Here is a 72,089-nt window from a genome sequence, read left to right as displayed (position 1 = left end):
CATCGCCCTGGGATACTGCCAGACAAGAGGTGACATGGTACACATCAGGCAACACACGTTGCAACACACATCCATAAAAATCCCTTCTAGGACAACAGTGTGCACTATCTCCCTGTAATCCGGCCAGGTAGGAGGAGACATGGAAGACACCATAGACCACACCATGCAACACACAGCCTTAAAAAAAAACCTTTTTAGACCAAGAGTGTGACCATCTTCCTGTGATCCTGCCATGTAAGTGGCAACAAGTACCGCACCATGAAATACACCATACAACTCCAAAGCAACAATCATCCATTAAACCCCTCTAGACCTATGCTGATCACCATCTCTCTCTGATCCAGCCTGAGACATGAGCCACAACAAGCACACCCACTATTCACCACCCAGCCATTAAAAACCAACTATGTCATAATGTCCTCGGGAGTCCATGTTTTAAAGGGAGGCAGGGTCCAAACCAGAAAGCACACCATGAAGTACATGTCCTCTAAAACCCCATATATCAGAAGAGGGGACCATCTCCCAAGGGCCCTCTCAGTTAAAGTGAGACTGGGAGCAAAACAAACACTACAACCTGTAACACACCACCATTAAAACATATTATCAGGACCCAGAAAATTAGCATGACCTTGAGATTCTCGAAAGGAAAAGGCAACTTCGACAAAAAACGCAACGTCTCATGAATCAAACCATCCCTTAATCAGAATCTCTTCAGACTTTAGTTGTTCAGTATCACCATCAGATTTTACCTGCTTATCGGAGTCTTGGATCTAACCAAGCATCACACCATGGACTCCCCACCCATTAAATAACCCTCTAAACCAACAGTGTGACCCGCTACCTGAAATAATAGGTAAGAAGAGAGAAAGACCAAGTCATAAAATCCATCTTGAGTTTTCACAAATCACACCCTAGGCTCCCTGCAGATGTTAAGCAGTTAATATCTCGAGAGAATACCAGGAGAGAGAGTATCATCTAGGGTAAGCAGATAAACACGGGGACCTCTGATCTCATACACAGCTGTCCTTCAGGAACACTACTCCTGCTCATGGAGATCCCTGACCTGCCCCTGTCTTTCTCCTAATAGACCCCTCCAAGTATGAGATGTCCCATCCTGTGTTTAGAGTTGAGTTACCTATCCTCTAACAAGCTACCTTCTTCCTCCACTAGGTGTCTAGGAGCACGGTTCATTCATCACTTTATTCTCTCTCCAACAGGACATGTTCTCCTTGTCTGCGATCAGCTCTGTGTATGGAAGGAAAAGAATGAGACTCCCTCCCACGCTGGCTGCATATGTCAATGGAGTGGCGGTAAGGAATTTGACAGCTGCTTATCAATGTATCTATCAATCGTAGACTAAAAGTGGTGAAATTCTGAGAATTGTTTTAATGTTGTCTACTTCAGTGTTCAATCTTGTCTGTTTCCACTGCTGTAAAGAGACAGTATTGGGCAATTGTGCAGTCAATAAACAACATTTTAAAATATGGATCCTCCAGGTCTGTAAATTGTTTCCATAGGTTGATGACACGATCTCTCTGTTTAACATCACTTCCTGGTCCCCTTCTTGAAGGACCTCCTAACCCTCTTCTCCTCTCCTACAGACTCACTCCATGGACTTCGATGACACTTGGCACCCTGCCACTCACCCCTCGGGGGCTGTGCTGCCGGCTCTCATGGCGGCTTCCCAGATGCTCCCCGTGGGCTCCCGACCGAGTGGCTCAGACTTCCTGTTGGCATTCAACATAGGCATTGAGGTGCAAGGAAGACTAATGCGTTTCTCCAATGAAGCCAGCAATATCCCCAAGAGGTATGTGTGATGCCCACAAAGGACCTTAATACCCCATGATTAACACAGACTGCCCTCAGGGGGCTGCAGTGTCTTAAGGCCATGGTGATGATGCTAAAATAGGGTAGAAATAGCTCATGAGTTATGAGTGAGATCCCTAGAGGTGGTAATGTTATGACCTGTGCCTAATGTGCACGGAGGGCAGAAATATCCCGAAGGAGAGCCTGTGATGCAAACAGATTCATGTATGTGTATAGCACACAATGTAAACATGGTAAAGATATTTTTTCTGTTCACTGTAACTGGATGATATATTTATGTTGAGTGCCTGATTAGATCTTAGCATATTGTCAATGCCTCCTCTCACTGCATGATGGCATTAATGGTACATGTCTGACATGCTCCTAGCATATTTCATTACTTCACACTTATTATTAGTACTATCCATGCAAAACTATCTTGCTATTGTCCTTATTCCATGTCTGACACTGTTCTTTGTATCTCCAATCAGATTCCACCCACCATCTGTTGTTGGCACCATGGGCAGTGCTGCCGCTACAGCGAAACTTCTTTCCTTGAATGCAGACCAATGTGCCCATGCTCTGGCGATCGCCGCCTCTCTGGCAGGGGCACCTATGGCCAATGCAGCGACTCTTGCCAAGCCTCTCCATATTGGCAACGCCACCCGCCTTGGCATGGAAGCAGCACTTTTAGCTGCCCGTGGAATGGAAGCGAACAAACTCATCTTGGACGATGTGCCCGGCTGCTCAGGGTTCAGTGCTTTCTATGGTGACTACCAACCCTCGCCCCTGGCAGTGCCAGATCAAGATTACAGCTTTCTGTTGGAGAAACAAGACATCGCCTTCAAGAGGTTCCCAGCTCACTTGGGCATGCACTGGGTCGCAGACGCTGTCATCTCAGCCAGAAACCGAGTCATCAATATAATGGGCTCCATCAACCCCGCTGCCATCCGCTCTATTCTTCTGAGGGTCCCAGTCTCCAAGTACATCAACAGACCCTTCCCAGAGTCTGAGCACCAGGCCCGACACTCCTTCCAGTTCAACGCCTGCACAGCCCTCCTGGATGGCAAGGTGGGCATCTCTTCCTTCAGTGAGGACAGCCTCAGGAGACCTGACCTCATCAACCTGTTGAAGAAGGTGGTGGTGGAGCACCCTGAGGACAATGTGGCTAACTTCGACAGAATGTACGGAGAAGTAGCGCTGCTCCTGGACAGCGGAGAGATCGTGACAGGAAGATGTGACACCTTCTATGGACACTGGAGAAAACCCCTCAGCAAAGAATCACTGCATGAGAAATTCCGCTCCAACGCTAGCTATGTGCTCCACCAAGACCAGGCGGAAGCCATTATTGAAGTGGTGGAGGAGATTGAGAGCCTGGAAGACAGTTCACAACTAGCATCCTCTCTGTGGTAAAGGTGTAGACAGCTCACACCTGGTAGCCTTCCTGCACTAAAAGTGTTCAATCAAAATACATCCCTCTCACAAACTTTGAATGACCTACCTGGTGCACTCATCTTTACCTTAAGTTGTTATACACAAAATTGAAAATCGCCTCAAGGAGAGGAACAGTACCTAAACATTGCATAAAACAATGAGTGAGAGCCATGTACTCTCCTCTCATGAAAAGTGCTGTCATGTCTCACAGTACAACAAGGTCCTATTTTTATCCGTACAAACACAGAAGCATCTGGCTGGTCAAAAACAATAGGATTAATATTCCTAGAACCTCATTAGTACTTTCTAAGGACTGTAAAATGTTATATTTTATTTATTGTTATTTAATGTTTGTTTATTGTTTAATAATAAGCCCTGATCTCACTGAAATATCATCTCTGCTTCACAATGAATGATCCCCCCGGGGGCCAAAGTAAGGGTCAGCTGGATGTTCAATTTTATTCCAGTATTGAATTCCCTGTGTCCCCCTCTCTCACGTGTACTTTTCTAAAGCCACAGGACAAATTACGTCAATGCAAGGACTTTCTATTCGTCTCTCATGTTTTATTCGTGAAACATATTTTGTGCTTTCTGTTGTCATTTATTTAATTTTGAATAAACGCTCTGTATTTATTTTACAATGATTGTAATTTTTGATATAAAAATAAGTTGACATTATAGATGCTAACTTACATGGCAGCAACAGGTTCTTGCAGGGAGAATGGAGCCTCTCACACAAACTCTCATTTCCAGCTGTCCTCAGCATGCTGCCCCCCTTGCTAGAGTTTCACAACCTGTACCAAAAAGCTTTCCTGTTATAAGAAGCTTCCCTCACATGCACAACTACTCAAATAACAACTGAATACACACACCTGAACAAGTACTTAAGATTGATCAGGTCATGGCACAAACTTAAAATGTTAACATTCTTCGGCTGATGTCATCCAGTTTGCACCACTGTGGTCATTCTCCGCTCTCGACAATCTGCCATGTGCGCTGGAAAGCAGAGCATATTGTGAAGTAATCATACGTGTGGGAAATACCAAAAAGATCATAGATTTACCAGCCAATTCTGTGACCCACTCCACTTACTTAAATGCACTCACCATATTTAGAAACACCATTAGGGAAACCTACATAGTAGAGTCTTTCGATATTAATTTATTGATGAAGATCAGTAAAAGTGACCATCCCACATCCTCTATGATGCCATATATTCCCAAATAAAGAGCTGATTGATTCTTGCAAGGGTTAGCAACTCCGGCTGGAATTTCAGGTTGAGCAAGACACTCTCCAAGTGCATGGTTTGTGGTCTGATGACACCAACCGCTCCCTGTATTTTGACCAAAGTCCACAGATATCTTTCCAAAGGAGAATGACATGATTTTGTGTCCTTCAAATAATCTGTGCACACATTTTAGGGCTTCAAGGAGCTTGATGCATTTTACAAATAAATCACCCCTGATATCGCTTTTCATTCACAGAGTTTTGAACAAACGCTTTAGTGATTTTAGTGCTGTTTAATTAATATTAAAGGTCAGAGACCCCTCATTCAGAAATAGCCTGGTTTGGTGTCAGAGAACATAATAAACTTTGTTTCATTCAAATTGGAATATCTTCCAATTAGTCCCCTGTTCCATTCTCAATGTATGTAAAGACAGGTCATTTTAGGTCATAAAAACATAAATTCAAAATCAAGAGTTTCATGACATGTTCTAAATATATGTTATTATTATACTTTTGAGATTGTCCAGTGCTCTAATGGTGGTCTTGTAATATTGTGCAGCCATCAAGCCTGGACTGGAGCACTCTCTGCATTCTGTAGCCTGCTTGGTAAAATGTCCCAAAATTACAATCCTTTTGAAGTTTGAATTTTGCTCCTCCAGCTGCTGCTGCTTCAAGCACTGATTGGTTGTATATGTTACAATATCAACACCAGAAATATAGTTTGACATAAATATTGTGGCCTACATTTTGTCTATAAAAATATTGGTGCACATGGGGCAGACTTTCTATTATTAATTCCAAGGAGGTGATACTTTTTTAAATCATATTTAGGACACAATACTTTTGTTAGATTATATTTAGTCCCCAATAATATGGCATCATACCACACTGATTGCGTAGTTATTTAGAAGAATTCATATTGTAAGTAGGATATTTTGTGAAAAGAGAAGGACATGGACAGAAATGATAAGAATGAAAGAGTTTGTACCATGAATTAAGATAATTAAATCTGGAATCACTGACAGAATCTTGAAAGTCAGTCATTAGAAAAAAGGTTGAGCGTCGGGTAGGTGCTCGACATCCAGCTCTGGATGATGTGCGGGCAGCATCTGAGACGTTGGGTGTCTGAAGCAGACTTGACTTTCAAGCAGAGATGAGTGTCTTCATCATAGTGGTGAATCTTGATGCTGTTTTCTGTGAGTCGAGCACCAAGCAGCTCCATGTAAATGTTGAAGAGGACAAAAGATAAAATGAAACTATGGGAGACTTTGCAGATAATTGGAATCTTTTGTGACCTGGAGGTGCCCGTGTGAACAAGTTGGAACCACTTGGAAAGGTAGAAGGAGAACCAGTGAAGGACATTGCCGGTGAATTCCAACGGGGCTCTAGAGTGTGTACGAGAGTGGGATCGTCTACTGCGTCAAATGCAGCTGAGCGGACCAGCAATATCTGGAGGAAGAGGTCATCTTTATCTTTGTTGTCAATCAATATCTGGAGGAGGTTCATTTGTGGTCAAGAGGGAATCATCTACAATGTGTAATTAGGCATTCTCTGTGCCGCAGCGTGATCTGAAGCCAGACTGGTAGTCGAGCAGGAGATGGTTAGCTTTGATGTGATCTCGGAGCTCAACATATACTGCGTTTTCCATCTGAATACCTTTATTGGGATTTTTACATTAAAGAAGTAATATATCCAATTTCAATCCAAGAGGATTCAGAGCCTGGATTACTCAGGTAGCACTGGCCCAATACATAGAAACAATACAAACATTTTTCAAAGAGAAAATATTAGGAAAAAGAAGAAAAGAGAGAGGTTAGGCTTGGTGACCCGAAAAATCTGCGATTTACTTTGCCAGCCTCTCCGTGGTCGGTCCGGTGGTCATAGCTGGCAGGGATTCCCAGAATGTGTAGCTGGAGAGGCCTGAATGAGGGGAACAACCTTTACAACGCAACTTTTACAACGCACTACCATTACAACGCATTTTTTACAACGCATAATCCATTACAACGCATGACATTACAACGCATGACACTACAACGCATTTTTAAAAACTACCTTTACAACGCATTCCATTACAACGCATACTACCATTACAACGCATACCATTACAACGCATAATATTACACTATACTATCCAACACTTACCCTACTGATGCACCCCCTGGAGTTAGAATAGTAATTTTTACCCCTATACTATCCAACACTTACCCTACTGATGCACCCCCTGGAGTTAGAATAGTAATTTTTACCCCTATACTATCCAACACTTACCCTACTGATGCACCCCTGGAGTTAGAATAGTAATTTTTACCCCTATACTATCCAACACTTACCCTACTGATGCACCCCCTGGAGTTAGAATAGTAATTTTTACCCCTATACTATCCAACACTTACCCTACTGTTGCACCCCCTGGAGTTAGAATAGTAATTTTTACCCCTATACTATCCAACACTTACCCTACTGTTGCACCCCCTGGAGTTAGAATAGTAATTTTTACCCCTATACTATCCAACACTTACCCTACTGTTGCACCCCCTGGAGTTAGAATAGTAATTTCTACCCCTATACTATCCAACACTTACCCTACTGTTGCACCCCGTGGAGTTAGAATAGTAATTTTTACCCCTACACTATCCAACACTTACCCTACTGTTGCACCCCCTGGAGTTAGAATAGTAATTTTTACCCCTACACTATCCAACACTTACCCTACTGTTGCACCCCCTGGAGTTAGAATAGTAATTTTTACCCCTATACTATCCAACACTTACCCTACTGTTGCACCCCCTGGAGTTAGAATAGTAATTTTTACCCCTATACTATCTAATACTTACCTTAAATGTAATTTAATATTATGCGTTGTAATGGTATGCGTTGTAAAGGTAGTATGCGTTGTAATGGTAATGCGTTGTAAAGGTATTTTTTAAAAATGCGTTGTAGTGTCATGCGTTGTAATGTCATGCGTTGTAATGGATTATGCGTTGTAAAAAATGCGTTGTAAGTGCATGCGTTGTAAAAGTGTGCGTTGTAACGTCATACATCCCCTGAATGAGCAACTGAAGAACAGTCATTAGAAGAGACGCAGTTATATGATCAGCTTATGTCACCTATAGATGTGCATCACTCTTCCAGGGATATATATTCAAGTAAGCCCCCCAAATGTCTCCAAATACTTATAGCTGGTCATTCAGCTTATATATCTCTCGTTCGTGTGTGGCCATTCTTTTCATTGTGTTGTACCAGTCGTCAGTATCTCATAGTAAGGGCTATTCACAGTGTCTTAATATGCAAACCATTATGAAGGCTAAGGCTGCATCCAGCCATCTTTTCTTGTGGTTATTGATTCTTATGACATCCTAAGTGCTGTGTAACAGGGCAGGTTGAGCTGTTGACTCATCTAGCGGAGGTGTCACCATACTGACTCCCAGTTTGATTGCACTATGGACAAAGCCATAGGGTGTGTATCATGTCTCCCTTGGGGTGTGTGCAGCACCAGCATTCTGCAGTTCTGGTGGGTTTTGCCCTGCAGTGTTTATAGGGAGACCTGTGCCATTGGTGCAAAATTTTGAAACAGCTGAATTTCAGCCGTGCTTCTCACAAACATCTCTCATGAGCGCAAATCAGTTCTTTCCAATCCTCCTAATCATAATGCCTATCAAGATTTGATTGCTATCTGTTGTTGAGGTGCTCTGGTGTGTCTCTTGCACTGAAAGTCTTGTGCTCACACACGGGCAAGGATGATATTGCTGTGCTCCCATCTGGGTTCCCAGTAATGCAGCGATGCACACACAGTGTCTTCCACAGTTTCACGGGGCAGTTCTGGGTCAACCCTTGTCGCTTCGTGGTGACCCAAGCGTCACAGCTCAGATTTCTCAGGTGACGCCCCGATCCTCCCAACCACTTAAATATCGGCAGCCTCTCCTGGAATCCGGGGATGCCACTAGGCTCCAAACAGGCTTTTGCCCTTCCAATCTGGCAGTAACTTTCACAGCGGTCCCTCCTGGCATTGGGGGTCACTGCCACAAGTGCCAGATGGCTTCACTTGGCGTGCATGGTACTCCGCTTATGGCTATCTTCACAGCAGCCCCCTTCTGGCATACGGGGGTCGCTGCCTGGAATGTGCAGATAGGAAATTACCCTATTGCACCGGGAGTCCATTTGGCTGAGATCCCCACGGGGCCTCACTCCCTCCCCACTGGTCTTGGCAAGCAAACAGGTGCTGATGCTCCAGGCTCTACAACAGGTGGTCTTGGGTTCCCTGGGTAATGTCGCCTCAACCAGCAGGGAGACTAGCAGGCCTTGGCCCCAAATCCTTCTCTCAGATAGAAGTCTTACAGAGCTTCCCCTCCTCACACAGCCCTTCTGGCTGCTTGGCAGCTGACACATTTGTGGTCTGAACCTCCTCTTCTTATAATACATTTCCAGACACCAAATGTTATTTAGGATATGGGTCTCTGAAGTTTTATGTTAAGGATTCTGCTTCTTTTGAAGTGTACACTTCTCTCTCTCTTCTTTCTCTTGGGAAGCTGTCTGTCACAGCAGGAGAGACTCTGAAGTTGATACTCCCACAACACAGGCCATGGGAGTGACTAGAGGTCAGCCCTCGATGTCAGCCACAGTCATACGTGCATCAAAAGGTTAATCCCTGGCTCACAGCCCTACTCTTTATGAATCCCTTATAAGCCCCATCTCCTTCCTGAGATGTGTTCAGGCCCTTTCCTCGGGATCTATCACCGAATCAAAGAGCACCCCTTTGAAGTGTACAGGGGGAGTCTCTCTCTCCCTTCCTCCAGTGTGTCCCACTCAGCTCTCAGCAATGCAGCACTACACAAATCTGTCTGGAGGGATTCCTCTACTCCTCATGTCCTCACCAGGCAGGCCTGTGTTTCCCAGGATCCTCCATGTAATGTATCTTTCCGGCCACACTTGCACTTATTGTACATATACAGCACACATACTGTCCAGTATTGTCATCTCCATGTATCCTTTCTGTATTGTGCAATGGTGTGCTGCATGCAAACACACCCATTGCAAGTACACATATTCCCCATACACGCAGTGCACAACACTTCACCCTTCATGTATTGTACTTCTCGCAAGCACACACACACCCAGCACATGCTTTCACTGCACACACACCGCACTGCATCTCTCATGTAATATATTCCTCTCTGTTATACATACACCCAGTATATGCACTCACCATGCATGTACTGCTCTATACACTCCCCACACACATCCACAGCCCTCAGAGCCCAAGCTTAGTGTGGCTGCAGAGTTTCCCCATCTTAAAAATAACTAAAGTAGGTAGGGTTTGCCCCAGGATCTTTTACCTCATTGGTTAAGCCATGTTCTGGAGTCATTCCCACAGACTAGCTCACAGCAGGCATAAATGTGGCATTGCCAGGCACCCACTTCTGAACATTTTCCAGACCTGAGGACAGAAGAGGACTGGGCCCGTTATCTGCGACCTGAGGCCATCTCTGAAGGACTGGACCTGCTCCCACTTGTACCCAGCACAAAGAAGTCTATTCCAGGGGTCATAAGGATGGCCTCCTGCTCAAGCTACAGGGATACAACAAGCTACAAGAGGCGGAGGGTGGGCGCACACTGCCTCACATCCCAGCACTCAGTTTGCCCCGATGCATCATAGTAAATGCAGTGCATGATAACATTTAACTCGGTGTCATGCTTCAGTTTTTCACCCTATTTGGTGCAGCCAGTGCTGTGTATCTCTAGACACGTGTTTCAGGATAGTTGTCCTTCTTCAGTAGAGAGCAACACATTCTTTTTGGGGGTGCTGTAAATGATACTCAAATTCTTCTCAGGTCTCTGTACCACTCGCTTGGCGCAAGTGCATCTACCAGAGCTCGTCAGCTCATTAGCTCAAGGGAGCCTTTTTTTCTTCTAATTTTTTTAATTTTTTGATTTATTAATTTATTCTTTTTTTTTTTTTACTAACCCCTTCCCCACCCCACACCCAGTCTCACTTCCCTTACAGTGAGGACCAGACCCCAGTAGACAACAAGGTGTGGCATAAGAAAAATCCAAGTCGGAACAAGACATAAAGATAATGATGCACCTGGTTTAGAAGCACCATGCCAATGGCGTACACCTTGAGGGGAAGCAACGCCACGTCAGTCGCCCAGCTATTGAATATAATGCCTGATTACATAGTGAACTTATCCCAAGAATTCGCACTACACCAGTGTTCATTAGTACATAATCATAAACCATTAGCCTGTGCCGTTGTTAAAAAACAGTTTGATGCTTGCATTGGAGCTTCTGCATGGGGTGGGAGGACCCCGTACCATTCACCTTCACCTGACTGTTGTTCTGTTTATACTTATGGCAGAACTCCTGCGCTTCTGTAGGTGTGTCTAAAATGCGGGCACGGACGTTGACGTCCACCCGCAACCTAGCAGGATAGAGCATACCGTATTTTAGGGCGAAGTTTCGGAGGGTGGCCTTGGCCCCATTATACTTATGGCAGAAATCCTGCACCATAATGGTGAAATCGGGGTAGAGCGACAACTTGGAGCCCTGCCATGTAGTGTTGCCCCGCTCTCTTGCCAAGTGAAGTGCAGTGTCACGGTCTCGGTAGTTCATGATCCGAGTAATGATGGGCATAGGGGGAGAGCTGGGGTTGGGTCTGGGGCCCAATGTACGATGTACCCATTCCACTACAAAACCGGGGGTGAACGATTCCCTTCCAAACAGGCTGATGAGCGCAGATTCAACAAAGAGGTCAATGTGCCGATTCAGGAACTCCTAAAATGCGTATATTGTTACACCGACTGCGTGCTTCGAGGTCCTCGTTTTTAATGTAGTAATCATCAAAGGGAATGGATCACTTGTAGCTGGCACCAGGGTTCGGATAGTTGTTTCCGATATTGGTAAAAAACCCTCATTCACGTAAAATAGTTCGTGGGCGGTATATCTTGGTTCTCCGCCTTGATATTTAGATACGTGACAGCATCATCATAGGGTTTTTCCCATGCTTCCTCCAACCCGGAGGGAACCACTGGCCGTTCCAGTAGTGATCAGGGAAAAAAAGGGGAGAATACAAAAAAGTGAGAAGTGCTCAGGTGTTGTGATAGGTTAAAAAGTTCCTCTGGCTACCTATATTTAATTTTATTCCATTAGGTGCAGGGAAATAAAGATAAAAAACAGCTAGTTGCAGAAAGGACAGGTGATGTATCCGCTGCAGTTTTAGTCTGTGTGGTCGGTCGACATGTTTCAGCCCCTAAAGTGCCCAGGTGGGTCGGGGGGCTTTCATCAGGACCTTAGGGAAAGTGGGATTGGATGGTATCCAATGTCAGGTGGATGTTCCAAAGTTAATTACTTGGACTTCTGAAGGGTTAATACCTATGTATAAGGGGGAAGGAGGAGAGGTAGACAAATGCGTCCTAAGTTAGTATAAGGAGGACGAAATTATCAAAGGTCTAGCTGAAATCGTAATACATAAGCAATTATAAATGGCAAATCTTTGGATACATATTGGTACACATCTTTCACCAGCAAGTGGAGATTCAAACCGTCTCTATTGTAGACATGTGAGTTTAAGAAAGAAATGAAAATAATAAAACGTGGTTAAAATTAAGATTGAAAAGTTAAGATTTAAAAGTTAGCACAGATAATTATTAGGAACGTGGTGAAAACACATTATCTTGTTGTGAAATTAGTGTTTTGTAAGGTATGTTAATTCTTACAAATGATGCCCTTAGATAGTGGTAAAGTTACGCCCAGGTCGTCATACAGCGTAAGTTTAACGAGGTCGAGGGAGAGCTGTCTCGGTTCAATGTCAATATTTCATAATGCGCATAACGAAAATAAATAAATAGGTGTAAACCCCTGGTCGTGTCAGAATCATAAGTTAATGCAGACATTGAGCAATCAACAATAAACAATAAACAGATAGCGAGGCACATACGGAACCGCTGCGCATACGTTACGGTACATGGCGTGTGTAAAGTACCTTGGGGGTTCCGATTTAGAACTCCGTGGAGCGGAACAGGCAGCGATATTGCTGTTAAGGAAAGAGAACAAATACAAAGAATGTAGAGCATGTCATGGTGCTCAATAACGTCACGTGTCTTCTATGGCGCTCCTCGGACCGCAGCTCTGGTGCAGTCACGACTTGTGCTGGCACTGGTTTCCTGTTTACGTGACGTGCCCGGGAGGCGGGATTAAGTAGTGGATTGAGTGCCGTGGAGGAAAGACTATTGGTGTATGTTCATCTCAAAGAACTTTATTGAGCTGGTGGATGTCATTGGTAGCCACGAGTTCCAAGTAATTGAAATACTTAAAACAAAAGTCAAGGTCAGAAAGTATGTTTCAAGTATAAGTGATCGTGGTAAATATGTAACAAAAGGGCAGTGTTGGTATTGAATTAAGAGTGCTCATGTATAGTCTTCTCACGCATTAGTGCCTCGCGGTGCTGATAGCTCCTTTGTTGACATGTGAATGAGAGGGTATGAAAATTCATATTCTGATCTCCCAATTTCTAATAGGGTGTCTGTGTATATTAACATGCAGGTACACTACTACACGCTCAGCCATGGGATGTCGTCGTTTAATCCTTGTAAGTTGGTCTTCAGACGGTGGACCCATCTTTGCTCCTTCTCGAAAAGTAATTTTTCTGCGTTAGATGTTCTGGAAGGGAGGGTTTCGAGTATTAACCATTTGAGATCGTTCACTGTGTGTGGGTGGTCAATGTAGTGACTACTCATTTTTGTTGTTCCTCGTCTGCATTTTACATTGCTTCTGTGTATGCAGATTCTCTGTTTGACTTTGCGGCAGGTCATCCCGATATATCTGAGATTACACGGGCAAGTGATCATGTTTAGGGTCTCTACGGCCCATGCCGCTGTGTGTGGCGAACAGAGAAATTGGACATGGGTGATAATAAAAGTCAATGCTATGTTAGGTAATGAAAACCCATATCCCAGAACCCACCAAGCGTAACAGACAAACTTATTAACAGAGGCCAGGTCCAGGATCGGTGCTGGAGCAAATGGAGCCATGCACTAGATCAGACAATCTCAGTTAATGAAAAGGCTGAAGCACAAAAAATGGATAGTCTGTCGAATGCGGTAGGCCGCAGCATTAATGAGCTATGGAGACCTGCCAGCTGGGGCAGGCCCGTTCTCCTTGGGATGTTGCAGGCCAAAGCAGCGCTACTCCGCCCAGAGCGCCAACCAGGATGCCCGCCTGACCCATCGGACTGCAGCGAAAGCGGGGAGCCTTTTCAAACAGGAAGGTGGGTGGGCGCACACTGCCTCACATCCCAGCACTCAGTTTGCCCCGATGTATCATAGTAAATGCAGTGCATGATAACACTTAGTTCGGTGTCAGGCTTCAGCTTTTCACCCTTGTTGGTGCAGCTAGTGCTGTGTATCTCTAGATACGTGTTTCAGGATAGTTGTCCTTCTTCAGTAGAGAGCAACACATTCTTTTTGGGGGTGCTGTAAATGCTGGTGCATCTTTTTTGCAACTGCCCAGCTGACCAGTGGCAACTGGACTTGGAATGGACCCTGCTGTTGGACCCTGTGAGTCTCTAAGTGCCTTCCCTGAGGTCTTGGTGGCTTTAGAAGTGTACTCCTGTGGTGGATTGGGACTTAAAGGACTAAGGGGCACATGCATCAAGCATTTTTCTCTTCACAAATGAGCAGATTTAACCCGTTTGCGAATGCAAAAAATGCTTTCCAGATGCAGCAACACTATTTTGTAATTTGGTGACCTGTTACCGAATCGCAAAATGGGTTTGCGATTCCCTATTAGAAAAGGGCGTGTTTAGGGCATACCTTTCTAATACCGAATCACATCGGTATGTAGGAATGTTTTGTGACCGGAATGTGGTCGCAAAACATTCGCATTTAACCACCTACTTTAAGTAGTTGGTAACTCATTCGCAAAGGGACCCCTTCCCCTTTATGGATGTTTGTAAAAGCATTTTTTAAGAGCAGGCAGTGGTCCCACGGACCACTGTCTGCTCTTAAAAAATGAAAGGAAAACTTTTCATTTTTATTTTTGTAAAGTATCCCGTTTTCTTTTAAGGAAAACGTGCTGATTTACAAAAAGAAAGATTGCTTTATTAAAAAGCAATCACAGACATGGTGGTCTGCTGACCAAAGCAGGCCACCATCTATGTGATTTTTGCGATTCCTAGGGAGTCGCAAATTGCGACCTACCTCATTATTATTCATGAGGTAGGTCATTTGCGATCCCCTAGGAATCACAGAAAGTGTTTAACACACTTTCATACATGCCGTTTTGCGATGTCCTAATTGCGAATCGCAATGATTCGCAATTAGGGAATTGCAAAAAGGTGTATTGATGCATCTGGCCCTAAGTCATCAGAATGTAAAATCTTTGACTTAGAAAAAACAGGTTGGTGTATCTCACCTGTGCTAGATAGCGCCAGCCTCAAATAATGCCTAGGTCCTGTTAACGATGACTATTTACTATCATGATATCTCATAATGTCCCAAGGGGCATCATTTAAAATAACCAGCTTCTATCATTCGTACAATACTATAAATCAATATATTGTGTATATAAGTTACCAAAAATATATAGGCAACCATGGGGCACATGCATCAAAGGTTCTTGCGATCGCAAACGGTGCGATTCGCAAAAATCGGCCGTTTGCGATCGCAAATTAGCCTTTGGAGATGCATGAAAGTGTTTCCTATGCGCAATTTAAGAATTCGCAATTATTTGTGAATACCTAAATTGCGATTGCATTTAAGAAATCGCAATTTGCGATTCCTTAAATGGAATGCTAGAAGCACATTCAAATAGCGATTTCGCTATTTGAGACCGCAAATTACAGACAAATCAAACTTGTCTGTAATCTGCAAAAACTTTGAAAAATGCACTAAATGCATTTTTTTAAGTTTTAGGTTACACACACATATGCCCTTGGGGCATGTGTGTGCGCAACATGGGTGCACATCACAATTTCAGGGGTGCAACAGGGTGTCATTTTGACACCCTTGCACCCTTGAAATTGCATGAGCAATTTACGAGTACCTACTGGTACTCGCAAACTGCGCATGCAATCTCCCATTCATTCCTATGGGCCTGTAGGCCCATAGGAATGAATAGGAAGGCATTCCTTACTTGTGACTCGCAATATGCGAGTCGCAATTAAGGAATGTTTAGGAATCGCTATTTTTATAGCGATTCCTACATGCATAGGCTTTTGCGATTCCTTAATTGCGATTCCTTAATAATCGCAATTAAGGAATTGCAAAAGCCTTCCTTGATGCATGTGCCCGCAAAATCCATTATATGTTATTTGGGGAGAGGATGTGGTCCTATGGCCAGAGCTGCCGACTTTGGAGCTGGGGAACCAGGTGCGAGTCTCAGTTTTGGCTCGGCATCTTGTGATTCTGGGAAAATCACTTAATCACCCAGTGCATACAAAAAATGAATGTGTCCTTGTGTAACCTAACTGGAACCGTATTACAGATGGCTGTGCCAGAGCTAATTGTCGCTGTGCGCCAGAGTATGCGCCCGACGCCATTACAGAGGATCGGTCTGTAATTCTGTCGTGATGTTGGTGCAGTCTTTGAACTTTGTGTTTATGTACGTTTGCGTCTGTGCGCATATTGTATTAGCGCACAAAAGCAAATGTACATAAACACAGACATACTCTGGCGCACAGTGACAATTAGCGCTGGTGCAGTCATCTGTAGAACACCTGGTGTTCATGTAAAGCGCTCCAATACCTTCGGGTCGAGTTTGCGCTATATAAATCTGCACAAAAAAAAACATTTGATATTTTTCAATTATATCTATATGTATATTTAAATTGTGGAAGGTCGAAAAATGCCATCGACAGATTTCCCGCTAAAAAAATATTTTATATTGCAATGATTGATTGATTGATTGATAGGGAATTTGTAATGCGCTACTTTGCCCGAAGGCGTCAAGGTGCAAATGATGGGAAACAATCAGCCAAATCCAAAAAAAGAAGGACTTTAGGGGTAAGCTTCAGAGAAAAGGAAGGTTTTGAGGGCTCGGCGAAACAGGAAAAAAGATTCCTGATTCCTGAGGTCAGGGGGAAGCTCATTCCAGAGTCTAGGGGCAAGGGCAAAGAAGGCCCACCTCCCCACCTTGCTTTCGCAAAGCGGGGGACAGTTAGCAACTTCAGCCTGGCGGATCGCAGGGCCCTACCTGGGGTGTAGTACGACACCAGAGACCTAATGCCCTCCGCCCCTGCGTCATGAAGAGCCCGGTAGATGATGATCAAGGTTTTGAATTTTATCCTGGCATGGACCGGGAGCCAGTGAAGATGTTTCCTAATGGCAGTTCCAGAGGAGCGTCTAGGGGCGTTAACGACAAACCTTGCTGCCGCGTTATGAACAACTTGCAGCCGATGGACCAGATTGTTGCTCATCCCAAGATAGAGGGCATTACAATAGTCCAAGCGTGAAGATAGAAGGGCAACCGAGACTTGTTTCCGAGCATCAGGGGTAAGGTAGTGGGTGAGCTTTCTCAGTACCCTTAGAACCCCACAGCAGGTGGAGACGGTCCTATTCACTTGCTTGTCAAAGGCAAGTGAAGTATCAAATAGGACTCCCAAGTTACGGGCAACGGAGGAAGGCTGTGGGCATACTCCCAGAGCCGATGGCCACCAGTCGGCTGACCAGACCTCTTTGTTTCCCCCAAACACAAGGATCTCAGTCTTCTCCCCTTTCAACTTTAAGAAGTTTGACGTCATCCAACCTGCCACGGCCCCCATGCAGTTCCTAAAGTTAAGGGCCATAGACCCAACAGATTGTGACAGGGAGACCATGATTTGGGTGTCGTCGGCATACGAGAGCACTTCCAATCCAAAAGATCTGACAAGCCTGGCAAGTGGAGCCACATAAACGTTGAAAAGAGTGGGGCTCAAAGAAGATCCCTGAGGGACCCCACACTGCAAAGGCTTGGCGGTGGAGAGGAAGTCACCCAATTTAACCCTTTGCTCCCTATTATTGAGAAAGGAGGTGAGGAGACTGAGAGCCGGCCCCTCCACTCCCATCTCGCTAAGTCGGGAGGCCAAGATGGTAGGGGACAGGGTGTCAAATGCGGCTGTAAGGTCGAGCAGGATCAGAAGCGTAGTCTGCCCCCTGTCGACCTTAGCGCGGATGTTATTGACCACCACTGTAAGGGCTGACTCGGTGCTATGCTCCTTTCTGAAACCGTGCTGAGATGGATCAAGCAGGCAGGTTTTGTCAAGAAAGGAGCTGAGATGGAAATTCAAATGAGCCTCCAACATCTTGGCCGGGGCAGGAAGGAGGGAGATGGGACGAAAGTTCTTTAGAGTCCCAGGGTCCAAAGTGGCCTTTTTTAGGAGGGGCTTCACAATAGCAGTTTTCCAGGAGGCTGGGAAAATCCCACTGGATATAGCCCTATTCATAACCACCAACATGGGGGGAATTAGAGTAGCCCTGCAATTTTTTAAGATTTTGAGCGGACAGGGGTCAAGAGGAGAGCCTGACCTAAGGGAGTCCAACAGTCTCTCAAGGTCAAAGGCCGTAAGAAGAGGAAAGCTGGGGAAAGTTTCGATAGGGGGAGTCATATTCACTAAGTCAGAAGAGAAAGGGCGAGTGAGATTATCCGCTTGGAGGGCTGTGTAAATATTTAATATTTTAGTGTGGAAAAAGGAAGAGATCTGATCACAAAGATCTTGTGAGGGGACTATGGGATCAGGGTGATGGATGAGGGATAGGGTATCCACAATTTTAAACAAGTCACCGGAGGAAGTAAGGGAAGAAGTAAGATTGGAGAAGTATGTTTGTTTTTCAGCCTGCACCGCCGCTTTGTAGTTCTTAAGGAGGGTTTTGTGCTTGGTCCGGCCTTCGACATCGGGCTGAGTTCTCCAGAGCCTTTCTTGCCTCCTACATACCTGCCTCTGAGTTCTCAGGGAGTCAGAGTACCAAGGTGCTGAGGGACGTTTCCTGGCACTGTATACAGATTTAAGAGGGGCCAGGGTGTCCACTGCCTTTGCGATAGTGCTCGCAAGCTCCCGTGCTGAGAAGTCAATATCCTGTGAGGGGAGAGGCTTGAAATTAGCAATAAAGGGGCCCAAAGATTGGTCAGTCAGGCCCCGGAAATTCCTCTTCTGCACCCAACAGTTTATATCTTCTCTGGGGACTGGAGAGGCACAGGGACTAAATTCCATGGAAACCGCATGGTGATCAGACCAGGAAAGGGGAAAAGTGGACCCAACTCTAACCTGAGATCATTCGTAAAGACTCCATCTAGCGTGTGACCAGCAATATGGGTGGAAGATGAGACCTTTTGAAGTAGATTGAAGGAGGCCAGTGAATCCACGAGGGATAGCGTATCGCTGGAGTTGCTATTTTCAAAGTGGAAATTAAAGTCCCCGAGAATAGTGAGGGAAGGCCTGTTTAAGAAAGGCTCTATGACATCCAAAAGGTCAGGGCCAAACGAAGATCTGGGGGTCTGTAAACAAGAACACCGGAAAAGTTTTCTGAGGGAGAGGAACTAAGAGAGAAAAACATGGCCTGAAAAGAGTTATTGGGAGAGGGAAGAGACTCCATACGGCAGGTAAAGGCGATCTTATGTATTATACCAATTCCGCCCCCTTTACGGCCCTCTCTATCCTGTCTTACCATAGTATAGCCATCAGGGAGAGCGTTGAGCAAGTCAGGACCTGCTGAGTCAGAGCCCCACGTTTCTGTTACAAAGACCCAAGAGGGTTTCCTTTGGGACACAAAGTCTCTGAAGGCTAAATTGTTTTTAACCAGGGAGCGGGCGTTGATGAGGAAGCCTAAATCTTTCAAGGGGGGTGGGGGCTCTTGAGTCCCTTTTTTCATACGGAAATTAGTGACAGGTCCCGGGAGGGCTGTCCTCGACCCCTTCAGACATCTACAGTTTAGACTACGGTGCAGCTGCCCGGGAGAGAATGTGTGATGACAATCTAACTGGGGGGGTCTGAGAGATTTAAGGGTACTCAGAGGATACAGCCGGGTGCAAGCTGAAGAACATAAGAACCGGGCAGCATCCCTGGTACCTTGCGCCTCCTTAGCGCTGACAGGCGCAAACGGGCAGGACTCTAGCATGACTCCGGCCTGAGTCCGGCCCGTCCGCAAAGCGCGTCCGCTGCGCGGAGGAGACGTCATCCCCTTATATAGGAAACTAGAGCATGTCCTCGTGCTACAATCCCCCCAATATGGCCGCCAAAGCCAGGTTCGCCTCTCCGTGTGCAAGCTCTCAGCGTCGATGCTCAGCTGCGAGCTGCCCGAGAGCGACTGTTGGAGGAAGCACCTAAGAAAGTAAGGCACACAAGTTGCGGTCCCTGGGGGAGATTTTACACACCAGGCACCAAAGCTACCACAAACATGCAAATCAAACAGTGAAATAAAAAGCTTGTTCGATCAGGCAAGTCAAAAAGTATAAGTTAAAATACACGAGGCAAGGGTGCAAGGAAGAACCTCCCGGCTTATCGCCTCAGGAGTGGAAAGTGCGGCTGGCAATGATCAACATATATGAACATTCTCATCTATTTATTTTCATGCATAATATTGGACTATCGTTTCTTTTCACCATTGCCTTTGTTTTTGGGGTGTATCACTTTGCGCCATCCACTTCAATTTCACGGGCATTGTGTGTTCACTTTGCACATTGAACACTTTGCATTCACACTTGATGCTGCCATTAATCAAATACACATATAGATATAAATGAAAACTGTTAGATAATACCTTCTGGATTATAGTTGGTTATATCTGTTTTGTAATTTACTTACATATGCAATATAGTGATTTATATTAATGTACAAACTATAGAAGCTGGCTATTTTAAATGATGTCCTTTGGGACATTGTTGTGAGATGTCACTATTACTCCGGTCCCTCTGGGTCTATGGGTTGCTCCTGTTGTCTATAATATATTCAGTATCATGGGCACCTTGCGCTTCTTGGCGCCATTCCTACGTTAAAATTTATAAATTCATATCTCCAATTCCCCTTTTTGGAATTTTGCCCATGTGGTGTATTTTTGTTTATTAAATTGCGTGCTGTTTTTCTAATTCGATTTGGGATTTTTATTACTTTGCATTTTCACATTATTACTATGTTTGTACTGCATAAGTACTTTATGCATTGCGCTAAGTTAAGGCTGTCTGCTCTCATGTTGATCTCATGTTAATTTAGTGACTTGGAGGGCTCACCCAGACAAGGGTTGTAAGTATTCCTCGGGGGTGGGGGGGTAGTCCCCCACCCCAAATGATCATACAATTTCTTGCAATTGTTGATTACAGAAGCGTGCCTGTAGTTGCTGCAGTAGAGCAGGCCTCTGTTTGGTCAGGTGTGACTCTGATGTAGGCTCTATTGTAGGCATGAGGCATTTCCTCGGCAGACATGATTCCTCTGAACATCTTTCCTGGTGGAGAAGCTGTGAGTGGTGCTGTCAGCGTATACTATTTTGCGGGAAAGCAGTCTTTCCTGGGGCTTGTCCTGAAGGCATATCACCGAAGGATGTCAGCACTTCGGCATCTATTGTTTCTTTATCTAGTTTTTCTCGTGTTAGTCGTGGTGTGCGAAACCCTTTAAACTGTTGTTTTGCAGCCTCGTTTTCAGAGCCTCTGCTGTGTACAGAGTAGCAAAGAAGAAGGCAAACTCCTTTGTAATGTCCCTGGGAGGGCTGAGTGGACATTCTTGGAGTTGATAATCCTCTGTTGTGCTTCACAATGCCTCACCTTCTTCTAACTGAAGAGCAAGCAGCCTGCCCGCCTTTTCTCCTTATTCATAGTGATGGCTCTTACTTCCCTGAGGACTTTCTTAACCTTCACCGTTAGGAGCGTGTTGAGTTTGTATTTTGTTTACCATAAGTAAGCGGTGCATGGCATCGCCGGTTGTTTGTGAAATGTTTGTGTTGATTTTAGATTCCAGGTTTAGTTTTTCGCTTCGGCCACTTTGCCGGAGTCGATGAGTGTCTTAATGTTATGCCTCGAATATATGGTTTTCCAGCGGCTCTCTGGGAGTGGGATGAGGCTACTGAGTTTTCTTGAAAGGCAAGTATTCCTGGAGGTAGCCAAGCCTCTTTTCCTTGGAGAATTTATATTTTAGTATGTCAATCCTCCAGGTCTTACCCCATGGAACCTTTATTCAGAGATCTAATGGCAATGCAATCGGGGCGTGATTCGAATACATTGGACACCTATGTCGCACCCTGTGATTGTATCCAATATCGCAGGACTCGTCAGAAAGTAGGAGATTCTGCTCTCAGTTCCAAGGGGGCATTAGAAGAATGGATAGTCGTTGTGTGTCTGGTACATGAGCCTCCAGGGATCAATAAGGGAGTGATCTGCCTCAAGATCCCACAATAGGCCTCTATCTTTGTTGAAACACTGGTCCGGGTGGCTGGATCCATCAAGGGTGGGGTCGAATGAGGGCTTACAGTCTCTGCCGATCACTAGCTGTGTATGGACTGTCTCTGTTATCACACTGTTGAATTTGGGAAAGAATTCCAGTTTTCCAGCGTTTGGGGCTTAGATGGATCCAACAGCACAGGTGTGGCCCTGACACACCAGTTTTACAAGGACATATGAACCCTGTAGTTCGCACTATGGGGGATATTCTCAAGAACGTGTGATAATCATCGCCAAAATAGGTTAACACAATTTTTCATATCGCCGTCCATCGCGGGAAAATAACTCTGTTAACGTCGGATTCACAACACGTCGTAACATGCAATAGTTTCCAGATAGCACGTCAAATGCCAGAGATAAAATCACCTGGACGGTGATAAAAATCTAAACCAAAACATGAAAAAACTTGCTATGGGCACAACTGCGATAAAAAATCCTGCAAGGAGCAGCGCCAGACTTGCAAGTCCCACCAGTCAGGCGGCCAAAATCAGTATAAAAGTGGCAACCAAAAACACAAACAAGACACAAACAACTTCGAAGCACCATGGAGGTAGCCAGAGCAAGTACAGAGGACAACCAGAACCCCACAAGCCCCACGGAGGACCAGCCTGGGACCACGATTGGGGAGACAGTGGCAGGAGTTGGGGTACCGGACACTGCACAACATTACCTGAGCCAACAGCAACAGGGTGAGAAACGACCAGGGACTGGGGGGATGGGTGTAGATGGGCACAATGGCACTAGGGGTGGGCGGAATTTGCGGAATTAACCTCCGCAAATTATCGCGAGATTGCAGAAAATCTCCGCAAACACGCCGGAAATATCGCGAAGATGCGGAAGTTTTTTGCCGCCTGTTCGCGGTATTTTTTGCGTGTTCGCGGGTCGCCAACTTACCCATGCGGTCGCTCATGGGCGCGGCCATCTTGTTTTCACTTGTCCCGCCCTCTGGCGTTGTTTACTTCCTGTTCCGGGTCGCGCAATGCATGTTCGCGGTCGATATTTCCTGTTCGCGATCGCTTTTACTTGATCGCGTTGCTTTTTGCTTGCTCAGGGAGAAAGTATCGCGCGAACTTGCGCACGTGGTCGCAACGGGCGCGGCCATCTTGTTTTCCACTCTATTGCATGGTTCTGGGGCCTGATTTTCAATCCTCCCTAAATCTTTTCAATCCTTTGTTTATAGCCACTTTTTTCGGATCTTTATTACTTATTATTTCTCTAACTATTTTCCTGCCTCTATATTTTTGGTTTTTGTGTACCTTTTTTTTTGTTTTTTAGCTACTTTTTCTCTTTGTATTGCCTGCTATTTATTTCCTTTACTCCTTTATTTATTTTACCTTTTCTTTCCCGCCCCGTCCCCAGAACCATGTCCAAGGGCAGGGCTGTTCGCCGGCGCAGCCAGAGCCGCGACCGCCTTCCTTGCGGAAGGCGGCGCCCACAAGGGGTGCATGCACGGGCCTTATTTGGGGAGGCCGAGTTGGCTGCACTAATTTTCTTTGTGCAGCGCCACCTCCCCTCAACCCTGGCAGCAGGTGGCAGGCCTGGGTCCGGGTACGGCCTCCGGGAGCGTCGGCAGCGGTGGGGGAAGGTGCGCCGGGCAGTGTCTCGCATCTCTGGGGTCCGGCGCACCCAGGCACAGCTGACGCACCGGTGGTCCGACATCCTGGACCGTGAGCAGGACCTGCTGGACCTGCTAGGAGTGGAGGTCCCGGGGCTTGGTGAGTACCTATTTAATTATTACAACTTTGTGTCTGTTCTTCTGCTCTATGTTATATATTGCGAATATCTTTTTTTCCTTCCAACCAGATAGAATGTTGCTGCTTGCAATACATTCCAGGTTAATAATGTTTAAAAGTCTTCTGTGATTATGACACAGGTGCTCTTCTGCGCTACTACTAATCTTACTTGTTTGCAGCTTTGCGTTTGCGCTTGCTTAGCGTGATTCTTTACGAGTTTATTTTAGAGAAATTAAGTTACGTAATGCTACAGTGACTCATGTCCACTCCTTACTTTGTCCTGTCACTAATAGATAGGGGCGGATTGATACATAGGTTTAGGTACTTTGTATGAGCTTCTAATTGGTTAGTGGTATGCGTGATGCCCCCTCACTCAGTTACGTGACGTGCTGCTAGTACGCCAGTCTTTAGAACCTTTCTAGTTTGTTCAATGAGTGGAGGTAGGCTTTGCAGTTACTTAGCAGTAGCAGATGAGCATCAATCAAACCAAAATTGTGTATATACAAAAAATGTAGTCATGTTAATGTGTCCTCCATGATTGGATCATACACATTGTTGAGGAATACAGTCGAAATGCATACTTAATGTACAATTGGCATGCCTGGAATAGGTGGGCTAGGTTGGGTGGTAGGTTGTACTAATACTTAGGCTTACTTGTAACTTAGTTTTCTGGAATCAGAATGGAAGAATGGATTACTGTTGATAAATAGTAACTTAAGTAGTCGAACTGCGAATCCCCCGATATTACATGTTGACCAGATGAGATCGGTCAATGTAGTTATTGCAATTGTTTACATAAGTGTTTTTTGACCGTTGTTGAAAAAAATTGTATTTGCTTAAGTTGACACCATCCATCAATGTTTGTCTTTCTTATATCTTTCCTGTTCATCAGCACCCAGGGGCAGACGGGCAGGGACTGGGCAGTCGGCGGGACAGGAACACCACGAGGAGGACACCGCTGAGGGCTCCTCTGCTGGCCCCAGTAAGTCTTCTTGTTTTTAATAATATTTCTTATTCCATAACTTTTACTGCCCCATTTCTCCCGAACTATAGTGTGTTTCCAAATGCTATTTTTTACCACCAATTATCCTTCGATCTGTACGGTTTCAAAAAGCTTATCCCTGCCTCCGCTATGATGACTGAGTACTACTACATACTATCAGTCTGTCTGTCTGTACTGTAGTAGCTAGTCTTGCCCAGTGCCACTCTTTGTGAAAGGTTGTAATATAAAACTCATATTCACCAGTAGCTCGTACAATCCGTTGGGTCGTTGTCTTGTACTACTTTTTACTCTTGTTGATGTTTAGGCTTTGAAAATTCACAGCAACAGCCCTACCAGATTTCTTAATATTTTGATATGATACCCTATAGGACATACAACTGTTGTAGGGATCTTGCACATACATTTGCACCAGAAAATAGGATGTTGGTGATGGTAGGTTGGACCTTCCTTGCACACCTCAATCAGAAATTCCGCACCCACCACAATTCCACTGCTTGACTATAGTACTGTCTTGTCATACCTATTAGGTCTCGGAACCCTCCCCCCAAGACAACCAACAAGTAGACAACCCAGAACATTAACACACCCAACCTCTGTCGTGGAAGCAATTCACATGCACACCCTTACTTTAATTTGCTCAATCGTGTAAGTTAGTCCACTCCACACCAAATACCACAAAGTCTATGTAAGTTTAAAATTTTTATTTCAATTTGAGAAGGTCTGTACACTGTTATCTTAGCAGCACCAACCGGCAAATCAATAACATTAAAACAAAATACATTGTTACACTAATACAGTTGGGAATTAAATCATGATAACTGAAGTGGTGGAAGGCAGCACCACCATCCCATAGCAATTTAGTTTATATACATTTATAAATGAAGATGTGAGTGAAGGGACCCCTCACCTCAGAAGAACCTAGTACTGGTAGTTGGTGCATCGTTCAGAAGCTCTGGTTCGTAGAAGCGAATCTTGCGTCTGTAATGCGAAAAAAGGAAATGGTGTGCGTTAGTATATTGCAACTTGCAAGCATTTCTCAGCCGTGCCAAAAAGTGTAGCATCTATGGATAAGCAATATGGACTAACAGTAACAGTAGTACACCAGTTCTTCCTAAAAAAGTGGCTTGTTAATGTTTGTTGACCGCCTGTACGCAGCGCGTAGACTAGACAGTAGCAGTGTGAGGCAGGTCATGTGGGCTCAAAGGTGTCTTAAGAAGCTGCAAGGTAAAGGTAACGTCACATGTGCATGGCTAGGGCTAATCAAGCAAATGCTACAATGATCATATAACTTAGTGTCTACTCTACTACTACCTGATTTGTACTAGTGATTTATGTTAGTATTAACTCATTTTTCAACCTTGCTACTGATCAATAGGGGGGAGGTGTATATGTTGCCTAATAAATGTGTAATGTTTTCTAGGCGCACTACCGACCACCATTGCTGGGGCCAGCGAAGGCGACGCAGAGGGCGAGGATGCGGCAGTTGCAGATAGCAACGGAGGGGGAGTGGCAGCACCAGTGGCAGGCGGTGGTAAGTTAGATTCATAATCTTTAACTATTGTTGAACTTGACAGCACACTCACTGCAAAGGTGTACTGTATGTATATGTATACTGTAAAGTTGTGAATTAGGGCCCCATTAGGATGGTGGGCGTATTGCCCCCGCCGGGCTGGCTGGAATTCACTGCCGTCACAGCAGGGGCAAACCTCCCGCCATCCCTGTAGAAAATATTCAGACATGTCTAGGCGGAAAAGGGTTCAATATGGCGGTGGTGTCTCTCTCACCACACCGGCAGCCATATAATCTCCATTTTGGAATGCCTTTGCGTGGCGGCATTACCGTCCGCCACGGAAAGGCATGCACACATTGCAGAGTATGCTTGGGGGCCCCCATGGAGGGTACCTACCGATGCTATGGTACCCCCCGACTTTCAAAGCAAAACGTGACAGGCTCCGTGCGAGGCCCGTCATGTTGTGCTTGGAAAAGCAGCACAACATTTTAGCATTGCTTTCAGCGTCACTGTGCCGGGCGCATCATCCTAATTAATTGTCCCCACGGGACCCCCACCCTTTTTAGCAGTCGGATGGCGGGCGGACAAAGTCCGCCCGCTATCCGATGTCGTAAGTAAGTATGAGTTCTTGGGGACGTTTGAAGAGTGAACTAGAAGACTAGAATTCCCTTTAATTGGTATAGGACTAGGAGCCAGAGTATTGAGTAACCAATGGCCTCATCTATCTGATTTCAACTCCGCTTTGAAAGTTTTATGGAGAAGAGCACCTGGTGCACTGTTCAACTAAAAAGTGTAAGACAGGTGGAAGGAAGAAGGACGGGCGACATTTAAAATGTTATGTACTACTGTGCTTTATTTTATAGTGCTACTCTACCATGCCACTATGTGTATAAATAATTACCTTGTCCTACTGTTTTATTAAGACTATATTTTACAATTGTCTTGTTTTTTTCTTTTTGATACACAGCTACTCCGAAAATCAACCGGAAGGAGTTGGCCGCCAAGGCACGGCGCCGGAAGCTGGAGGCAATCCAGCAGGAATACCGGCGGCTGGTGGTCCTAGCCGAGGAGGAGGAGGAGAGTGCAGCAGCAATTGAAGCCTCCTCCAGTGCCCCGGGCCCCAGCCACCGCCCTCCAGCGGTACGGCACCACCGTCTGGCGGCTGCCCGCCGCCACCGTGCCATCTCCGGTGCCCCCCCCACTGTGGTTGCAACTGCCGCGGCCTTAGACGCCGCGTCGCCCATTTAGAGGACCAGATTCGTGTCCTCCTCCAGTCCCGCCCCACCAGTTAGTCCCTGTCACTGCCCCTTTTTTAATTCCTGTTTGTTTCCTCACTCGTTTGGGCGTTCTCTATTTCTATGGACAGTCGTTGGGGTTAGGGAGGGGGGTGGGTCAGCTTTTGTGGGTTTAGTTTATTTGTTAGGGTCAATTAAATATATTTTTCTATGTTACATGCAATGTTGTTAATGTTTTGTAGGTGGGGTAACTGTTTTACATCACACTGTTTCTTTGCTGGTGCATGGCCGCCCATAGCGTGTGTTTGATTTCAATAATTTGCTGACTGTATAAGACACAAACAGATAGATGCGACACACCTCACTCATTGACTGGTCCTACTATGCATTCTTTGGAGTGGTGTTTGAAACTGACATCATTGACAACATGTCCATTATTGATTCTGCCTCCCCCAAACTTCTCTCTTACCGGTGCTTGATGTTTATGTCCAACTGTGGCACAGCACTGGCTGCATGGTGAAGATGGTTTCCTTTTTCATACATGCCATGATTGGGGTGGTGGTGGTAGTATAGTAGTAGTATACACTGGCAGGGTAGCAGCATTTCCAAAAAAAGAAAAGGAGATAGTCAATCGCCTTTGAGAGACTGTTAGAGGAGTAGTTGAATGAAGTACATCACAGAATTTACCGAGCAACAATTATATGCTCAAATATTTGACAAAAAAAATGAATGCTGGATATTATGAGGATAGCCTACTAGACAGAGTTACAAACTATAGTTTTGTCGACTTGGCTATGCCTACAGTCTAACAGTTAGTGCTGTATATGAGGAATGACAACAAACAAATCAAATCAATGCCGGCAATTCATGCTGAGGTATATGTTCCTTTGTTAAATAAAATAACCTGTGAAATATCCTACTCATGGGTGGGCAAGCAGAAGAAGATCATCGCTCTGCATTGAAATTGAAGTAGTGTTGCTTTCACCACATCCGCCCCAGCAAGTGTGTGATTAAGTATTGGTGTACATTTAATTTAGTTACACCTCGACAATAAGTCACACAGCCCGGGGGAAGAGGGTTAGGGTCCGTTGATTGGATGGGAAGGGGGATTTTGGGAAAGGTTTGACATAGAAAAACAGTATGCATACATAGACAAACAAACGACAATCATTGAAGACTACCATACCATATCCATTCCATATGTTAAGGTATAAAAAAGGAAATGCATGCATGATGAGACCCGGATTACATACACTTCTATTTCTTGTTCTGTTCCGGCCTTAAAACTTTAACAGATAGCAAATAGAAATTTTAAATATTGGTAGTGAAGAATCGTAAACACAGAGCAAACGTAATGATGATTGATAATAACAACTCCAAGAACACACTGTTGTAAAGAATGTATACAAGATATTAATCAAATTATTTAAAAGAAGTGAAAAGTGGATACTGTTACTGTGTTATCCTGGTCAAAAATGTGGACTGGTTTTTTGCATCTCGGCATTCCTCTTGCTCCTCTCGTCCATCAATCTTGGGTGTGTCGCCTCACCACTCGCCACTGCCCGGCTGGAATAAAAAGGTGATTGATTGGTAAGGTAATTAATATGCATTGTAATGTTTTACAAAGTTTTGGACAAGGCCCGGCCTGTAATTTTAGATTGAAAACCAAAGGGGATATTCAGAAAGAAAGTGAAAACAAATGCACAAGTGATGGTGTAGTGCAACAAGAACACTTTCCGAGGTGGCATGTATGCATATGCATCATCTCTACTGTAGTCTGTTTCCAGCATAGACCTTCAACAGTAACAGGAGAGATCAGGCCCACAGTGCTTACCATTAGCACATCCTACGTTAACACTTTAGAGTCCTTTTTTTTTTTCTCTCAAAGAGTTGGACAAACGCAAAGCACATTATCCATTCCAGACATAGCATTTTACAGTTAAAGTTAGTAAAATCAATGCACTGCAGTCATCCCACCGCTACACTCTATTCAACTTCTACACAGACATTTGGGTGTGCTGTGGTTGTGGTTCACGTGTTTACCTTTAGGCTTTTCCGTTTTATGCCACTCATGAAACATCCTCCTGACTTCATCATCAGCTCTGATACTTCTACTGACTGAAGATCGGCCTGCAGTACAAGTGTAATTTTTAGAACACAACAAGAGTAGAAATATAAATATTACTGACTTGAGTCATTCTTTATTGTGTACAGAAAGATAGATTAACACTAGTACACTTTGACATCATTCACTTTGTGCACAACAAACAACGCAAACACAAAGATCAATAGCTCAGAGTCAGGTGTCCAATGCATGCCATTAATTATCATCATTTATTACCTGTTACTTCTCATCTTAAGTTAACGGGCCGTCTCTTTCGCCATCATCATGACGGACGGTGCTGTTTAAGTCACAGTCATTTGCATTGCGCAGCAGATTGAGTGAGTCCCCTTCCTGTATTGAATTAAAAGCAATGTATCACCAAGATGCAGGAGAAGTACACATTTCTTGTTTGCCAGAAGAGGAAAATTAGTAATTACTAGTGTGTTCTGTAGAAAGTTGATTAGTGGCAGTGCACAATTACATCAATTCATGCGAAACACACCACAAAATCTACATCATTCAGTCTGCTATTCTGCGGCCAATGCATGGCATCAATCATTACCTGTTGCATCTCATCTCGTTAACGCTGCAGGCCGTCTCTTTCGCCATCATCATGATGGACGGTGCTGTTAAGTCACAGTCATTTGCATTGCGCAGATTGAGTGAGTGCCCTTCCTGTATTGAATTAAAAGCAATGTATCACCAAGATGCAGGAGAGAAGTACACATTTCTTGTTTGCCAGAAGAGGAAAATTAGTAATTACTAGTGTGTTCTGTAGAAAGTTGATTAGTGGCAGTGCACAATTACATCAATTCATTCATGCGCAACACACACAACAAAATCTACATCACTCAGTCTGCTTTTCTGCGGACAATGCATGGCATCAATCATTACCTGTTGCATCTTATTTTCAGTTAATGGCCAGTCTCTCTCGGCTCTGAAGGAGGATAGCTATAGAAGTCATCAGATTCATGGTCCACTTGTTTTGGAAGGACGAGGAAAGTTTGAATTTGTTGTTACCATCATCCAATCATCATTCATGAGGGAAATGGAATTGACCAGGAGATGCAGTATGATCGAGCGGAGGAGCTGGATTCTGAGGACTGTAGTGTCAAATGGCAGACACCTGAAACTTGTATCTTAAATTAGAAGATTAGAAGACGGTGATAATGCATTGGTTGCGATTCACAAGTTTATAACCGGAACAACAGACACAAACAAAGGGGGAAAAAAGGGAGGAAGACAGTAAGTGCGAGCCTAATTGTCAGGGAAGTATAGCTCGTCCTCAAACTCTGGGGGATCGTCCAGTAGTAGGTAATCATCTGACACAATACTTCCGTCACCTGAGCCGCTGTCCTCATCTTCCTCTGTTGATTCATGCATTGTGTAATTCGGTGGTATGAAGTGCTGATTCATTTTGATCATTGTTAACCTCTCCACGTTTTTGGGAGATAGACTGGTCCTTCTCAAGGTTACAATGGAACCAGCAGCACTGAAAACACGTTCGGAAGAGACACTTGCGACAGGGCAAGCCAGATAGCTTATTGCCAGCCTGCTGAGCTGTGGCCATTCAGACCTTTTCCTATACCAATACTGCACTGGGTTTTGATCAACGTACACCTCTGTTGGGTCGTCCAGATAGGCCTGGACCATCCGCTCAATGTTCAGGGTTGCTGCTGGTAAGCTTTTGTGCTGTTTTTTCTGTGCATCAGCACTGTGCTTACGGCCCATCTTTACATACCAATCTGATAATGATTGTACTCGGCTGAATGATCCAGTTATTGTTTTTGTAGTCGATGGTGATGGTGAGTGTTGCGATTGTGAGCCAACCGCACTGCCCTCAGCCGACGAAGTTGCACTTGATTCTGCATGGCCTGCTTCAGTATCAGTACTTGTTGTGGGTTGATGTGGCGGGCTTTTAATTAGCAGCCCTTCGTTTTCAAACTTGATGGCTGCTTCAGCTATACAACTTTTGTAGCGGGCAACATCAGTGTCGGAAAAAGAAAGGAATAGTCCTAATTTTGCACGTGGATCCAGAATTGTGGCACAAATGTAATGGTCTTGTGACAAAATTTTATTTTGTATCCTTACATTTTCTGATAAGCGCCTGGATAAGCTCTCCACCAAGTCATGGGCTTGCCTTCTGTCCTCTACACCTTTGTAGGATTCAGACACATTATTCAGCTCATGCTCTAGCATTTGCAACAATGGGATCGCTTGGCCCATTGTACAGTCCTCCTTGCTGACTTCACGTGTGAAGACCTCAAAAGGAGACAGCATCTCAGTCAGGCATTGAATTAGGGTCCATTGCTCCCTCTGAAGGGTCATGCCTTTAACACTAGCATCACTGCTTCTGTACCAGACATAATCATTGAGTGACCTGTGCTGTTCGTACAGACGATCAAGCATGTAATACGTTGAGTTCCAACGTGTTGCCACCTCCTGGATGAGTGCCTTGACTGGCACCCTACGCTCACGTTGGAGGATCCTCAGCTGCTTCCGAGCTTTAAAAGAATGGCTGAAATGAGTGCATATTCTTCGGCAGATGGACAGTAAATTGCTTACTATGGGTTCTTTTTTCAGAAAGTCTTGCACTATAATGTTTATGCAGTGTGCCAAACACGGAACCCTGAAATAGGAACCAAGTTCCATGGCCTTAAGTACATTACTGCCATTGTCTGTGGCAACAAAACCAATACCAAGCCCTCTGGGCTGCAGCCATTCCAAAACCTTGGTGCGAAACTCTTCTAAAATGTTTTCAGCCGTATGAGATTTCTCCATGGCGAACATGGCTACAGTTGCATGTTTCCGAGTACCTTCAAAAATCGCAGCTGTGTCAACAACACCTCGTGCAGATAGTTGATCTTTAACCCCCACAAAAGAGATCCAGTGTGCAGTGATACACATGTAATCTGTGGCTTGGCAACTGGTCCACATGTCTGTTGTCAGGTGGATATTGTGCACAGCACTCTTCTGCAAAGCTTGTCCAACCAATTCCAGCACATCATGATGTAGTGCCGGAACAGCAATTCTTGCGAAATAGGACCGGCTTGGAACTTTCCATTTCGGGCAGATGGCAGACACAAATTCAAGGAAACCCACCCCTTCCACAAATGAAAAAGGAAGAAGGTCCAGCGCTAACATTTTAGCCAGCTTCGCATTGTACAATCGTGCCGTTGGGTGGTTGCGTTGGAACTGCCCCTCCAACCTAAACATGCTGTCAATGGTAGGCTGGCTTACTTTCCTTAGTGGTGCCATTAACCCACTAAGGCTCAACGACACAGATTGTCTCATTGAGGTACTCGCCGCCGGTCGCCTTGGTGTCTCACCCACACTCTGAGTATGGCTCTTACTGCGGTGCCACTCTGATGTTACTGAGGAGGATGTGGGCGTTACCACTGCAGTGACTGCACTACTGGAGACAGGGCTAGAAATGCCTCCCTGTTCTTCACCTGCCACCACAATAATATCGCTCCCTGATTCCTGACCAACTTCAAAGGGTTTAGTTTTCCTACTTTCTTTTAACTTAAGTAGGTGATCCTCCCACACAATAGTGTGGTGTATTCTGAGATGACTTGCTTGTCCTCCGGTACCATAGTTTGTACCAAGCTTACCACGCCGAACACCTTGCCGACAAATTGCGCATATAGCAATGTTCTCCTCCTTGGCGCTAACAGAAAAGAAGTCCCAAACTGGGGAGGAGAACTTTCTGGCACTGCTGGATGTGCCACTTTCAACACCAGATGAACTTGAGGGGGTCCTTGAAAATATGTGACCCTGTCCACCTACACTGTGACTTTTACTACCACTTCCTACTGAGGTGGTTGAGCTGGATGTAGGTCCCTGCCGGGCCTTGGAAAATATGGCAGCTGGAGGTAGTGGTGGTGTAACCTGTGTTGGTGAGATCCGTGCTGCATCCCACTCAGTAGCAGCCTTTCTGGATAGGGTTAGAATGTCGGTCTCCAATCCCTTTGGGGCGGGAGTAATGTGCGTGATGACTGGCTCGTCTTCATCAACATCATCACCCCCCTCTTCTACATCTACCTCCATAACTCTAAGTTTTTCTGGGACCTTCCTTTTCAGAAGCAATGTCTTGTGGCGTACTTCACTCTCAGACCGAGCTGGTGGGACCCAAGTGTCATCACGATCATCAGAAGCGGGGCTTGAAGAAGAAGATGATGGACTAAGCCTCCTTTTCCTTGCTGGTGGTCTGGAAGACAATAGATGTTCTGAAACAGTGGTTTGACTTCGCTCCGCTTTGTCTGCAGGAAGCTCGATTTCCTGAAATGCCCCTACGTCAGGAGCAACAACTACTATGGTGGGCTGTTGTGGCGGCTGCTGCTGTTCTGGTTGCGGCGGCTGCTGCTGCTGTTCTGGTTGCGGCGGCTGCTGCTGCTGGTCTGGTTGCGGCGGCTGCTGCTGTTCTGGTTGCGCCAGCTGCTGCTGCTGTTCTGGTTGCGCCGGCTGATGCTGCTGTTCTGGTTGCGCCGGCTGCTGCTGCTGTTCTGGTTGCGCCGGCTGCTGCTGCTGTTCTGGTTGCGCCGGCTGCTGCTGCTGTTCTGGTTGCGCCGGCTGCTGCTGCTGTTCTGGTTGCGCCGGCTGCTGCTGCTGTTCTTGTTGCGGCGGCTGCACACTGATCTGCTGAGTTTGCGCCTGCGTTGAACTTGATTGTGTACTACTTTGCGGTAATGACATTTCTTCAACATCGCTGCCCGTTAGTAGACTGGCTACCTCTGCGACAGTAAAGCCCTTGGGCCTAGGTTGGTGGGGTTGCTGGACCGCTGTGCTGCTCCCAGCTTGGTTCCCGGACAACGCTTTGGTGCCAAAAAAAACCTTGGCCGGCACACCACCAGTCGTGGTTAATGGCACTTCCTTTTTCTGTTCCTTCTTCTCACCAGCAACTTTCTTGGTACTGGACCTGGTACCTTTCTTTGGGGCCATCTTATTCCGACGTCAGGCAGGAGGCAGATGCACAACAAGTTCTGGTCACACGTGGGCGTGATGCGCAGCAGGACTTCTGTCTGGCTGGCAGTACAACGGGTAGCCAGGTGATGCCGATGACACCTCCTACTCTGTCTTTTGTGCACCTAAAAGCAAAGAAGACAGGAGAAGAACATCAGTGAAATGTTGCATTTGTTTTTGTGGTTCAGTTACTTAGTACTGTACTAGTGCAAACAAAAGATAGTCTAGCCATTTATGAATTTTTTTTAACTAGAGCTATGTTATACTACTAGTACTGTGTACAGCCACACTACACTCTCAGGAAGGTGATGTCTAAAAATTCAACAGATCACATAGAAAACACTTGATCAATAAAGCTGTGGCTACCTGCTCTGGTAGCAGTGGATGAAAGCAGGCCTGCTGGCAGACAAGGCCAGGCAAGCTTGCAGGCCTAGGCCTCAAAATGGCCACCAGCCACATGGAGAGCCCCAACAACAACAGCAAGGCCACCCCAAAATACACACTTCCCCAACTCAATCCAATGCCATCCATGCCCAAAATGATGTCTAAAATCAACAGAACACACAGAAAACAGTAGATTACTAAAGCTGTGGCTACCTGCTCTGGTAGCAGTGGATGAAAGCAGGCCTGCTGGCAGACAAGGCCAGGCAAGCTTGCAGGCCTAGGCCTCAAAATGGCCACCAGCCACATGGCGCGCCCCAACAACATCAGCAAGGCCACCCCAAAATACACACTTCCCCAACTCAATCCAATGCCATCCATGCCCAAAATGATGTCTAAAATCAACAGAACACACAGAAAACAGTAGATTACTAAAGCTGTGGCTACCTGCTCTGGTAGCAGTGGATGAAAGCAGGCCTGCTGGCAGACAAGGGCAGGCAAGCTTGCAGGCCTAGGCCTCAAAATGGCCACCAGCCACATGGAGAGCCCCAACAACATCAGCAAGGCCACCCCAAAATACACACTTCCCCAACTCAATCCAATGGCATCCATGCCCAAAATGATGTCTAAAATATACAGAACATACAGAAAACAGTAGATTACTAAAGCTGTGGCTACCTGCTCTGGTAGCAGTGGATGAAAGCAGGCCTGCTGGCAGACAAGGCCAGGCAAGCTTGCAGGCCTAGGCCTCAAAATGGCCACCAGCCACATGGCGAGCCCCAACAACATCAGCAAGGCCACCCCAAAATACACACTTCCCCAACTCAATCCAATGCCATCCATGCCCAAAATGATGTCTAAAATCAACAGAACACACAGAAAACAGTAGATTACTAAAGCTGTGGCTACCTGCTCTGGTAGCAGTGGATGAAAGCAGGCCTGCTGGCAGACAAGGCCAGGCAAGCTTGCAGGCCTAGGCCTCAAAATGGCCACCAGCCACATGGAGAGCCCCAACAACATCAGCAAGGCCACCCCAAAATACACACTTCCCCAACTCAATCCAATGGCATCCATGCCCAAAATGATGTCTAAAATCAACAGAACACACAGAAAACAGTAGATTACTAAAGCTGTGGCTACCTGCTCTGGTAGCAGTGGATGAAAGCAGGCCTGCTGGCAGACAAGGCCAGGCAAGCTTGCAGGCCTAGGCCTCAAAATGGCCACCAGCCACATGGCGAGCCCCAACAACATCAGCAAGGCCACCCCAAAATACACACTTCCCCAACTCAATCCAATGCCATCCATGCCCAAAATGATGTCTAAAATCAACAGAACACACAGAAAACAGTAGATTACTAAAGCTGTGGCTACCTGCTCTGGTAGCAGTGGATGAAAGCAGGCCTGCTGGCAGACAAGGCCAGGCAAGCTTGCAGGCCTAGGCCTCAAAATGGCCACCAGCCACATGGCGAGCCCCAACAACATCAGCAAGGCCACCCCAAAATACACACTTCCCCAACTCAATCCAATGCCATCCATGCCCAAAATGATGTCTAAAATCAACAGAACACACAGAAAACAGTAGATTACTAAAGCTGTGGCTACCTGCTCTGGTAGCAGTGGATGAAAGCAGGCCTGCTGGCAGACAAGGGCAGGCAAGCTTGCAGGCCTAGGCCTCAAAATGGCCACCAGCCACATGGAGAGCCCCAACAACATCAGCAAGGCCACCCCAAAATACACACTTCCCCAACTCAATCCAATGGCATCCATGCCCAAAATGATGTCTAAAATCAACAGAACACACAGAAAACAGTAGATTACTAAAGCTGTGGCTACCTGCTCTGGTAGCAGTGGATGAAAGCAGGCCTGCTGGCAGACAAGGCCAGGCAAGCTTGCAGGCCTAGGCCTCAAAATGGCCACCAGCCACATGGCGAGCCCCAACAACATCAGCAAGGCCACCCCAAAATACACACTTCCCCAACTCAATCCAATGCCATCCATGCCCAAAATGATGTCTAAAATCAACAGAACACACAGAAAACAGTAGATTACTAAAGCTGTGGCTACCTGCTCTGGTAGCAGTGGATGAAAGCAGGCCTGCTGGCAGACAAGGCCAGGCAAGCTTGCAGGCCTAGGCCTCAAAATGGCCACCAGCCACATGGAGAGCCCCAACAACATCAGCAAGGCCACCCCAAAATACACACTTCCCCAACTCAATCCAATGCCATCCATGCCCAAAATGATGTCTAAAATCAACAGAACACACAGAAAACAGTAGATTACTAAAGCTGTGGCTACCTGCTCTGGTAGCAGTGGATGAAAGCAGGCCTGCTGGCAGACAAGGCCAGGCAAGCTTGCAGGCCTAGGCCTCAAAATGGCCACCAGCCACATGGCGAGCCCCAACAACATCAGCAAGGCCACCCCAAAATACACACTTCCCCAACTCAATCCAATGCCATCCATGCCCAAAATGATGTCTAAAATCAACAGAACACACAGAAAACAGTAGATTACTAAAGCTGTGGCTACCTGCTCTGGTAGCAGTGGATGAAAGCAGGCCTGCTGGCAGACAAGGCCAGGCAAGCTTGCAGGCCTAGGCCTCAAAATGGCCACCAGCCACATGTCCAGGCCCAACAACATCAGCAAGGCCACCCCAAAAAACACACTTCCCCAACTCAATCCAATGCCATCCATGCCCTAAATGTGATTGAAAATGAAATATATTCAAAAAACAAAAGGAACAGTTGCTTCATCATGCACACACACACCCATGAGGCCATGCCCATGGCTAGCTCGGGCCTACTACTACAACCCACAAAATTAAAATAAATTAAAAAAAAAAAAAAGGAATGATGATAATTAATTATCAAAAATAAATTGTAGTTACACAACAACTGCAATGCCCACAATCAAACACAACAACCACTTACTTGTAAAATATCCTATTCCAAAAATCCTGAAATCCAATTGCAATGATGCAGCAGACAAAAAGAGAGATCTTTCCAGCTCCAAATCCAAAGGCAGAATGAGCAGGAGATGGACAAAGCACTGGGAGGAGCCTGCTGGACAGGAACAGGAAGTTGGAGAATCTGTGTCACTTCCTCCCTCTCTCCACTTTGTAAAAAAAAAATGACTCCTGGAGTCCTTGCACAAAAAAGGAAAGCCAAATGTGAATGTAAGGAGTTCTTTTCATCCAAAATCAGTATTTGCAGATGGTTTCATGCTGCTAGAGCCGATATTCCTCTCCAAATTGTAAATTTTACATTGTTGAGTTCTCCAGCTTCACATTACTTCCGCCGGCGTGTCGAAAACGATATGATCGCGTTCTCTTCTTTGTCCCTGTCGCGTTGGATATGACGTGTTCGCGGTCTCTTTCTCCTGTTCGCGTTCGATTTCATGTGCCCGCGTCCTCATTCTCTGGCTCGCGATGTAGAATGACATGTTCGAGATCTCAATCTTCTCATACTCGCGCGGTGCATGATCGCGAGAAGAAATACCTGATCGCGCGACAAATGACGTGATCGCGTGAAAAATGACTTGAATGCGGCCGCGAACTCTCGCGAGACAGCGCAAAATGGCTACCAAAATCCAACATCTCGTGGAGAACGCGACCGGGTCAAGAAAACTTGTCGGAGAACGCAGGGATTCAGGTAAGGCGATCGCGCGCGCGCGAGAATGTATTGTTTTACAGCGCGAGCAAGAAAAAAATTATCGCTAAGCTGCGGAATGCGGAAATTTTGACATTTTCGCGCTTTCCGCGGAACGCGAGAATGCCAAAATATCGCAACTTCCGCGAACGGAACGGAATTTTGGCCCAGGCCTAGATGGCACACATGCACAATTAAGTACAGCACATCTGCGGACAAACCATGCCCAAGATCCACAACTCTGACCAAGAGCCCAAGTTACCCAAGTCAGCAACATCTCAGCACTGCATAAGCACAGAAGTGAAAGGCACACCGCCTGAAAGGGATAAGGGCCAGCCAAATCAGAGCTGAAGGGGCAACTCACCCACAATGCAGCACACACACATAAGAATCAGAGCACTTCTACATTGACAACAATGTGGTACAAACTGCAACACTTTCACAACAGAACAGAGGACACAACTGCTGCTGCTTGTGTGTAGAAAATGGCCATTCGCATTTGGCATAGCAGGAAACTGCGAGATGACAATGTACAAGTACAACCTCAGATCCCTGATGGTGTAGAAATGTCAACTGTCCCGCCTCAAATAGGCATCTCCTCACAAACAGTCACAATGTACATTCCCATGCAGTCTGACAGTAAACTTGTACAATGCATGAACATATATGTGAACACAATGTCAATCTGCATCTACCCTTCACATTGCAGAGGGAGAATCAACACCTCCTGCAGGGCAAACCCAACAACACAGCACTGATGAGGAAGAGGACCTCCCCAACATCTACACCGACGCACTCCAACAGCTACCCCTACGCTGGACTGGCGTACGCCGGCCCAGCCCACTCTGCTCACGCTTAGAGAGGGGGACGACAAAGCTACATGTCCAAGGTCTTAGCCACTGCCTGAGGTGACATTGTTGCATCCACTGTCCACAGCACAGTGTAATGTGGTAGGGCCCGGGGCCATCATGCATATATAAAGACCACACGGGCACACTTAGATAGATAGTGGAACTGGCTACAGGCACGTGCGCCGGGCCCCTTTTTATTACCAAGGTCACATGTCCAGTGATGCCTGTGCTGGATGGGTGTGGGGTGAGTGTAAGCCAGTCCTCAGGGAGTGGTTGGTGCTGGCAACAACTGGAACAGTGATCTTCGGATCACACACACAGAAGATTCAATCATAAAGGGTCCATGACTTGCAGTGCACTGAGTTAGGGAAAGCAGAACTGGAATCACACACAGAAGATTCAATAATATAAAGGGTCCATGACTTGCAGTGCACTGAGGTAGGAGCAGCAGAACTGGAATCACACGCAGAAGATTCAAACATAAAGGGTCCATGACTTGCAGTGCACTGAGGTAGGGGCAGCAGGACTGGAATCACACACAGAAGATTCAAACATAAAGGGTCCATGACTTGTGGTGCACTGAGTTAGGGGCACCAGAGATGTGCGTGCTCATGTGAAGTAATTGTTAATGTTTGTGTCCCTTCGGGAGATTCTTGCTGCAGTGAGGTGTGGTTCACCTGCCTCATCTTCATCATCATTGTCCCAGGTCTTCCCCACTGCCTGACGTGACATTGTTGCATCAGCTGTCCACAGCAGAAAACTCAATCATAAAGGCTCCGTGTCTTGTGGTGCACAGAGTCAGTGGCACCTGAAGAGCTCAGCATGTGCGCATCCTGCGATGATGCATCGTCCGGGCGGGCCGCACTGGAAGCACTGTCTGTTACCTACTGGCCTGCACCATAAATAAATCAAGACTGGATTCGAATTGTGAGCCCAGCTGACCGCAGTGTAGGCTAGAGGCAGTGGTCAGCAAGGGCCCACGGCCACGTGGCGTTGACTTGAGCTCCACAGAGTTAGTGGCACCTGATGAGCTCAGCCTGTGCGCAGGCAGCGGTAATGTGTCGTCCGGGCGGGCCGCACTGGGAGCAATGTCTGTGGCCTACTTGACTCTGCCATAAATAAATCAAGACTCAATTTGAATTGGGGGACCTGCTGACCACAGTGTAGGCCGAAGGCTGTAGTTGGCACACACATGACTCCACCGTGCTGTCCCGCTGAATGCGCTGGGGGCCTGTGTCGTGGAGGCCAGCGATTGGCTGAGGATGCTGGTGGTCAAGGCGGAGGATTCGTGGCAGGGTGAGGTGCGCCGCCCGGACAGACGAGTTGGCCATACCGGAAGTGAACCACGCCCAGAGCCCCAGCCCATTTATTCATGCTCCTACACAGTACTGACGTACGCCGGACCAGCCCACTCCGCTTAGGCTTACAGGGGGGAACGACAATGCTACATGACCGAGGTATTCCCCACTGCCTGAGGTAACATGGTTGCGTCCACTGTCCGCAAAACTACAAACACCAGCAGTATATGTCCACATGGACATGTCTGTGCTCTGCATACGGAAGTCTGTCCAGCACATCACCGCCACACTTGGCATTGTGTACATTGTTGTTCATGGGTGACTTGCCTCCTTGACACATACTTGGTTCCCACCTCTCCCCAAATTCTACAATTGTGTGGCTGAGGGGCCATGCCGTTTTAGGAAGGTCAGCTGTCTTGTTCTGCACTGCCTGAGTGGTAATCCGGGGGTGGGGCCTGGGGGTGATGGAGGTGGGTGTTGTGGCCCTCTTGGGTCTCCGAGCTGCATGATCAGTAGCTCCATGACATGTGTTGGTCTTCAGATGTGACTCTGGGCTGGGCTCCCTTTCATACTGCAGTTTGTCGTCCTGCTTAACACCAGTAAAAGGCAGGTGTTAGATCCCTGCTTATAATGCGCCTTATCGCCTGTTTTTGGTTCACATCGCAGATCTGGCTGATTGTTGTGAATGTCGCGCAGTGGTGTTTTCCTGTGTTTTTGCACGGGAACGCCTACTCTGCATATCTTTAGCGTTAGCTATCGCTCTCATCCGAGGCGATTTTTTTTGTGGCAGCTATTGCCGGAAATCTGCGGATATGGGCAGTTTGCACCAGCTTGGGAATAGTGCGACAAACCCATCGCCACCTTTGCGACGCTAAAGTGCAGATACATCGGCGATAAGCACTTGAGAATATGCCCCCATGTTTTTGCAGCTTTATGGCTAGTGCCTTTAGCAATTGGTTAGCCACACTGCTTCCCTATGAGGTGGGCGAACCGTGTTGGGGAAATCGGGGGGAGGGAGGCATCCAAGACTGATGCTGCCACCACCTGTACGACCCACCCTCCTTTAAGCTTAGCTACTTCTATGATAGATAAATGAGATTCTTGCAGTAAGACAATGTCTGACTTCTGGGAACCTTGGTAAGAAACTACCATTTTCCATCATATGTCGGTTGTAAGATGACGAAAGATCAGCCTCTCGTTGAGTGCATCTTTGGTGAATTTTAGGGGGTTCGTTTTCACACTGTCTGTCTACATTCTGAAATTCTTGTTTGCCACAAGTGATGTGGCCGGATATCTCCAGCTGCGCTGGGTGTAACCCATGGGCAATGGTATATAGTTGGGAGGTCTTGCTATGAATACAAAGAGAAAGGGAAACGTGTTCAGGCGATCTAGAACAAGTCTGCGGGGAACTGCCTCGGTGTTTATATGGGTGAACAACCAACTGATCACACTGTGGGTCGCTCCCACTCCTAATTAGCAAAGAATGAAGTGGGCAACTTGATTGTAGACTCTGAGCTTTGAGGGGGATCATGATTTATATCTGTTTCTTAAGAAGTGGCCTTCCTGTGATTTGCCTCTGAGGAGAGGATTCCTGGAGGACACAGAGGCTCGTGTACTAGATAATGCAGTGATAGGGTCTAACGTGTCGGACCATGATGATTCCTCACTTAGGAGAGGAGATGTTACCACTTCCATTTAAGTTTCCTCCTGTGTTTCCAATCAGTCTTCGGGTTCTTGTGGGTCATAGTATTCCCATGTTTTGACGAGTATCATAACTAGCATACTTACAGGATCAGGTATGCCATACTTGATTTTGATTTTTTATTTTAGGTGCGCATCGTAGGAGAAGTCACCAGCAAAGTAGAATGTTCTCTGTTTATAGATATTGGGGCTGTGTTGCTCGACTTGTCTGAAGAGTCGTTTTGGCATGGTGGTGGCATAATATATACATCATTACTGGGCAAGATCGGTCAGTAGAGATTAGTCACTTAATTCTCAATCAATTAGCTCTCTGGAGCTCTATGGCTAAGCCAAAGTCACTAGTCATAAGTTTAGGCAGGAAGGTGGTAGGTTGTCCCCCTCACAACTTCAGGCAAGCCATATAAGTGGTTGTTGTCCCTCCTACTTCTGTCCTCGGGGTTAGCGACCATCTGCCATAACTTCCATATTTCAGACCCGAATTAGAAGCTTCTGAACCCTTTTTTTTAGTTCTGGTAGTCATGTTTAGGAGGTGTTTAATTGTAGCATGAAGCCAGAAATTTCAGATTGTATAACTTTCGTTTCACATACAGTTTCAGCAGTGGCTTGCTACTCTGAATGTATTGAGGTTTTAATTTCCTTAAGTTCATGCATTTTTATATTAATTATTAAAGTACATTTATTTCATGTATTTACTTTAAATGTAGAGAAAAACAGAAAAAATGCTACATATCTATTAAATTAATATTCAGTTAAACCTTAATCAATTGAAATATATTAAATTAATTTACAATTACTTTTCCATAATTCAAATTGAAAAATCAATTCCCACCTGAAGAAGAAAATGTTTTTAATGTGCATTAATAATTATTAAAATTGATGATTAGAATTAATTAAAATTAAAGCGTGTTAAGGTCCTCTTTGACTGCTCCAGTGCTGAAGCTATTGAATTATTGAGCCTGTTGCTTCAATGCTTCCAGATGTGCTCAGTCAATGGCATGGAGCAGATCAACGGCAATGGCTGTGTTGTCAGTCCAAGTGTTGTGGATTGTAGCAAAGGAGGCGGAGCTAAGACAGAAAGTTTCAAGGTGTCACTCGAGTTATATTGTTTCCCTGTTCAATTGCATCTGAACTTTGCAGGATGACTTATAGCGAAATGCATCCACAGAAATGAAGACATATATTGGTGGGATTGTTAATTAGGGTGAGAAGAGTTTTATAGGGATTAATGAGTAAAAGGTCGGTACTGCATCCACTTAAATTATTCTCATATTCTTGTGTGACAAGGTCTTATTAGTAAATTCAACGTACGTTTTACATGGAGAAATCAGAACAGAAGCGTTCAGCGGAATATCGTGTGTATATCATGTTTGCTGTATTTTGCATAAGTCAGTAATAGTCTAACATATTACTATTTTTTGTTTTATATTGAGCTTCATGTTGCTTTTCTGCCAAACCTAGATGCTGTACATAGCATAACCAGCATTACTATTGCAATATTTTCTTGTCACTCCTTAAACCACGTGTCCAAAAGCTGAGTGGTTTATAAATGTCGCCAGAACTCCGAGGTGGCAATACAGCAAATCTATATATGTCAGTAATGGAACATATTACAAGCCACCTGTTATGCATTCTTTAGTTTTGATGTTTTTTATGGGGTAATTAGCTGGCAAAAAACAGTTCTCTAAATGGGCACTGATTGGAATTAGAATGTTTAGGGTTTGTTTCCCTTTCATTAATAATAACTCTTATAAAATAATGAGCAACGGTGAAGGGTTTTGGATTTATGTGATTCTGTGGCTGCAGCGTTTACTGCGTAATTTATCACATTTAACACATAATTTGCGGATTTCAACAGAACCTATTGTTTCTACCTCAAATGGATAAAAATTATATTTTCAGAGAGTGTGCTACATAATTTGCCTTTTATTTCCTCTTAGTTTTGATAGCCATGATACATATTTTTGTTCTCCCTTGAGCCTAATTCTAGTAGCCCAGACAATGGTAAAGGTCTGATGCAGAGTGCTTTTTGGGGCTGTGATTATGATGATGAAACCCATATTTCAATGAAAACTATGAAATATTTCCCAAACTTCATGGTAAATATGGGTTTTATACCACTGAATTTTGCACAATTATTGCACACACACGCTCACATACATGACACCTTTCTTTCACAGCTGCATCACAGGAGGATTCATGGTAAAGTGTACCCCTGACAGCAAAGAGAAAAGACAGTTTCTTTTTAAGGGCAATTTTATTTCAATAAATACAAACTCCAATATATTAAATAAGTTAAATACTATGTGCAGGTCCCTAAAACTCAAAATCTTCTATCAGGGATCCTTGAAGCTCCTCTCGATTGGGTGGCCGGCACCATCCAGTGAAGCCAATAGTTCTGGTTGCAACAATATGGGATGTCTGGATCTGACAGTATTCTGTCACACGAACCTGGTGAGAGGTCTGACAGGACCAGACATCCTAGGAGTAAAAAAATAAATAGAATTTTTCAACAACATCGGTATCAGCTATAAATTAAAATTCCTTTAGGGCAGAGGGTAAAAAAATACATTTATGGTATAATGCTAGTATTTACCTGTGGATGTATTGGTATGTAATATTTGGCAGCTTAAATAGCTAAAACATGACGGACATCAAACTATGATTGTGCGTCTATCATTTAAATAGATATGGAAATGTACAGTTTTATAACTTCATTTACACGTAAAACACAAAATACATTTGGATAAATACAGATAGAATGGTCCAAAAATAAATATGGATAAAGACAGATGGAAATGGTCCAAAAATAAATACCATAAAACCGGGAGTCTTAAATATAATGTACAAGCAAAGAACACAAACAGAATGCAACAGTATATATACATTAGATCTGTGCCCCTGCATCCTGAGGGGCGTGGAATCGAGGATCTGTCGCTGTACACATCACCAAGCGCTGACTTTCAGGTCCATGCCCTGTTGGAGTGTGAAGGGTAGAAAATATCTGCAAATCAATCAAACTGAAGCATCCTGACAAAAAAGTATTGTGAGCTGTCTGTAAGAATGTCCGACTCCACTGCCGTCTGTAAGTCTGTTCTGGCAATGTCTTCCCTTCAGCTCAGGCTCGACGCGGATATCTGGCCTCAGATTGTGATACTTCTATTTCCGGTTAATAAAGTGCAAATGGCAGCTGGCTCAGGTCTTGTGCGGATGCTTCTGTGGTCAGTAGAACAAGACTTGTCGTAGCAAATGGCAGCCTCACACCTGCGAGTTCTTCACCCTCTCGAACGTCTGCATGACGTGGGTGGTGGGGACGCAGCCCTCCCTCACGATGCTCAGGATCCCTGGAAAGGAAGAAGCAAAACAGCATGAGATTGAGAGGGCTTAGAGAGTTATGAGGTCTGTGAGCAGCAGAGGGAAGGGGAGAGACAAGCATAATGAGCACAGTAGGGATTGGCTCCTCAGCATCCAATGGGTGATGGAGTCCAGGAGGGAACCGCCCTCTCACATGGCATATACTGACTGGAGAAAGCGTGGGGTCTGCGCCCTCAAGGAGACATTGAATGACTGGGGCAGGGTGGGATATCATGGAAACAACAAACTGCTAAAATACAGACTCGAAATCTTTCACTGCCAAAATATCTACCACAAACAACAATCCCCCTGCAAAAATGTCGACCCACAGTAAACTCACTATCAAGCACTTGACCAATAATTTCAGACAGGAGATGGAATAGTAAGTTAACTCTGTATTTTAATAATTATGGAGTGAGTCTCACTGGAATTAGGAACTTTTATCTGGTCTAATGCTCTTTAAATAGACATTTGTGTATATTTGTGTGTGGTCAATATTTTGTAAATTTGCATGTAAGAATCTGTGATTCTGAGGTCTCTATTTTCAGATGGGACTAGAGTAAGGAACTTCAGGCATTGGGTAACTTGGACAGGGTGGAATTGTCCCTGAGAAAGAACAATGGGATTGGGGAAAAAATAAAAGATCCCGGCTTGGGGAATAGTGTCTTACTGAGGGAGGTTCTGGGTCCATGTGCTAAGTCTGAGTGAATTTGTAAGCACTATTACTAAATTTGATGAATTTGCAGTATGCAATTTGCATAATTTCTTCTTTATTAGAGATGGTTTTGAGCATAAAATGCCCCTGTAAGAGACTTCTTCTTTATTAGAGATGGTTTTGAGCATAAAATGCCTCCGTAAGAGACATCTTTCGCTGATTAAGTCTTCTAACAGTATCTAACATGACTTTTTCATGTGCGGTATATACTACCATGAAAATTTCATGCAAGATAAAGGCGAACTGAATTTCACACCGTTCATGTAATTTTATCAAAATTTTGTGAAACAAATTATGCAAGACGGTACACCAACAGTGCAGACTAATGATAAAGAGAAATGCTTGTAAAGTTGAAAGTAGGGGTCAGGATTTGGCAGAGGTAAGAAACCTCCGGTGGCATCCCTGCAAACTTTGAACAAGCGCTTGGAGTTTTCCTCAGGGGCTCAATAAAGTGCATCTCTTTGTTACGCATTCATCTTAGCCCCTTTAATGCTTCAACTGTCCATTCATTCTGGGCTTTGTAAGTCTGTATGCCTTGGACACCAGGAATCCACTGGATCCGGACAGTTTTTTCTCAAATCTCATGGCAGGTGGGAAGAGGTGGGGGGTGCAGAGCCCCCTGTTCATATCCAAGGATGCAACTGTTCTAGTTTGGGAATAGCAGGGGACAGAAATGAAACAGAAACAAGCATTGGTTAAGACCCACCTTCGTCTATTCTCAGACAGTTCACCACCGTGGAGCCCACCATCTCGTAGGAGTCCCCATCACACAGCACCCCCTCCAGCTTGTGCCGTAGACGCCTGAAACACAGAGCAGAAATACAAAATCACTCATTTAAAGAAATAATCGACAAAGGCTCAGGTGCTGGGGATTAAGGGAAAGACGGAGGAAGGCAAACATCTACCTGACCTCAAGCTCAACTAGTCAAACACACCTGTGTTTAATGCACCCACATATAGGCTTATGCCAAGCATCACAAATACCCTAAAACATATGCGTGAGATATCATCAACACCCTTTTCCCTTCTTTCACCTTTCAGTAGCACCAGTCTAGTCATATGGTTAAAAAAGCCTAAACTCATTCAAAATAGCTCACCGCCCATCGATACTCCAACACTCTTCCATTCACCTTTCAGAATCTTCAGCTCACGCCCTTCCACAATCCTTGCCCCTGCCCCCAGCTCCTAGCAGCCATCTAGTAACTCTCAAACCCCAGGCACCATCTCTTATGCAGAAGGCCCAATCACAACCTTTTCCTGATTTCAGCCCCTTTTCTGAATGAGTACTCACGAGATGACCATGTCATGGTGGGTGCTGTCACACTGCCCACTGGGATTGGCAGAAGTGATGGCCAGAGGGCCGGTCATGTCGGTCAGGTGGGCAGAGATAGTGTGGTCCGGCACTCGAATCATGATGGAGTCTTTGGTGCCCACAATGTCATAAGCTGGTCCAACTCCTACAGAAGGAGAACATATAAAATGAATCAGCAACAAGTCAGGTGTGAGTGATTGAGCATTTGAGTTTGATTGTATTTATTTTCTCAGCATCATGAACAGAGTTGTTGTACAGTGGTGCCGTCATTTGGTTGTGCTTAATCTGAGCAGATGTTTGAATGGTCTAGCCTCAGAACATCAAGAGTTAATGAAGGTCCTTGAAGACGTGATTGCTCTAATTGTGCAGTGGGCACACATTGTCCATTTAGTATGAAAGAAGCTATACTAAAGCATTTCAAACAGCCACGGTCCGTGCAGGAAACAGCGGTGGGGCGGCTTTGGGGGGTTTCGAGGGACGATGCAGAGGGGAAATTAAATAAATATTTTCCCTCTGCATGGTCCCTCGATATCCCCCCCAACGCGGTCCCACCGCCCCCACCGCTGTTACCTGCATGCACTGCGGCTGATTAAAAAACTGTGAAAGGCATGCACACATTTGTTTGTTATATCTTGAGAGGCCAGATGTCTGCAATACATAATGTTAAACATTCTTTAAAAAAGTATTTCTGTCTTATATCATTTTATGGCTGTTCGATATATCATTCTGTCTGCGTGAGGGACTATTTTACAACTGAAAAGTACACTGACTCAAACAAAACATTTTTTCTCATGCAGCCATAGTATACCGAGCGCAACCTTTCTTTGTTTTGTTTGTCATTGCTGCGCGGTTTAATTAGTGTTTTAGTCAGGAATTGTGCGAGTCACATATATTTCTTCATCTGGTTTATACACATGTACACATACATCACACACACACACACACACATATATACATAATATATGTAATATGTACATGCAATGGGTACATGAGATGGGGGGTCTGTGTGCTTTAGGGGTGAATGTGCATGTAATACCTGCATGAGATTGAGGTCGCTACACATTAAAGGGGGTCTGCACCCTAATATGTATATGCAATAGCTCCATGTGATAGGGACCTCTTCAGAGAATGGGGGTCACTGGACCCTGATATGCACATGCAATAGTTATATGAGATGGGGATCTGTAAACATCAGGAGGGTGAATGTACATGCAATGCCTGCATGAGATGGGGTCTGTAGATATCAAGGGGTGAACGTGCAGGTAATATCTGCATGAACTGGGGTATGCATATATTAGGGGGGGCTGAATGAACTCTGATATGTACATACAATAGGACCTGAGATGGGGTGTCTGTAGACATTAAGGGGTGAATAGACCCTGATCTGTACATACATTAGCTACATGAGATGGTGGTCTATAGACATTGGGGGGTGAAGTAATTCTTGCAAGAGATGGGGGAGGGTACACTTGGGGGGGTGTAAATAAAGCATGATCTAGACAAGCAGCATATACATGAAGTGAGCACACCCCTGAATTTCCCCAGGCACAATTTTTGGCATTTGTAACCCCCACCCCTCTACCCTCCCCAGCCCACCTTTCTTTGACAAAGAAACAGCCCATGCAGAAAAGGTCACACGTACCCATCCTCTTCAGCCACTCTCCCTTCTGGACAGTGCAGCTGATACCCCCAGGGTAGACGCTCCCCATGAAGTCCCACAACAGGGGTCTGAACGGGGGTCTCACGGCCAGCAGCTGGTCCAGGTGGGAGATGCAGATACAGATGGGCTTCTCCAGGGGTCGGTCCTGCAGAGGATGGAAGAGAGGGAAGTAATGAATGGTTTAGAGAGAGAAGGGGGAGGGCAGGACCGTCAGAGATTATGTGCAGGATCACGTGATATCTAAGTGACCTTAGACCCAGTCACACCACCGCTGTAAATAAACTAAATGTCTCTAGTGCTAGCCAACAGATTGTACAAGTTAAAAGCCTGTATTGCCTTCTAATGACACTTACACCGTGACTCCTAATGTATGATGATTTATGTTGAACACGAGTTGTCTTTTGGCATTGTGACTGTTCTAAATATGTATCGTTAATCTCAGATATTGATGCAAATTCCTGAGGTCTGGAAATCTGTTCATTTCCATACCCGTCTCATTACCCACTGGACTGTCAATGTTATTGTTCCTTTTTACTGCATGTTTAAATAAATACAAACCTTTCCATTTGGAAGTACCACACAGCTCTAATTGTAGTTCTGTGCTTATACACTTATGTTGTTGGGTAGGGACCTATGTCTCTTGCAATACACTATTACCCTCGGTCCCTCTTGGCACACAGGGTTCCCTTGTTCTTTGTTACTCCCTTTCTAATGTCCCATAGCAGACAGACACTGGCCACAGAGTTCAATGCAATGGAATCTGCACAGTCTGAGAATGCAGAGTCACTGTGTAATCTGGGGCATTAGTATCTTTCTTGTGAACGTGATAGCATCTCGCTGGGATCTTCTGCCCCTAAAGCAGGGTTCTCTCCTGAGACTATGTATGGACTGGAGCCCACACTTCCCTTATCACCCCCATCTCGCACTCTCCCACAAAGTATGACAAGCTACCCTTTAACCTGGCTGCTTTCCTTGTTTTTTTTTTAAGTTTTGGAGTTGGAACTTTCTAGGCAGATATTACCATGAAAACCCTCACCTGCAGAATGGTTTTACCCTCTCATTTCCATGTCAATATATCCAACTATACATACTCCAGGCTGGTATCACCATGGTAATCACACCCCTGCAGAATGGTTTTACCCTGTAATTTCCATGTCAATATATCCAACTGTACATACTCCAGGCTGGTATCACCATGGTAATCACACCCCTGCAGAATGGTTTTACCCTGTAATTCCCATGTCAATATAACCAACTGTACATACAACAGGCTGGTATCACCATGGTAATCACACCTCTGCAGAATGGTTTTACCCTGACGTTTCCATGACAATGTCTCCGCCCGCAGGGTGACTTCTAACTGTTCTAGTAAAAGCTGTCCCTTATTCTTGAATGACAGAGCATCTGTCTCGGCCTCGGGTAAATTCTGCGGAAGTTCGCTCCTCGGTGCTCACCTTGATGGTGTATATCTTCTGGATGGCCTCGGGGTGTTTGCAGGAGGCTGCCAGGGCGTAGACAGTGTCTGTGGGGACCCCGCACACCCCACCCTGGTCCAGCAGGGCAGCGATGGTCCTTAGGCTGCTGGTGCGATAGGATTCGGGGCACACGCAGTAGTCGGACGCCTCAACTTTCTCCTCTGACTTCGTTTCCTAAAAGTGCAAACAGCAGACAAGGGGTGAGACAGCGCCACCTAGAGCTGCCCTTGAGCAGCACATGCACATGCCAGAGTTAGACGACTAAAGACTGGTTATTTGAGAGACACATTTATCGGAACTGAGTGTTAATTTAAGAATAGTAATCGTAACATATTGCATGTACTTATCACTGTACCTTGAAGAGAGGTGGTCCCATGGGAATTAGGTCCTTGCTGAAAATGCAGTTTCCAAGAGATGCCGCCGCTCCGTAGATACAGACGACACTGAAGACGGACAATACTGTGACTAAAAAAACACACAAAGACGGGAAAATTAGACTTTAAGTTTAATATTATCAACAAAAAAAGAGGCGCGTGCTGATCACGTTGATGTTAAACCAAGACAGGGGTTCCTTCAGGAGGGATTTAAAAAAGGTAAATGCCACCCAAGACGATAAAATATAAACATAAGACAGAGATTAATTTTTCACTCTACTTCGGTCTGTATGAAATTAAGTGTGGTAAAGCATTTAAACTGGTACATGAACCCCTGTTTTGGTTTATACTTAATTGCCCTGGTTCCTGCGGTTATGGGGCTCACCCCAACTCTTCGTATTATAACAAGGTGATGTTAAGGCAGCAGTGGAGAGACAGATACAAAAACTAAGAAATGTGGAGGTCTGGCAGAGAACCAGACAAATGTCAGGGTTGTAACTGACTCCATTCGAGCCAGGCTTGTAAGGCACACGCCAGTCCTTTCTACAGACCACTTCCCTTTAGCCCCCAACACATTACAGGTGGACTCGGGATGGCACTTGATAGAAATTGCCTGTTTATCATGAATTAACCCTTTGGAGATCACTGACATGCATTAACACACAAGAGGAACCCACAGTGGAAGGTGTCCACTTACTCTCGAGCGCGAGGGGCAGGCATTCCAAGGTGAAGAGCAGGAAACAGACCATCACCGCCTCCATCAGCAGGGCGAGCAGCACCAGCACCACGTTGGCATAGGCGACTGTGGAACAAGCAGAACAGGATGGCGTCAGATGTCGGAAATGACATATTTCAGAGGTCAGTGGGGGTCACAGTTGCTCAAGTCTTTAGATGAGGACACTACGATGCCCCAGAACTATGGACCTATGGTGCATATGGACCATCGAGTGACAGACACCGGCCCGAGCCCACTACAGCCGGAAGCAGCTGCTGTCTGTCAGGGCACCTGGGCCTCAAGTATTCAACAGAGGGATGACTGGACATCGGTATCCGGAGAGACTTACCCAAGGACATCAGGAAGACATTGATGACCAGGAAGGTGACGGCACCAACAGTGAATGCACCATAACTGGCGACGTGGATACTCAGCAGGGGACCTGGAGAGGGAAGAGGAGGAGGGGCAGAGGGTTAGTCATGGATGAAACAGAACATAGGAAGGAGCTCTTCCTTCAAAGGCAGGAGATGGCTAGGAGCAGAGACAAGGGATGGAGGAGGACCATATACTGTCCAACACCTCACTCATCTAACAGCCAATCATGGTGCTAGATATTGGCTTCTAATGATGTGTAAAACTGTATCTTCCACCTCATCCTGAACAAGTGCGCCCTGATTTGGTGAAACACACTTCTCGAAAACACCTAATCCCAGTTCATCTGATTGATAATTCTGGTAAATATGCCCAGAGGTACAAGAAATGAGCAGTTATTTGAACAAAGGTGATAATAACTATTGGTTCTTCCCACAACTGGATGATCAACAATAGTTTATCCAGATCCATTAATGGTTCCATAAGTCATTAGTCCCCTCCTAGTGGCCACCAGCTGCACTCCTCTTCCACCCTTTGCCCTCCACCTGGCAGCCATCACATATGATCCCTAGCAGGTACTTCTTCAGGTCACTGGTTACAAGGGCCCCCAGTCAGAAAAAGAACTGCATGTGATGTCATCAAGAAACTACCTGCATGCATGGCTACTACAAATGAAACTAATAACCACAAATATACATCACCCCCACTGCCCCTACTGGTATGCCTTAGAATCTAAACCACACAGAAGCTTCATGACACTGGATCCCTAGGACTTTTCGGCAAACATTTTGCACATTGTAAAGAAGATTAAGAGATCACAAGTTACCTGCAAGTCGTAGCCACGCCCATGTGGCCCATACAGCAGCATAACAGAATGGTAGGACCGACCCAAATCTTCGACCTCTCTGGACCACGATTCTGCAGACGTACAACTGGAAGAGAGCGCCAGGGATCAGCACCCAAGGGATGGAGAGGTGGGCTCTGGTAGGGTCATCTAGGGACCCCTGGATGGCAGAGAGTGAGGCCAAGCCATTGCAGATGAAGAAGAGGGCATCAGGGAGCTGGCATCTGGTAGTGCTGACCTCCTGGCCTTCCTTAGACCTGCTGGTGACGCGCTTCAGGCACAGCAGCAAGTCCTGGAGCATAGCTGATGACATCACTTGGGGTCCAGTAGAGATCAACGACTTGTCAGCGATGGAGTTAATGAGGCTGGCAAAAGTGGCGTAGAGGGAGGTGGCTGTGTAAATGCTGCAGACCACTCCAAAGAAGATATGGGATCCCTGGAGTGGAATCTGTTGGATGGTGGAGACAGTAAGGAGGAGGAAGCATGAATTCTGCAGCACCTCCAGGAGGTCTCTGTTGAGGGACATCAGGCAGAGGATGCAAGCGGCGACCAGAAAGAACCAGCCCCCCACCATGCCTGCTCGGCTCTTGTCCACATTGTCCCCCGAGAGGAGCACCGTGAGAATGAACTCTTCCCAGGACATCAGCAACCAGAACAGGCTGTGGAGTCCAAGCTTGGTGGTGTGGTAGACGTCTTCTCTCAAGTAACTGTAGTAGCTGGCGCAGAGCTGGGACAGCGCATTGATGCTGACCCAGATGGCGCCAATGTAGAAGGTCTTCATGTACCCAAAGCAATAAAAGGCAAAGATGAGCGAGGCCACTGCGTCACCGATGTGTCCCAAGGCCATGGGCTCCGCGTACTTGGAGTTCTTCTTGGTCTCCTCCCCGATGCCACTGGAAGAGGTGCTGTTGGCCGAGCCCAAAAGCAAGACGCTGAACATGGGGTTCCCGAAGCCTGGAAGGACATTCCTCTGGGTCAGGCCCTTCAGGAGCAGGGCAGTGGCGCCATAGAACCCAAACAACACAATGAGCAGCTCCAGGGTCCCCGAGACCACCAGCGCCCACTGTCCGAAGAGCCCCACTGCCTCGAAGACCAGTGTGAGGGTGATGGCGCCAAACACGAAAGGCATGACGTAGTTAACGGTGGCCGAGCAGAAGGAGAGGATGAAGGCGACGGCGGTGTATGCCACCAGCCCTGCTAATGCGCTCTCACTGACCGGAAGAGGGGAGGCAGCCATGATGGTCTGGCTATTAGAAATGTTCAGGGTTTGTGTGGTGTTGTGGATGGTGGGATACGCTCCCAGGACGACACGTGTAGCCCCGTAGCTGCTCCAGAGGGCCACGAATGCCACAAAGGCGGTGCTCCCAAGGTGATCGTACTTCCGGAAGCACAGGAAGCCTGCAATGAGTTGTGTCAGTCCTCCAATCAGGATGAGATGAACCCCTGCAAGAGATAACACATGAATTGTCAGCACGGGTGTGTGTGTTTGTGTGCGTGAGTGTGTACCCCCTCCCTCCAAGTGTTTTATACATGTTATCCCAGCGCCACCTGAAACTCTGTGTGCGATCTGTGGCTGCCACACTCACCTGCCAGGATGTTCTCCACACCTTCAGCGTTCACACTGGTGTGGAAGGAAAAGAAGTTCTGTAGGGCCACCAGGAAGGCGCTGATGACGTTGGCGAGGAAGCCCATGACGGATGGTTCACTGTAGTACACAGAGGCGAAGCCTTCCATGGTGAGTGGCAGACCTGGGGGTGGGGAGAGAGGTCAATAGACAAGAAATTAGCCACAGGTGAGAGTGGGATAGGAGGTGAGAGTGGGACAGGAGGTGAGAGGGGCAGGAGGTAAGAATGAGATGGAAGACGGGTAGCTGGGTGGGTAAAACCCAGATTAGATTGGTGCCCGGGGTTAGATGGGGAACAGGAGGTGGGACAGGAGCCAGAGGCCTAATATCAGACAGAGGTGAGATGGCAACACGATGTGAGAGTGGGACAGTGGGTGAGATGGAAGACTCATGTGGAGTGGGACAGTGGGTGAGATGGAAGTCGTGAGAGTGGGACAGTGAGTGAGATGGAAGTCGTGAGAGTAGGACAGTGGGTGAGATGAAAGACACGTGAGTGGGAAAGTAGGTGAGATGGAGGAGACATTTAAGTCGGACAGAGAGTGAGATGGAAGAGATGTGAGAGTGGGACAGTGGGTGAGATAGAAAACGTGTGAGTAGGACAAAAGTTGAGATGGAAGAAATGTGAGAGTGGGGCAGTGAGTGGGATGGAAGGTGTGAGAGTAGAACAGTAGGTGAGATGGAAGGCACATGAGAGTGGGACAGTGAGTGAGATGGAAGGCATGAGAGTGGGACAGTGAGTGAGATGGAAGGCAGGTGAGAAAGGGGCATTGGGTGAGATGGAAGACATGTGAGAGTGAGACGGTGAGTGTGTTGGAAGACAGGTGAGAGTGGGACAGTGGGTGTGATGGAAGACGTGAGAGTGGGACAGAAGGTGTGATTGAAGAAGTGAGAGTGGGACAGTAGGTGAGATAGAAGACACATGAGAGTGGGACAGTGAGTGAGATGGGAGAGACATGAGTGAGACAGTGTTTGAGGTCAAAGACTCTTGGAGGAGTGGACAGTGGGCAAAATTCGAGCCAGAATTCAGATAGGAACCGGAGGGGGGGGGGGGAGGAACAGGTAGTAAAATGAGAACAGACACTGAAATCGGTGCAGGGGATGAGATGGGGCTGGGCAGTGAAACTAAGACTAGGGCAGGAGATTAAATGGAGCTTAGAGGTGAGAACAGGAGCTGAAATTTGGTGAAAGTTTACGAGGTGAGACGAGTTAAGAAGTGAACCAGAGGTGAGATGCACAGAGAGACGGGCAGGTGGAGATCGGACAGGTGTCAAGTGAGAGCCAGGCAGCCTGTCGATCAGTGTAAGGCAGTGTAAAGGGCCGCACTGTGCAGTGTGGAGAGACAATGACAGGTTGCTCACGCTAAACGGTGTAGGCGTGGACAAGTTGATCACAAGAGGAAAGTATCATAGAGGGACGAAAGTTTGTACATACCGAGGGAAGGGAGCTCTGTTTTCCGTCACGGGCCGCGCCTCCGTTTTCTTTGAGGGACCCTTGGGTGAGGGTCGTCTAGCTTCCTGTATCCGAGGGACTCTCCTTGAGGATATGGTCTGGAAAGACGCCCAGTGACGACCGGTCCTATTTCTGAGGTGTACTCTGTGAGGGTAGCCCTTGCCTCTTGGGGTGACCTATGAGGGCCGGTCCTGCCTCCGAGAAGGTTTCTTTGAGGGTTGATGGGTCTCTTCTGTTTTTGAGGGATGATCTCTGGAGGGCCGGTGTGCCTCTTCTGTCTCTTAAGAGTCCTGTGAGGGAAGGTCTCGTCTCTGAGGAGTCCGCTGTGAGGGTCGTTCTTGTTTGGGGGTGCTGTGAGAGTCGTTCTTGTTTGGGGGTGCTGTGAGGGTCGTTCTTGTTTGGGGGTGCTGTGAGGGTCGTTCTTGTTTGGGGGTGCTCTGTGAGGTCCTGACCCCTCAGACAGCAGCTGCTCCTCTTCTGCCTGTTCAGTGTGTCTTGTTTTCGCCTGTCAGATTCCATCTGACAGCTGTGAGTTTATGGATACCGAGGCGATAGCCTCATTACTCCACATTCATTTTTGAGTTTTTTAGTCGCTGTTTCGGTTGTCTTATTGATGTAACGCTTTGTCTTCTGCCTGTTCTCCGCTCGCGCAGGTTTTATACAGTCTGAGGTGGGAGGGGCTGGTGGTGGTGGTGGGGGGGAGCCCTGGAAGGTGTGTGGAATTTCCCCCTCGTCTCTCTCCATCCTCCACCCTTCACCTCAACCTGTCCCTCCTCCAAGCTCCTCCCACTCCAGGGGGCCTAGAATGACCCGTAACTTTTATTTATCTTGAAACAAAGTTTAAAATACAGAGATTTCTCTTCCTAGGACAATGTTAACCGACGAAAGAGCGGAATATAATAAAACTACAGGAAACACATGTCGACAGAGGTCGAGAGATGAATTACTATTTAGTTTGAGAAATGTATATTTAGAAGTTATTTTTGTAATAAAGATGATGGTGGTTATTAATATTATTATATCCAAGGCAGGTCTGGGCGACGAGACGCAGTTCCCACAAAGACAAAGTCTGCGCGTGGATTGTCCCCCGCACGCGCTGCCGCGAGCAGGGGTTTCCTCGTGAATACTCGTGGCAGCGCCGTAAGGAAGTGAGTCTGATTGTGAGAGAGGGAGTGAAAGAGAAGCTGGCTCATCCTTTCACAAGAAGCTCCCAGTGGTGACTTCACGGCTCAAGCAGAGGACCCACGCCCAGAATCAGACTTGTGCAGTATCATGGTGGTGGCACCAGGGCTGGGTGTTGTGCTGAGACCTTCGCCCTGATCACTCATTCACAAGGGGGTAATTGTGGTGACTTTGCTGCAGATCTGCTCCAGCGACTTAAGGGTGCAGGGAGTGAACCCTCCTCAGGAGGACACCTTGTGCAATCAGATCAGAGTGGCTGTACCAGGAGGGCAGGGAGTGGTACAGGGTCTGGTGCCTGGGTCACACATTCAGAAGGAGCTCACTGTGGCGACTTAGGGGGTGGAATTCCCCCCCTCGCCCCCCTGGAACAAACTTGTACAATAAGATCAGAGAGGTTACAGCAGGAGGGCAGGGAGTGGTACAGGGACCAGTGCTTTTTGTTTTTTTACAGAGTTTTATTTAGCGCAAACTTGACGAGCACCAGTTGCGTTACATTTTTGTTAGGCGGGGGAGATTAAGTGATTTGCCCAGAATCACAGGAGTTGATCGTCCTTGCCAAGACTCGATTAGAGGTCGACAGCCCTTGCTGTTAGGCCAACTCCTCTCCTGCTTGGGTCACACATTCACAAGGAGCTTCACTGGTGCTCTCAGGTGTGTGGGAAGTGGTGCCCAGGTATGTCTTTCACAAGAAGCTCAGTGTGGTGACATCACGAGTGGGGAAAGTAGTGCCCAGGTATGTTGTTAACGAAATGCACTGTGTGGGAAACTCGGAGTGCAGAGAGAGAGGTGCAGGCTCCAGCTATGCCTTTCACAAGGAGCTCAGCTCACTCTGGTGACATCAGGAGTGCAGAGAGAGGTGCAGGACCCAGCTGTGCCTTTCACAAGGGGTCAGCTCCATGTGGTGACACCAGGAGTGCAGAGAGAGGTGCAGGCTCCAGCTATGCCTTTCACAGGGAGCTCAGCTCACTCTGGTGACATCAGCAGTGCAGAGAGAGGTGCACGACCCAGCTATGCCTTTCACAAGGAGCTCAGCTCACTCGGGTGACATTAGCAGAGCAGAGAGAGGTGCTGGCTCCAGCTATGCCTTTCACAAGGAGCTCAGCTCACTCTGGTGACATCAGCAGTGCAGAGAGAGGTGCAGGCTCCACCTATGCCTTTCACAAGGAGCTCAGCTCACTCTGTTGACATCAGGAGTGCAGAGAGAGGTGCAGGACCCAGCTCTGCCTTTCACAAGGGGTCAGCTCACTTTGGTGACACCAGGAGTGCAGAGAGAGATGCAGGCTCCAGCTATGCCTTTCACAAGGAGCTCAGCTCACTCTGGTGACATCAGCAGTGCAGAGAGAGGTGCACAACCCAGCTATGCCTTTCACAAGGGGTCAGCTCCATGTGGTGACACCAGGAGTGCAGAGAGAGGTGCAGGCCCCAGCTATGCCTTTCAGAAGGAGCTCAGCTCACTCTGGTGACATCAGCAGTGCAGAGAGAGGTGCAGGACCCAGCTATGCCTTTCACAAGGAGCTCAGCTCACTCTGGTGACATCAGCAGTGCAGAGAGAGGTGCAGGACCCAGCTATGCCTTTCACAAGGAGTCAGCTCCATGTGGTGACACCAGGAGTGCAGAGAGAGGTGCAGGACCCAGCTATGCCTTTCACAAGGGGTCAGCTCCATGTGGTGACACCAGGTGTGCAGGGAGTTGAACAGGGCCTTGACACGCCTATCTGTGAAGTACTTGTGGTTCAACCGATGCTGAGGAATTGAAGTAGATCCTATACATGTCTTTCACAAAGAGGTCTGCACGGTGACAGCAAGGGACACAGGGAGTGGTGCAGGGCCCATGAATGTCTTTCACAAGCAGCTCCATGTGGTGAGACCAAGGGTGCAGGGAGTGGTGCAGGTGCTGCAGATCGGCGCATATTAATTCTCCCTACTTCCACGGACAGAGTAAATCCACAGTCGCACGCACATACACTCATCATACGCTAGGGCCCATCACACTAACATTCATTCTATTACTCTATCCACACTGAATATATAGGAGAAAAACCTAAACAATCTGCGTCTAAACGAGGTCAATGCAACCTAAAGAAATTGTCTTGAGTCATGATTTAAAACATAGGAAATACATTTGGAACTCAATAAATGACAAGGAAATAACCACCCGACACTGGAATTCAAACAAAAGTCATATTTTATCTAGATTAGTTCAAAGAAAGTCAATCATTAGCAAAATCATTATTCTCATAGTTACCTATTCTAGCTAAGTGTCATTTGGGTCAGGACAGGTCTCTCAGTAAAGTCTCCCGAGTCGCCGTCCTCTCAATCAGCGTCCATCCTCTCGAGCATAGGTTCGGGAAGAAGTGGCCTTAGACCCTCTCTAGTCTAACATTATTTATAACAAAACTAACGAAATACAAGTAACAAACAAACTCTAAACGTCCGTTGAGCCGCTGAGCAGAGCGAGCAGGAAAGGATGTATACTCGCAACATTTAGGAAACCTCCGCTCACAAAATCACAAAAATAAAAACACGGAAGAAGAAAACTCAAGTTAGGAAACGATACATTCATGAATGCTTTTCCTCGGAACCATAGCGAAGCCACCGCAAGTTATCAAAGTTCATTGTGGCTTTATTCTTCTCCAAGGGCAATTGGCAGCAAGCCTGGAGCTGCTGTCCTCACGGAAACTTTTAATTCAGCCAGAAGCCATGGTCAGGTGACTTTCAACCATGTTCAGCAAGGCCTCTCGTCACTTTTCAACCACTCGAGTGCAGGCTGTAAATAGCGGCCATCTTGGTTTAGGCCAAAACGGACCATCTTAATTAGAAGAAACACAAAACAACGTTACCACATCATAATGATTATACAGTGTTATCCCCACTAATACCCTTATGTGTATGTAATTACCTAGCCATCTGCAACACAAAGAAGCATTAAAGCACGTTATTTTAAAAGCGCAAACACGAAACAAATAGCACTTTAGCCACACTTATTTAATTAATTTGCACACCAACCTAGTTCACGTATTAATTAAGCAACATAAAAGCATTCCCACGTGTAATTCTTTCATTAGTAATGTTGATTAGTCAAGACTTTTAACAAAGTTAGTAATTAATGATTATAAATCAATATTTTAATCATAACATATAAACAAAACTGGAGCTTAAATCTCAATAAATTTTCTATAGAAAACTCTGCTCCAGCACAGGCCCAGGTATGTCCACGATAAGGAGCTCCATGTGGTGAGACCAAGGGTGCGGGGAGTGGTGCAGGCCCAGGTATGTCCACGATAAGGGCCACAAATGCCTTTCACAATAGTGAGACCAAGAGTGGAGGGAGTGGTGCAGGGCCTTGGTACGCCTATCTAAGGAGCTCATATGGTTCCACCGAGGATGAGGCGGTGATACAGGTCCTGGGCATGTCTTTACAAAGAGGTCTGTGTGGTGACAGCAAGGGACACGGAGTGGTGCAGGGCGCATGAATGTCTTTCACAAGCACCTCCAAGTGGTGAAACAAGGTGTTCGGGGAGTGGTGCAGGCCTGGGTATGTCCTTGCTAAGGACCTCCATGTGCTGTGAAAAAAAGGGAAGCCGGAGTGGTGCTGGAGTAGGTTACGTCTTTCACAAGGAACTCCATGTGGTGAACAAAGGGGTGCAAGGAGTAGGGCAAGACCTTGTCATGCCTTTCACAAAGAGCTGCATGAGGTAACATCAGAAGTCAACGCAATGGTGAAGTCCCACATGTGTGTTTCACAAGGAGCTCCATGTGGTGACATTCAAGTTGAGGGAAGTACTGGAGGTACAAAGAACTCTGTATGATGAAACTAAGGGGCGCGGGAGTTGTGCACTGCCCAGCAATGTCTTTCACAAGGAGCTCCATGTGTCACACCAGAGCTAGATACGGTGACATCAGGAGTGCAGGGACTGGGCCACGTCCAGGTATGTGTTTCACAAAGAGCTCCATGTGTCACACCAGAGCTAGGTATAGTGACATCAGGAGTGCAGGGACCGGGCCACGTCCAGGTACGTGTTTCACAAGGAGCTCCAAGTGTCACACCAGAGCTAGGCACAGTGACATCAGGAGTGCAGGGACTGGGCCACGGCCAGGTGTGTTTCACTCATAGAGCTCCATACTGTGACCTCTGGAGTGTAGGGGGACATGGTCTAGTACAGCACCCCTGCAAAAGATCACTCTGGGTGTCCCTCCTTTCCATTTTTAATCTCCTGATTTTATCACAAATATGCAATAGATTTTTACCGTAAAAAAATTCACCCCTTTCTTAGGGTTCATGTGAGGTGAGATCTCCGAAGCAGAGGGGCGCAGACGGGAAGATGGGGCTCACTCCGGGAATTCCCCATAACTTTCAGCTCCCTTTGGGAAGTTCCATCTCTTCTGGGGGCGGAGGGGTGTTGAAGTAGCACGGGACTGACATCTCGGCTCCGCAGCGGACCTCTACTCAAGGCCTTTGTTTCGGGACAGAAAAGACTCCGTCAATTAACATAAGACCTCTTCATTTAATTATTTGAAAAGAGGGGGCACGTCATTGCTGACGTCAGTGCGCTTAAATATCTGGTAGCGTATAATAATTACAAGCAAGATAGACTGCCGAAAGACAATTAAGACAAAGCGATATTTGTAAGTAGCTCCTTACGGGAGTTATCGTTATAGCGGGGCAGCCCCTGCTTCCCCCACCCTCTTAGACACAGCTCATACCCTTCTGACCCCCTCTCCTACCTTACATTATATACGGTCAGTTTTGTTTTATTCTTTTGTTTTTCTGGGAACGGGAAGATCAAGTGATTTGCCTAGAATCACAGGATGGTGAACAGACGCTGAGATCCAAACCTGGTTCCCCAGGCTCATAGTCGACGGCTGTGTTCGGCCACATCTTCTCGGAACTCCAGCAGCTGTAGGACACACGGCTAACTCTAGCATGGGTTACAGCTGGGAAGCGTTTCACATTTTACACAGACTGCCCTGCTGAGCCGGGTGTCATGTGTGCCCCGTATATATTGACATGTGTTTAGTTTGTCGTGCTCACAATCAGAGCCAGGGCTGCGATGGGCACAATGAAAAATAGCTAATGTCTTAGATCTGCACTTTCTTCTGAAAATGGCTTGGGCCCGTCGCCATTATTTGCTGAGTCTGAGCGCGTGCGCTGCCGCATGTTTGGAGAAAGAGGAAAACACCTGAGTCCTGTCCATCTTCGAACCCCTGACGTCACTCTCCGTGTCTGAAGCCAATATCCAGAAGTCTCATGCGGAGACTGTAAATGTCCCAACCAATGCATTCTGGGCCTCATTTACAATATTTTGTTGTAGGGCAGCGCTGCAAGCCATCCTGCTGCACTGCCCTACAGCAAAAGAAAAGGACAGGAATGCACCAATCAGATACGGCGCATTCCCTCGTTCCCCACCCTGGAGCTCCATTGGCTGCCATGCGCCAACACAGGCACCCTTGCACCAACCATGGTCACAGGCACCCTTGCACCAACCATGGTCACAGGCCCCCTTGCACCAACCATGGTCACAGGCACCCTTGCACCAACCATGGTCACAGGCACCTTTGCACCAACCATGGTCACACCAACCTTGCACCAACCATGGTCACAGGCCCCCTTGCTCCAACCATGGTCACAGGCCCCCTTTCACCAACCATGGTTACAGGCCCCCTTGCACCAACCATGGTCACAGGCACCCTTGCACCAACCATGGTCACAGCACCCTTGCACCAACCATGGTCACTGGCACCCTTGCACCAACCATGGTCACAGGCACCCTTGCACCAACCATGGTCACAGACACCCTTGCACAAACCATGGTCACAGGCACCTTTGCACCAACCATAGTCACAGGCACCCTTGCACCAACCATGGTCACAGACACTCTTGCACCAACCATGGTCACAAGCCCCGTTGAACCAACCATGGTCACAGGCCCCCTTGAACCAACCATGGTCACAGGCACCCTTGCACCAACCATGGTCACAGCACCCTTGCACCAACCATGGTCACAGACACCCTTGCACAAACCATGGTCACAGACACTCTTGCACCAACCATGGTCACAGGCATCCTTGCACCAACCATGGTCACAGGCACCCTTGCACCAACCATGGTCACAGGCACCCTTGCGCCAACCATGGTCACAGGCACCCTTGCACCAACCATGGTCACAGGCACCCTTGCACCAACCATGGTCACAGGCACCCTTGCACCAACCATGTTTACAGGCCCCCTTGCACCAACCATGGTTACAGGCACCCTTGCACCAACCATGGTCACAGGCACCCTTGCACCAACCATGGTCACAGGCACCCTTGCACCAACCATAGTCACAGGCACCCTTGCACTAACCATGGTCACAGGCACCCTTGCACCAACCATGGTCACAGGCACCCTTGCACCAACCATGGTCACAGCCCCCCTTGCACCAACCATGGTCACAGACACTCTTGCACCAACCATGGTCACAGGCACCCTTGCACCAACCATGGTCACAGGCACCCTTGCACCAACCATGGTCACAGGCACCCTTGCACCAACCATGGTCACAGCACCCTTGCACCAACCATGGTCACAGACACTCTTGCACCAACCATGGTCACAGGCCCCCTTGAACCAACCATGGTCACAGGCCCCCTTGAACCAACCATGGTCACAAGCACCCTTGCACCAACCATGGTCACAGGCACCCTTGCACCAACCATGGTCACAGCACCCTTGCACCAACCATGGTCACAGACACCCTTGCACCAACCATGGTCACAGCACCCTTGCACCAACCATGGTCACAGGCACTCTTGCACCAACCATAGTCACAGACACCCTTGCACCAACCATGATCACAGCACCCTTGCACCAACCATGGTCACAGACACTCTTGCACCAACCATGGTCACAGACACCCTTGCACCAACCATGGTCACAGCACCCTTGCACCAACCATAGTCACATGCACCCTTGCACCAACCATAGTCACAGGCACCCTTGCACCAACCATGGTCACAAGCATCCTTGCCACAACGATGGTCCAAGGGTGTCTGCGTTTTGCAGGTTGTTTTTTTTCTGGAAAGGTATTGTCAGCTAGGGAACTCAGTGCCTGCACCACCTAAGGCAATCACAAATGCAAGACTGCATTGACATTGCCCAACCTCAAACGTTCAGCTTCCAGATGGTCATACAAGAAGCATTTAGAAACACACAAAATGAGAGGCAAATGAAAAACACAAAGTCTCATCTAAATGTGTTGCTTAAGTATGCAATGAGTCGGTTTATGCTTGATGTTCCTTTTATTTCTTTTCTTTCTTCTCAAAGACAGAAAAACATACACCGCCAACGCGTTTCTCCCAACACATGGGCTTCTTCAGGGCAGTGTGATTCTAGCAAGAGTAGTGCAGTGGATGATTGAGAGCGTCCTATCGGAGATTTACATCATACATTACATGCTAATTGCTCGACCCTGGAAGCTAGGAAAAGTCAGCAAATCTTGGGTGTCCAGAAAATCTCGATTCCTTCCGAGTGAATCTTGTTTCTAGTGTAGGTAATATTTAAAGCAATATACCATGTTTGGCAAGGCACTCCGACCTTTTGCGCGTATTTCCACGCGCAGGGAAAAAAGAAATATTAAATATATAGCGTGAACCCGACCCAAAGGTATTCGAGAGGCTACATGAGCACCAGTTATATTACAGAAGGACACATAATTTTTTTTTATAGGCATGGGGAGATTAAGTAATTTGCCCAGAATCACGGGAAGCTGAGCCGACAACAAGACTCTAACCTGGTTGTCAACTCTGGCCGGTAGGCCACATCCTCCTCGCTGTGGAAATGATTGTTTTTGTGCAGGAAGAATCACCTTCCTGCACAAAAACAATCAATGGAGGCAATTTTCTCCTTCTACATGTGCTGCTGAAAGCACCACACATAGAAAGAGGAACAAACGAGGAGAAATAAAGTTATTTCTCCTCGTTCCGCTTCCCCTACGTAGCCTTTTGATGCATTCCCAGGTTTACCGAAAATTATAAATCTTGGAATGTGTTAAATGCCACGGGTGTTACGTGGGAACACCCACCGTAATGCCATTGGCACGCCTCCCCATTACAGTGTGAGGTAACGCAGCAACTTTTAATTTATTTTGTGAGTTTTATATAGCGCGAACTAGACCTGAAGGTATCAGGGTGCATTACATGAGCATCAATCGCGTTACAAACAAACACATTAATTTTTGTTAGGCACGGTGAGATTAAGTGATTTGCCCAGAATCACAGGAAGTTGAGTGTCCCTGCCGAGACTCACTACATTTACTTTTACATACCCACTGTCTCTGGAACATGTATAATTCATAATGCAGATCACATACCTTTCCCCATTACACTGATTCCTAGTGAGACTGCATGTCATCAGACAGGTTCCAGGTGGTTTGACACTCTATGGGGCTTTGGTACGTCTGTGCTTCCAACTACGCCCAGGGTGCTCGCTCACCTTCCTCAGTGAGTAGACTTGAAGTCATCGAGGGATTGACTGGTGAGCTGGTGGGGGGGCTCACCCTCCATAGGCTCTTACGATCCACCAAGATTTGGGAAAGGCTGAACTCCCTGTGTAAGGGCTAGGGCATGTTCCTACTTGTGAACACGTTCTCGGATGTACTGTCTCTGTATAATGAAGGGGGGCGTACCTATAGTAAGGGTGTTTAAAGAAAAGAATTACTCCACTTTTCACTTTTTTGCTTCTTCCACTTGGGACATCTGTGTATTATTTCAGCTTCTTGTCAACAGCGCTTTGTGTTACATCATCTGTAGCTGGCACATGTTTCGGCGCTCCTACATATAGGTTCCTCAGGGCTCATGCATACAATTCTGTCAAATATCATATTTAAGTTCCTCAGGCCATAACTTAGCTTTTTATAACCGTTCTATTGTGTCTCACATATATTTCACATCGCTTTCTCTTTCTTTAGCCTTAGGTGCCTCAGAATAAACTGAACTTGTTTACGAAGAGCATCTTTAAGAGATTGATTGGTGCATTGATCTGAAGGGCACCTTATTTACAGAGCTGATTTCTCCTTCTTGGCTAAAAATAAAATTTATGCTGAGTCCTAACCATACCTAGTGCTGATTGAAAGTTTTTTTTTTAGTGCGCAGTAACAAGTTATAAAAAAATCTTAAAATGCGCATAAAATGGATGGAAAAACATTCCAAGAACTAAAAGCTGACCAGTTCGAGTAGTTTTAGGTGGTTTGGGGGGCTCTCATCAGGGAAATGTGGCCCAAGGAGGACTGCATCACACACAAGATACCCCTGTTTCGTGAGTCATTTGGGCAGGTCTTGGGGTTCTCAATAGAACTCATTTTGCCAGGGAGTACTGCACGCCACGCAGTCACCCACCGAGCAAACTTGGATGTATCTTTCTAGAACAAGTTTGTTCCTCAAGGAAATTTATAAAATATGTGGATTCCTCACAGATCAAATCTGATTTTTTTGCAGAACGGTTTTGAGCCACAGATAAATAAAAACAAACATTGGCAAAACCTACAGCTCTGGTGCTGGGCACCAGCCTTTTGGCTTTGTCAATGCTTGTTTTTTGTGATGGATTTTGCACACCTTCATAGTTGGAGAATCTGCTGGCCATCATCCATGTGCTCAGAAAACAGTAAGTACTACCATATTAGTTCCTGGCACTTAAGGGAACTGCTTGGTGTGTAGATGAGCTCTTCGTTGACGATTGAATACTCTTCCTCATAGTGAAGTTAGCCAGTGCAAAAATTGGCCTGAACCATTGCCCATGCTCTATGTTGTAATGGGCACTAGATAAACAGGATTGACACAACAGACCATTGAATGAAGAGGGATAGCTGAGAGCTCATATAAGTAATTAGAACATTGGCTTGTTCAGCCCTCTTGTATTGTATATACTGTATAGTAATGCAATCAATTATAGTAATGTAATCACTTATTGTAATGATGTTTTCCATTGTTCCTGTGTTTCCTCTGCACTAGCGGTCAGATTGTTTCCTCCTAGAACGTTATGTTCTGAAGGATTTCAAGCTGAGCACCTTTTCATTGTGAGTGATGCTGACCAGCGAGAGGAAGTAAATAAAGTGTCCTCTCAACAGACGTTTGCTGTTTATTTAATTGCCTGCATTACAACAACTTTTTGGCGACAAGTGAAGGGATCCTGAACCTCCCCTTTCAACATCCGTCAGGCTGCTGTCATTGTTGTTGGTTGGGTACGCAGTTGCCGAGAACTGTTTGCAGAATCTGGTTGCAGCGAGGCGAGTATGATCACAGTGATGCAAATTGTGTGTTTAGGCGATGCTGCAACTGCTGACTTTGGCCTTCCCATGCTTGAAGGAGGAGCCAGGGACCATGAGGTGAGAGGCAGGCTTGTCAGAAAGGATTTTGAAAAGGCCACCTCCTACGTCCTCATTTTCCAGATGCTCCATGTTCAGTACGGCGGTTCAAACCTCGTTTTCTCATGGAGGCCGCCAATATAATTTGCATTGCTTGGCCATTGATCCATGCATTCCAGCCACAATGCAGCCATTTTGAATTATATAATTTAATTCGACAATGCCGGTTTGGGTAGAGACTGTTGCTAACGGACTTGCCTCGTTTCAGGAGGCAGTGGAGATAGTTACATTGGGAGAAGACATTGACATTTCTAAAATATGCTGGATCAAACAAGAATGGTTGCCACTTTATACCATGAGTTACCATACCTGCTTCAGATTTTCAGCAGAGGAGATATGTTTTGATATTACTGGTGCAAAACTGGTGCAAGACTGAACAGTTTATTGAGCAAAGTACATTTACCTGTCAACTTTTGCATGCCACAGCTTTCTGCTGCATCTCTAGTTACATTCATTATTACAGGTGAAGAGCAAACCTTGAATTCTTGCTCTTTATTTGTTAACAAAGCCAGTTAACACGAATACAGTTACTATTGTCAAACTCTTTACTTATTGTATTAGCATGACAACAACATCATGCAATTTGATCTACCTCTCAAATTATTACTGACGAAGGGAGATCCACCTGTTGAGTGTAAAAGGTGGAAGGAAGAGTTTACTACCTCTCTTACAGTCATAGATGCCTACAAGATGCCTGCTGAAAGGAAAATGTGCATCTTACTCTACCTACTAGGCTCAGAAGCTCAAGAAATCTTTAGATCGCTACCCAGAGTACAATCGCCGAATGAGGATTCAGATGAATTCGAGAAGGCTATGTTGAGTCTAGAAATAAGGTTGAAGCCTACTAGAAGTACTACTTCTCTACCAGGAGGTGAAGGGAAAATTAGTGTTTCTATGAATTCTTGACAGCCTTGAGAAGCCTTTCTACCACCTGAAAATTTGGTACGAAGACTGCTGAAATGATCAGGGTGCAACTGATAGTGAGTACCAATATAAAGAAGATTCAAGAACATTCGTGGGTTATGGGTGAACCGTCGCCAGAAGAAGTGGTTAAATTACCAAAAGCCACTTAGCAATCTATGTCCTGGGTTAAGGAAGTTAATGAAGTCAAAGAACAGAAGAAGGATGTAGAAGCATGTTTTATTAAGGAGAAGAAATTTGGCAACCAAAGCCACCTACACAAAGAGAATAGGGCAGGATCCAAAATGGAATGTTACAGATGTGGAAGCCTATCTCATATTGCTAACTTCAAAGGATGCCCTGCCATGAACAAGGAGTGAAGTGCCTGTCATCGACGGGGCCACTTTGCAAAGGTATGCAGGGAAGCAAAACAGGGTAATACTAAGGTTGCCTAAATATCTGAAGAAGAAATCTGTGAAATTAATGCAAGAAGGGAGAAAGAAAACACTAATCTAGTATTGATTATTAGACCAGATGGAAACAATGACAATTTAAAACCTCCCAGATGCGTACTCTAACTGATGGAGGCAGAGTTGACATTCCTAGCTGAACCAAGATCACCAGTATAATAGCTAGAGACATTATGGAGGCAACTTGATCAACAGATCACATATCACTGCTCCCAGCTGATTTCCAAGCAGTGACGTTCGATGGAAACAGGATAAGTCTGATTGGACATTTCTGCACCAAAGTGTCCTTCAAGAGTAGATCAGCAGAAGCAAAACTATATATTGCCCATACAGGAGTCTGTTTGTTGAGTTGGAGAGACCAAAGTCTCTTAAAGATAATATTGAATCCTTATGCTGCTGAACTAGTCATGGTCATCACTGAAGATGATCCAGGAATGCAATTTCATCCATTGTTTCCAGAAGTTATCTGTGATAGGATTGGAAAAGATAAGGATGATATCAACGAAGAAATAGAATTATCTAATTGGATATCTCCAGTAGTACTAACCAAGAAGTCTGATAGAAACAGGAGGTTATGTGTAGACCTCAGAGCTGTCAATGCATGTATCATAGCAGATAGCCATCCCCTGCCTGGGAACAATGATCTCCTTTCACTGTTGAATGGAGCAACGGTCTTTTGCACTCTGGAATTACACCATGCATATAATCAGAATGAATTGTCAAAGCAGTCCTGTCACTTGATAGCTTTCATTACCCCTTTCGGACTATTGCAGTGCAAGAGAATGCCCTTCGGTTTATCATCTGCCGCTTCCGTGTTCAAAAAGATGATATTTCATCTTTTTAAGGATATGGGGCCCGATTCACAGAACTAACTTAAGACAAAATCCTAAACTTACTACCATTTTGGTATTCACAGAAGGCACTTACTCATTTCGGTATTCACAGAAGTTAGGAGTCCTACCTTTAGGACTCCTAAATGCCTTCTGTGAATACTGAAAGTCTTAAAGTTAGGATTTTTCTCAGTTTAGGAGTAGTAAAGTTAGGACTCCTAACGTTAGGACTCATAAATGCCTTCTGTGAATACTGAAAGTCTTAAAGTTAGGATTTATCTCAGTTTAGGACTAGTAAAGTTAGGACTCCCAACTTTAGGAGTCCTAAATGCCTTCTGTGAATACCGAAAGTCTTAAAGTTAGGATTTTTCTCAGTTTAGGAGTAGTAAAGTTAGGAACTTTACTACTGAGAAACTGAGAAAAATCCTGTGAATACCAAAATGAGTAAGTGCCTTCTGTGAATACCAAAACGGTAGTAAGTTTAGGATTTTGTCTTAAGTTAGTTCTGTGAATCGGGCCCAGTGAGACCAAGGTATATTGATTCCAGGATAATATGCTGATTTTCACAAAGACTGAGAAGGAACACGCAAATGTACTCGGAGAAGTAAGTAGAAGGCTGAGAGAGGCAGGGTTAGTTCTAAGTTCTCAGAAACATAAACTATTCAAACCAGAGGTGGAATATCTATGCCACTTGATCTCGGGAAGTGGAGTACAACCAAAGAATTCACTAGTTGATGCCATACGCCATTCCCCTCCACCCGATGACAAGGTTAAACTGAGATCCTTTGCTGGATTATTCAAATACTATAGTAAACTTGTTGAGAAATTCAACAATTTAATGGAACCCTTGCACAAATTAAGAAAGGATGCAGAATTTGTGTTGTGTGGGGTGACTAACAAAATAAGGCTTTCATCAGCATCAAGGGACAGATAACAGAGGCACACACATTGTTAATATATGATTTTTTGTATATTGGGAATAAGGCAATCTCTCCCAAACCCAAACCAAAAACCCAAGGTTCAAATTCGACTTATATCCCATGCTTTGTTTTATAACCGCACATTTATTTTCTACTAGAGGAGAAAAACCAACCTCCTCCTCGAGGAGCTTGATACATTTTATATTTTTAAGCTTACAACATCCAAAATCCTGCAGCATAAGTGGTAATTTAAGGCATTAGAGAAACCTTTCTTGAACTGGCTCCCTGTGAAGTCCTGTATTTTGTTGCATGGATTAGTGAGAAGTGTTCATGCCCAGGGCGCTCCATGGAATCCCTCAGCAATTAGTACAAAGGTCCACTCCCAGCTAGTTGCTAATATCTGCCACCACAAATATGCCTGCTATGGTGTGAAAATAGATGTATAAAGGCTTCAAAGTTTAATAATATTTTTATTTATTTATTTTATTTGGAAAGACTGGTTGTGGCAGATAGCCATAGATAGAACTGGTGCCAACAGTGAGACATTTATTACCACTGCCAAGCCTTCACAGGTGAATGTGGCTCTATGAAAAGGAGCATTGAGAAGGTCACAATGAATTGTCCGTGTCCAGTTTCTTTACAAATGGAAGAGTAGTTCCAGTTAGGATGTGAATGCCTTGTTATGCAGCTCATCTTTTTTTCTTAAATAATGTAAGATTTGAGAGCTCTAGCACTCGGATAGATCTCCTTCCATTACCTGTTGTTGAATCTGGGCTGTGTGATCAGGTTAGTATTGCTCGATTTTAAGTTGTGGCAGTGCGAAAAGAAATTAAGACTCGCAATATTTGGGGTCACGGCCTTCTCAAGCTCTGAAAACAGTGCAGAGAAGTTTTAATTATATTTCCTTTGTCATAGGAACCTAATGAAGTCCTTTGGATGCTGGACTAATATGAGTTGATGGCTTTAAGGTGAGACAGAGTCTGGCATCTTGGTTTTGCACCTGTTGCAGCTTGACAAGCTCTTTTGGGATCTGTCATTGACAATGTTGCAGTGGTCAAATCTTGAGCGCACCAAGGCCATGGCCAGTCCAATCCGATGTTATGTTAATTTAGTTTTATAAGGCGTACAGCTACCCAACAAGGGTTTCCTGGCACCAGCCTGAAAGGAATCAAGAGAGAGTCGAATTATTGGTTAAACAGCCAGGTTTTGAAACT

The 72,089-nt window shown here is 46.0% G+C and overlaps 2 protein-coding genes across 2 annotated transcripts in view; one reads left to right on the top strand and one right to left on the bottom strand.

Moving 5' to 3' along the window:
* LOC146789090 (cis-aconitate decarboxylase-like) overlaps nucleotides 1-3,787 on the top strand; it is a 7,177-nt gene extending 3,390 nt beyond the window's left edge. Inside the window, exons 4-6 of the mRNA XM_085629991.1 lie at nucleotides 1,218-1,310; nucleotides 1,602-1,807; nucleotides 2,298-3,787. Coding sequence (XP_085486117.1) covers nucleotides 1,218-1,310; nucleotides 1,602-1,807; nucleotides 2,298-3,219 — 1,221 coding nt within the window. The 3' untranslated portion in view covers nucleotides 3,220-3,787. The remainder of the gene's footprint in view (nucleotides 1-1,217; nucleotides 1,311-1,601; nucleotides 1,808-2,297) is intronic.
* Nucleotides 3,788-44,596: 40,809 nt separating this feature from the next.
* Nucleotides 44,597-54,835, bottom strand: LOC146789089 (uncharacterized). Its single transcript, XM_085631027.1, has 11 exons — nucleotides 54,688-54,835; nucleotides 53,084-54,544; nucleotides 52,235-52,327; nucleotides 51,868-51,972; nucleotides 51,152-51,261; nucleotides 50,776-50,970; nucleotides 49,304-49,466; nucleotides 47,641-47,806; nucleotides 47,056-47,150; nucleotides 45,545-45,624; nucleotides 44,597-44,761 (listed from the first exon to the last, which is right to left on the bottom strand). Exons 1-11 carry the CDS (start codon nucleotides 54,833-54,835, stop codon nucleotides 44,597-44,599), a joined length of 2,781 nt encoding a protein of 926 aa, XP_085487153.1.
* Between the last annotated feature and the right edge of the window lie 17,254 nt (nucleotides 54,836-72,089).

The sequence above is a fragment of the Triturus cristatus genome, chromosome 10, assembly GCF_964204655.1.
Source record: "Triturus cristatus chromosome 10, aTriCri1.1, whole genome shotgun sequence".
NCBI lineage: Eukaryota > Metazoa > Chordata > Amphibia > Caudata > Salamandridae > Triturus > Triturus cristatus.
This window is presented reverse-complemented; position numbering and strand designations above follow the sequence as displayed.

Excerpts from the sequence above, each read along its gene's own strand:
- LOC146789089 (XM_085631027.1), bottom strand. The coding sequence starts at position 54,835 with ATGGAAGGCTTCGCCTCTGTGTACTACAGTGAACCATCCGTCATGGGC. Across the intron at positions 52,328-53,083 it reads GGCGTGGCTACGACTTGCAG|GTCCCCTGCTGAGTATCCAC; the intron begins GTAACTTGTGAT and ends TTCCCTCTCCAG. Across the intron at positions 45,625-47,055 it reads CTGTCTGAGAATAGACGAAG|GGATCCTGAGCATCGTGAGG; the intron begins GTGGGTCTTAAC and ends CTTCCTTTCCAG.